Source organism: Azolla caroliniana, unplaced genomic scaffold, assembly GCF_043228905.1.
Source record: "Azolla caroliniana isolate FFs.n. ecotype wild unplaced genomic scaffold, voAzoCaro1.0.p SCAF_8, whole genome shotgun sequence".
Taxonomy (NCBI): Eukaryota; Viridiplantae; Streptophyta; class Polypodiopsida; order Salviniales; family Salviniaceae; genus Azolla; species Azolla caroliniana.
The window spans coordinates 3,136,262-3,197,209 of NW_028230443.1; the positions used below are offsets into that span (position 1 = coordinate 3,136,262).

The 60,948-nt window shown below is 38.3% G+C and overlaps 5 protein-coding genes across 6 annotated transcripts in view; 3 read left to right on the forward strand and 2 right to left on the reverse strand.

Annotated features, from left to right (window-relative positions):
- Nucleotides 1-2,088, forward strand: part of LOC147860791 (vicilin-like seed storage protein At2g28490) — a 4,205-nt gene extending 2,117 nt beyond the window's left edge. Inside the window, exons 4-5 of the mRNA XM_087323250.1 lie at nucleotides 791-1,105; nucleotides 1,543-2,088. Of these exons, the coding sequence (XP_087179376.1) occupies nucleotides 791-1,105; nucleotides 1,543-1,926 (699 nt within the window). The 3' untranslated portion in view covers nucleotides 1,927-2,088. The remainder of the gene's footprint in view (nucleotides 1-790; nucleotides 1,106-1,542) is intronic.
- Nucleotides 2,089-4,262: 2,174 nt separating this feature from the next.
- Nucleotides 4,263-8,290, reverse strand: LOC147860792 (uncharacterized). The gene is made up of 10 exons (XM_087323855.1): nucleotides 6,670-8,290; nucleotides 6,292-6,336; nucleotides 6,085-6,187; nucleotides 5,789-5,863; nucleotides 5,570-5,720; nucleotides 5,341-5,410; nucleotides 5,195-5,260; nucleotides 4,821-4,943; nucleotides 4,612-4,730; nucleotides 4,263-4,516 (listed from the first exon to the last, which is right to left on the reverse strand). Exons 1-10 carry the CDS (start codon nucleotides 7,859-7,861, stop codon nucleotides 4,493-4,495), a joined length of 1,968 nt encoding a protein of 655 aa, XP_087179981.1. The 5' UTR covers nucleotides 7,862-8,290; the 3' UTR covers nucleotides 4,263-4,492.
- Nucleotides 8,291-25,245: 16,955 nt separating this feature from the next.
- On the forward strand, nucleotides 25,246-31,476 carry LOC147860793 (CBS domain-containing protein CBSCBSPB3-like). 2 transcript variants are annotated; one of them, XM_087323857.1, is made up of 15 exons: nucleotides 25,246-25,321; nucleotides 26,084-26,228; nucleotides 27,381-27,552; nucleotides 27,640-27,772; nucleotides 27,998-28,168; nucleotides 28,445-28,523; nucleotides 28,668-28,781; nucleotides 29,171-29,237; nucleotides 29,333-29,438; nucleotides 29,624-29,682; nucleotides 29,785-29,894; nucleotides 29,980-30,104; nucleotides 30,525-30,604; nucleotides 30,704-30,793; nucleotides 31,196-31,476. In XM_087323857.1, exons 2-15 carry the CDS (start codon nucleotides 26,122-26,124, stop codon nucleotides 31,397-31,399), a joined length of 1,617 nt encoding a protein of 538 aa, XP_087179983.1. In that variant the 5' UTR covers nucleotides 25,246-25,321; nucleotides 26,084-26,121; the 3' UTR covers nucleotides 31,400-31,476. The 2 variants fall into 2 exon arrangements, with proteins under 2 accessions (XP_087179983.1, XP_087179984.1); XM_087323858.1 differs by lacking the exons at nucleotides 25,246-25,321; nucleotides 26,084-26,228 and adding an exon at nucleotides 26,326-26,336.
- Nucleotides 31,477-35,184: 3,708 nt separating this feature from the next.
- EIN2 (NRAMP metal ion transporter family protein) lies at nucleotides 35,185-45,901 on the forward strand. The gene is made up of 8 exons (XM_087323997.1): nucleotides 35,185-36,045; nucleotides 37,457-37,543; nucleotides 37,622-37,732; nucleotides 38,313-38,528; nucleotides 38,620-38,805; nucleotides 39,355-42,276; nucleotides 44,441-45,144; nucleotides 45,353-45,901. Exons 1-7 carry the CDS (start codon nucleotides 35,824-35,826, stop codon nucleotides 44,882-44,884), a joined length of 4,188 nt encoding a protein of 1,395 aa, XP_087180123.1. The 5' UTR covers nucleotides 35,185-35,823; the 3' UTR covers nucleotides 44,885-45,144; nucleotides 45,353-45,901.
- A 6,719-nt stretch (nucleotides 45,902-52,620) lies between these two features.
- Nucleotides 52,621-57,228, reverse strand: LOC147860795 (uncharacterized). The gene is made up of 9 exons (XM_087323826.1): nucleotides 56,878-57,228; nucleotides 55,622-55,709; nucleotides 54,938-55,051; nucleotides 54,745-54,827; nucleotides 53,765-53,888; nucleotides 53,584-53,675; nucleotides 53,427-53,492; nucleotides 53,151-53,244; nucleotides 52,621-53,044 (listed from the first exon to the last, which is right to left on the reverse strand). The coding sequence occupies exons 1-9, from the start codon at nucleotides 57,189-57,191 to the stop codon at nucleotides 52,931-52,933; spliced, it is 1,089 nt and encodes a 362-aa protein (XP_087179952.1). The 5' UTR covers nucleotides 57,192-57,228; the 3' UTR covers nucleotides 52,621-52,930.
- Nucleotides 57,229-60,948: the final 3,720 nt, after the last annotated feature.

Sequence of the window (60,948 nt, forward strand, 5' to 3'; positions counted from 1 at the left end):
GAATTAATAGACTTATGCTAGGTTGCCCTGGTTGAAAGGTGCATAATATATGCGTTTTTAAGGTGTATTATGATTAGTTCTCATGATACTAATCTATGTTATTATGATTATGATATCAATCATTGTTTAAGTAGTTTCAGCTTTGAAAGTATCAATTAAAAAGTATATGCTCAAAATATGTGCATGTGATAGGTAATTCAAGCTTGTATGTTTCTAGGTTTCAAGTGTGGTGTGAACTTGCTCAAAATAGTTGGGTGTTGTCAATACATTGACATGTATGGTGTGCAAAACAATCTGACAGTAAGGATATGGACTTGCATACGTGTGCAAAACAATCTGATAATAAGGATATGGACTTGCTAAAAACAGTTGTTGGTTGTCAATGTTATGGTTTATGTGTGGAACCTAATTTGTGTATGTACAATCTGACAATAAGGATATGAAGTTGCTAAAAACTGTTGTAAACTTGGTCAAAATAGTTGGTGTTGTAAATACATTGTCATGTATGGTGTGCAAAACAATCTTGACAATAAGGATACAAACTTGCTAAAATGTTATGGTTCATGTATGGAACCTAATTTGGGTATGTACAATCTGACAATAAGGATCTAAAGTTGATAAAAACAGCTAGTGTTGTCAATGTTATGGTTTTTATGTATGGATTCTAATTTCTATATATAATGTAATGTAATGCATGTAGGATGGATGGTAGGTTTCCCCCAAAGAGGTGAAGTGACTTTCTTTGCTAACTTTGTGTATGTAATGTAATGCATGTATGGATGGGTGCTAGGTTGCCCCCAAAGAGGTCCGGGACTTTCTTCGCTTACAACACCAAGGACCTATAGTAAATGCTTCAAACATGGTTGAAGACTTCAAAGAGAAGTCCTTGGCATTTAGAAGTGACGAAGAAGCTTCTCCCGAGGAGGAGAACAAGAAGAAAAGAGACAAAAAGAAGGGAAAAGGAAGCAAAGACAAGCACTACCTCCTCTTGGACGAAAAGCATGTATTTCGAAACCGTAACGGGTGGATGGCGAGATTAGATGAGAAGAATGCAAAGATTTTAAAGAGGGCGAATGTAGGCATACTTGCAGTTGGCCTCAAATCCGTGTGTATCTCTATCTCTGTCCATTAGATCTCGATATTTGCACATTTGACCATAAGTTAAAAGCACTAAAAATTGGTAGTTGCACATTTGATCATAAGTTAAAAGCACAAAAAATTGATATTTGTACATTTGATCATAAGTTAAAAGAACTAAACATTCATTTTTTTTAAAAGTTAAAAGCACTAAAAATTCATATTTGCATTTGATTTATTTGCTGTAAACTGATTTTTCCTCAATTGCCCAATGAAACTAAAACATGACATCCTTTTACTTGCATCTGAACTAAAATTGGTAGTTGCACATTTGATCATAAGTTAAAAGCACTAAAAATTCATATTTGCATTTGATTTATTTGCTGTAAACTGATTTTTCCGCATTTGTCCAATGGAACTAAAACATGACATCCTTTTACTTCCATGTGAATAATCAATCCACAGGGTAGCATGTTGGCACCGCATTGGAATCCTGATATGAGTATAATTGGTGTGGTCACTCATGGGAGAGGCTCCATTCAGATCATTCGCTCGGATGGTTTCATTGCCACGAACAAAGAGCTCGAACCGGGGTCTGTTTTTATTGTACCACGATATCACCCTTCTTGTCAACTTGCAATGGATGATTCGGATTTCGAATTTGTCGGGTTTGCAACATCTTCTCAGCCCGTCAACCCCCAATTCCTCGCAGGCGCGAACTCGATCTTCACGTCGATAGATAGAAACTTCCTCTCCAAAGTTTTCAATGTCGACAAGGAAATCCTCTCTGACTTGGCAGGAGCCCAACCCGATGCGATGATTCTAACAATGCAAAGTAGCGATTGGTGAAAATAGGGAAAGATATAATGATATGACAAATGTGATATGAAAGTTTGTGTAGACAAAAATTATATGGAAGTATTGTGTAGCATGTGATGTTTACTATTGTAAGGGCCTTTAAGGGCATATTGTATCTTTGTTGTGCATATATTGTATTTTGATGTTTAATATAAGGGCAAGTGCATTTTGAATCTTGATTTTGGCTACCTAGTTCACTATTATGGAACCAATCAACAACTTTGAAGTGGGTTGCTTTCCCCTTCCAACAAATTCGTGTTAGGGGTGAGATTAATCTTCAAACATGTCTACAAGATTATGCATTGCATAGACATTGTCTACAATAAATTCATAGTTCAATTGTTGTCAAATTGAGATTATGCATCTTCAAACACTGTCTACAAGATTATGCATTGCGTAGACATTGTCTACAATAAATTCATAGTTCCTCAACAAAATTGTAGTCAAATTGAGATTATGCATTTTCATATGTGGGTGTTGGAAATTAATAGAGAAGGTATTTTTTTATCGCAAGTGATTACAAGCAACAACAATTGTGGGGTATCTACTCACTATGGTGGTTGGGCATAGTCTGTTTTGTGACTCGGAGCTAGACTTTATTGTAAGATATACATGTGTAGTGTGTTTTGTGAGTGAAACTAGACCTTTATTGATGCATCTTAGATATGTCTATTGGTTCATATCCTCAATCAAAATCACGAAAATGATGAGGAAACAACTCCTTGGTGGCTTTTTGACAAAGCAAGGCTAATATGATCAAGTTGATACTCTTTTAACTATTTTAAGACGAATACAATATAATCTCAAACTAATATCTTGGAAGTAACACGAGCATGATTTATATGCACCCCTAAATATTGAGGCCACTTTTGCAACAAAATGATAATACTTCATTCAATATTGTTTAATAAGATGGGTTATTTCTTATATATTCAATACAATAACCATATGAAAATTTGAAAGAATATAGTGAATGAGTACTTCATATGGTCATCATCCACAATCTTGTGCAATGGAGAAAGGTTCATAGAGACATTGTAGCTTCGAGAGGGCGATTCTTACTACTATGGTAACAAACCAATGGCGGTCTCAAAAAGTATAAAGCATTGCAAAGGGAAAGTCACTTAATAGTTTTACGCCAAGTCGTCTTCTAAAATGAAAATGGATTCCATGACTAATAACGTTGAGGGTGTACACATCACTTTTTAACATTTTTGCATTTCTCTTTCCATCTTTTTATTCCATACAAAGTACTCTACAATGAAGGTACAATTTCCTCTCCATTGATTTGTCTCATCAGAAATGTCGCCCTAATGACTTTCTTGATCTTCTCCGAACTTTTAACTTGATTCACATGGCAAAAAATGGCGGACCTTTTATTGTCACTTTCTACCAGCCTTTTATTGTCACATACGCCAAGATTACAACTTTTTACCATCACATACAAATTAGGATTATGGCAACTAAAACTCTCGTGCTTCTAGACATGAAATGATATCTTTTCCTAAGTTTTGGGAGGATATTCTTGCTTTTATTTTGTGTAACATTCACACTTTTTCAAAAATCGCATGTGTACTCTACAACCTTACCTAAGCAATATTACACAAGCAAAGCATTTCCCATCGACAACAAATCATGTTCAAATAGATGTGGGCTCCCCTTGGCATACATTTGAAGGGGTATTGTATCTCAAATGATAACATTTGTATGGAATCTTAGTACCTTTTTATTTAATTTATATGCGCTTTTTATCCATGTTTTTTGTGCATGTGTTAGTGTCTATTAAAATTAAATACATCTATTCCCATGGAAATCTTTGTTTAGATAATCTTACCCACAACTTAACCATTTACATAATTACATGAACTATGACATACTATAACTAACTGAGATCTTAACTATGAAATTGGAGCTAGGGGATTCAAGGATATGACCTACCTACTCAAGGTTTGATCATTAGTTTTGAAGACCTTATGAGTATTTACGGTTACTATTTAATGTCCATATAGATGTCCTAAAACATGCACATCGAATGTTTCTAAGCTCCTTACAATGACCATCACGACGACTTCTCCTTTCTTGAAATGTCATCCTCATTATAACCCTAGATCTCCTTGATCATACCATAAAAATCACCTCCAACCATAAAGGTACCTTGGACCTTGTTCCACAATCAAATACATGCATGACCCACATACAACAAGATCCCTTCACCCACCTTGGTAAAGAAAAAACAAGGATTTAACATTCAAATCTTAATAAGTAGCAAAGACCACACATAAAAGTGAAAACCAATCTTTCCATTGGGCGAATACGCAGTAAGTGTATAAAGCAAAAAGCAAGGACCAACATCTCATTTATAAATAGCAGAAATTCAGTAGTGAATGAATTTACAATGAATGTGATATGGTGTTTTCATTCCCTCCTAGATGAACAGAAACACGAGGTTGTGTTTCACATTCCAGTTCAATAGATGGTTTTCGTAAGGTTTATGTTTACTATATACGGGGAATTGATCAAACTTGCAATATTGGTCTTAGGCACATCAAACTTTCGGCTATGACATCCTCCATTGTCTTCCCTACACAAACGATCAAATTGAACAAACTATAGTCAATTCCATTATACTAGAAAAACCAACATATTTTCGACAAATTATTATTAACCAATAATTACCTCTGATCCACGAGAGGGCACTCCAAAGAGCCCATCTCGGTTCAAAAGATTGGACCCCATCTCAAGCTCATGCCTAATCACATGTTGATATGCTCTCACAGCCACAAGAGCCACGAAAGCTACAGAAGGAAAGCAAGAAAACCAAACCATTACTTTCACAAAAAATAGAACATGTGAGGTTTCTTATGTGTATGGTGAAAAAAACTCACCCCCGCAAGCCCGTGTAGAGACTGACGAAAGGTTCCAGACGATGATGAATGCAATGAATAAAACAGCTTTTTTGTGGGCACATGCACCCCATGTAGTCCAAACCCAGCTTAAGAGCTTCCTAACTGCAAGAACACTTATAATGCTTATTAAATTTATCCCAACATATATGTGAGCTTAATGAGTATTTGTTCAAACACTTCATTCACTTATACAAACATAACTGTGCCATATAAGGTATTTTGTTGGCATGCATTCACTTATCCCAAAATTAGTGAGCCTTGTGTACATTTTTTCCACACTTATTTATCCCGAAATAAGTGAGCCTAATAAGCATTTGTTCACGCATTTGTTCACTGTAACAACATAAGCTTACCTTGTTCACGCATTTGTTCACTGTAACATGAATAGCACTTGGGTATTGTGAACATGGCCAAATAAGCTGCCAAATAGGATTGAATTAAGATGAGAATGTATTGTGCTCATACACATAATGGTATGCAATAGGTACCAATGCAATACCTATTCTTGTAAGGGTCCATATGTCCATCAGTGATCCAACTTGTGCCAAAAACCAAAGCGCAGCTGCCACCTGTACATATTTATATATATTGACCCCATCACGAGAATTAGCAGATGTATCAAACAAAGATGTTCATATCAAGCTTGTATTGGAAGATGTTCATGTTAAATTTGTATTACAAAATATATATCCATGTTAAGCTTGTATAAGGGAAAGGCTGTTCATTACCCTGAGTGTGACCGTGGGTTCTCCTGAAAAAAGCTCCCCTAGCTTTTCAAGCATTAGATTTAAGGGTGGCAACAATACTCGAATCACCCGCAAAGCATCAGCTTCAGTTACCACATATGCATATGATGCAGAATCCACATGTGCTGCATCACTGAAATGCAACATTGTCAATCATGGGCATAAAACATCATCACACCAAGTATGGTCCTGGGGACTGACCTTCTTCGGACTGTGCGCTTGATGAAAGTAACCGCCAAGTAAAGTAGTGCAACATAAGCAATGGTTGATATCACACTGAAAGACATCATTTCGATATCAAACTATGCTCATCGAATGGGGAGCAAACCCTAAAAACTAATACTAGTGTTTAATTCCTAGACAATAGATCAGGAACCCTAAGCCCGAGACAACCATAAACTCAAAAACCAACACAAAAAAAGCAGCAAAACCAAAACTCAAAACAGAGACATGCTATTGTTATTGGACTGCTCATATAACACTCTCAAAGATTCAACCTGTATTTCATATCTTGGATGACCGAGGCAGATATAATGCAGAAGCACCCAGCTCCAAACAGCAATGCTGATCGAGGGAAATGCGTCCACATGATGACATCCCCTGCCATAGTAACAAGATATATCAAAGAAGAATATGTTACATATCTCGAGAAGCCATGAGCAGAATAAACACCCAAACACAATTTCACAACCCACAAATCTCACCTATGAACTGCAACCAGTCTAACCCCTCCAATGAGGTTCTTGTCTCTGCAGTCAAGAGAGTACACATCATCAAATTTTTGAGATATGTATAAATGTTGGGAATTCACTCTTTTAATTACATAATATTAACCTCAGACATTCAGAAAGCTAGGTTGTTATTTTCAAACCAGCCATGAGCCCCATAGTCTAGTTATGCATATATATCTCAATAATAATGAAAATCAACATAAAACATTATATGCATTGAGACCTTACATCATTCATATCTTTGCAAGAACGAGATCAATTATAGATAGCATCAATTATAGATAGCATTCCTACTTTAACATTGCCTAACTCATAAAGAATATAGATATAGGTGAAGAATCAATAGCTAACCTCGACCATTTCTTCGTGACAATGGTGGTGGCAGAACAGATGATGTTAGGGTCGACGGTCGAGGTGCCCTATAAGCTAAGGTATCAATTTTTGGAGGATGATGTACATTTTGAGCTAAAGAAGGAGGGGTATCATTTTGCTGAGCCAGATAAGAAGTATCCTTCTCTTGAACCAAATGGGCATCCAAAATGAGTGATTGGGTGGCCACAGCACTTCCCGAAATGGGCATTGGGTCAGCCAATTTATGACCTGATTCTTCAGAAGATTTACGCTTGTTACGACTCTGAGAGGTGGTACCCTTCTTTGTTACCCTAATGATATCCCCCATTCCTATATCTTCTTCTTCTTCTTCTTCTTGATCATGATGATTAAATGCTTCTTGTGAATTATAATCCTCAGAATAAACCTTGGACCGTCCAGTAGTTATTCGATGCGATCTTCTATGAGTAGAAAGAGTGTTTCCTTCTGCAACTTGTGAAGATTCAATGGAGTTCTTTGTTACCCTATTGATATCCCCCATTCCTATATCTTCTTCTTCTTCTTCTTCTTGATCATGATGATTAAATACTTCTTGTGAATTATAATCCTCAGAATAAACCTTGGACCTTCGAGTAGTTATTCGATGTGATCTTCTATGAGTAGAAATAGTGTTTCCTTCTGCAACTTGTGAAGCTTCCATGGAGTTCTTGGTTGCCCTTCTTCTTCTTGAAGCAGAGGCAGAAACAGAGTTGGATGGCATGGTCATAACTACGGCTTCTGATGAGGAAGATCTCAGTCTTGGTGATGGTATAGGGCTTCTATGGCGCCTAGAGCTCTGTGGCGGGATTTCAGAATTAGTCCTGGCCATGGGAATACCTTCTTCGTCTGCTTCTTTCTTTTTATCTGTTTCCCCTTCTTCTTCCGCATCGTCTTCTTCTTCTGCGGTTATTTTTGAAACGGTAACAAACAGTGACTTCTGGGTTCGATCCATAGAGAAGCTTCTCTGTGCGAGATTAGGATTAGCACGAAGGATGGCTGCTTGGAAATCGACTTCTGGAGAATCAGAGTTTGGATTATTGAGGTTAGAATCAGGGTTAGGGTTAGTGTAACCTGGCATAGCCGCAGATGAGGTAATGGAGCCACCTTGAAGAAGAAACTCGTCTCTGCGGAGAAGGAGAGAAGGAGATGCAGACGAAAAGGCTTGGCCCGCCATGGCTGGCAAGCTATTAACAGACTAGAAGAGAAGGAAGCGATCTCTCTCTCTCTCTCTCTCTCTCTCTCTCTCTCTCTCTCTCTCTCTCTCTCTCTCTCTCTCTCTTTTTCTATCTGGATATCTGCAATCAGGTTTCTATGCTAATGGGTTTTCTGCGAATACAGCGTGCAAAATGCAGAAATCTCCACCGCCATAGACCAAACTTTTCTACCTCGCTAGATCTATCGGCAAAACATGCAGAAAATGGCAGAAATCTGTGGCGCCACAACCAAAATCTCTCTCTGTCTCTCTGTCTGTCTGTCTGTCTGTCTGTCTGTCTGTCTCTGTCTGTCTGTGTGTCTATGCTGAGATGTCTGCAAGGAGTGTGCAAGAGAACCCACGAAGCTTCATTGCAGAAACAGAGAGCCGTTGGGCAAATGAATGATGATGATGATGATGATGATGATGATGATGATGATGGCCATGGCCATGGCCATGGCCATGCCATAGCATGCGACGTATCTATTATGACACAAATCATAAAGAGGACCGGTGAGGGAATCGCGGCCACAGACGGTCTGCAGGTTGCTCAGAGAAGGCGCACAATGCGATCTGCACCATCGAATTTCGATAAGGAAGAAGGCGCGAAAAATAAAGGTGTGCAGAGGTCGCCCAACCGAAATATATTTTTAACGGGATCGCCCAACCAACTCACTAAAAGATGCAGGGTCGCCCAACCATTTATTTTTAAAACGGTTGGGTGACCAGTTTAAGCAGGTTGCCCAACTGCTTTAGGGTTTATATTGAGTTGGTCACCCAACCAACTCAATACAAGATGCAGGTCACCCAACCGTTTATTTTTAAAGCAGTTGGGTGACCAGTTTAAGCAGGTTGTCCAACTGCTTTAGGGTTTATATTGAGTTGGTCACCCAACCAACCCAATAAAAGATGTAGGTCGCCCAACCGATGACTATAAAAGCCTTAAACCTGTCATTATCTCTCATTTTTTCAAACGAGATTGACAGGTTTCTTTTGCCGGGAAAGAGTTGGGCGTCAGGCGGCTTGCAATCGACATACACAACAATCAATCTCCTCCATCACTATTCCCAGGTATGTACTAAACCCTATCACATCACTTTTTCTGTTTTTTTTACATGTGGTAGGAATAGTTGACGGATTAGGGTTTGGAGTAGTTGACGGATTTTGTTTCTTGTTGAGGGATTACAAGGATAAGTAGGTTGAGTTGGTCACCCAACCAACTCAATAAAAGTTTATTCAATCATCTCTCTTTTTCATGTTTGTTTTTACAATAATCTCTCTCTTCTTAGCAGAAATATTTGTCTTTTTTTCATGTACTTCTGCAACAAATTTTGTATTCATAAATCTCTAATTTGTTTTTGTTTATGTATTACTTTGTACACAATCTCAAGCATTCTGTATCGGAATATTGAGAGGATTCCAAGAAAAACAGGGATATTAACAATCTCTCCGTTCTTCACATTATTTTTGTAATAATATTTCTCGTCTTTCCATAATAATCTTTCTTTGCCATATATGCGTTTTATGCACAATTCAATGGTTTTTCATCACGTCGGGGTACAATATCCATCATCCCTAATGTGGGCTATGATGATGATTTTTGCCTTTTTTTGGGATTTAGTTTGCATTCTAGAAACTTAGGTTATAGCTGAAATTATAGAAAAATACTAGCCATTTTTGGGGGGGGTTTTGGGTTTCATTCGACATTGTTACAGCTTAGACAAATGTTGAAATTCGAATTAATGTAAAACTATTCATCTTTAGGGACTAGGGCCTCATCCTACATAAACTTAATCATGTAAAAAACACTCATTTTATAGGACATTGGGATTTGAGTCTCATTCCTGCTTAATCTAATTATTGCAACATGATAAGTAGGATATAACATATGGGGAGATTTGGAAGTGAGGGATTAGGGTTTCGGGTTTAGGGTTGAATGTTTTGCTTGCTTAAACTTAATATTGTGTGTGTTTGAGTATTAAATTCAAAAAATGTTTGATTACTTGAATGGTGGTAGATGGCTTCCAAGTCCAACTACAAAGATTGGTAGGATTTCGATAACAGTGACATATATCCAACTCAAGAGAGGTATGTCACGAACCAATCTCCCCTAATACTGGTTTAGGGTTTGATGCATGTATGTTGACTCGTTATTTGTTAAAGGGTATTCGTTAGAAGACATTGGCGAAGTTCATCAACCAACATGTGTACGAGTGGGGACAGAATGGATCAGACACATACGCCTCAGATCGAGCCCATACATGCCACGACAACATTCGACCAAGATGCTCCTCCAATTGGTATGTGGATTTGGTGTCGTTGCAATATGCCAATCTTTATGTCAATCTTAAATATGTAACACATACAGAAGGAACAGCTGATCCTCGCCCAGACTCGTTGTATAAGGCTGGAAGAGATGCAAATGGGAACAAGGCCCGTGCGTGTATCTATACTGAGTATTGCCGCCTCTCGCCAAGGTGGTATCGCAAAAAAAGTGACATGGAATCACATTTACGTAGGGAACATGGAATAGACATAGTCCTACCACGAGGGATGCGTATAGAGGAGGAGGGTATTCCGGGGGCATGCTTTAATAGCTATCAGCGTCAGAGATCACTCAGAAGATTCATGGACCCCAAAATCAAGTACAACAGAAATCGGCAAACATATATCCGGAAGTTGAAGGTTAGGGTTGTTTTGAGGTACAACTCTATTCCTGCTGAACTCCGTCTTGACACAGAGGCAGAGTTCGTGGTGCGATTTATGGACAACGAGATGGCCATATACAACTCCAAAAAGGATGAGCGTTTGGAGATGTTGACGAAGAAGATAACATCCGATTTGGATTTTTATGTAAGTATGAGCGAGGATTTCATTTCAGATATGTGTTGGAGGGTTTATTGGCAGAATTCAGATAATAACATGTGTCTTATTGTGGTGAAACAGTGTAAAAAGGCGGGGATATCCACCCAACCGCAGGGTGTGTCCATGGATTTGGATGAGGCTCTAAACCCATCTGAGGGTGGTGTGTCCACTCCCCCGAGACGGAGACGACAGAAGATGCTAGTCCGACGGAAGGAGGTCAAGTCACACACTGATGTTTATTCCCTAACATCAGATTCAGATGATGTTGCACCGGATGTAGCCATAGTTCAAATTCAGCATGGCAAGGGCATAAGGTTATGGATCCAAACACCAAATAAACATTTTTCAGGTAGGGTTTATGTGAAATATAAACTAGTATCCTACTAACTGACATGGGGTGTGATGTACCTACTCAAACTACATATTTCTATGCATTCAGGTACCAATTGACCTGCCAACGTCTCGATTTGGCCCTTGATGTTACCGAGTTAGATCTTGAGACCATGTGCAAGTAACGTGGACTATGACCTTATTCACGTTGTGGATGGAGTATTCGTTGCCACTCGAGGTGATATAACGCTTCACCGTCGTCGACCCACTGTGGGTGACGCTACACCAGCAGACGATGAAGGGGCAAGCCATCCTTAGGAAGGTGGCTGAATGTGATTTTATGTTCATTCCGATCATGCTTGACGGGCATTGGGTGTTGTGGACGAAGATGTGATACAAAGTTTCAAAGCTAACTAGCAAATGCCTTATTCATGTGGATTGTGTATAGATGTGTTCTTATACATATTTGGTGACAGGGCACAAAGATGTGGTTCACCAAATGCGAAGTGGATCCACTTCGGAATCATATGGACGAGTGGGCACGAAGTGGATTCACTTCAGAATCACATGTAAATTGTGTGAATGTTGTTTTCAACACAGATTTTGCTATAGAGTTGATGTTGTAACTATATTTTGGAATCCACACAAATTTTGTATAGCGAGAATCGACTCATTGTATATCGCGATTACTTATTAATGGAAATGTTGTTTACAACAAGTGTTTATCTCAAGTTGATTTGTTGTTTTAAACCAATCACAAGTTGTGATCTAAAGTTGATTTGTTGTTTTCAACCAATCTAAGTTGTGGTCTAAAGTTGATTTGTTGTTTTAAAAGTTTCTCAAGTTGTGATCTCCAATAGATTTGATGTTTTAACCAATCATCTACTTAATCCTTTCTCTATCTTATTAGTAATATCACCTTGCAAGAAAAAGAAGCAACAACTGGTGTGGGAGAGTCAGAGTCGAAAAGAAGATTTTCGATCTTCCCGCTCATTCAGAACCGTGCATGAAATTCTAATTTCACATGGCTCCTGGTTCCTAAAAGACTTTCAATTGACTTTAGCAACGTTCCTAGAACCTTCCTCGCGTATGTCTAAAAAAAGGACTTTTTTTATTTCTTTAATGAACGACGATTTTTCATTCAGCAGAGAAACTTACCCTTTAACTTCTCGAGGAATCCTTGATCAATCTCAAATGTAAACTAATTGATTCGCGAAAAAGTTAATCTCTTCGAAAGAGCTGATTTGGAAAAGCTGTTTTAAACCAATCTCTCTCCCAACCCTTGTAAAAAACATCAATGGTAATAAACCAAGTTGCCCAAACCTCTTAAAATTAATTCTCTTTTGATATGGTCACCCAACCAGGTTGCCCAAACCTCTTAAAATTAATTCTATGTTGAAATGGTAACCCAACCAGGTTGCCCAAACCTCTTAAAATTAATTCTGTGTTGATATGATCACCCAACCAGGTTGCCCAAACCTCATAATCTAGGTCGCCCAACTTGTTACCTAAACGGCCAAAAAAACGTCTCTATCTTAATCAAATTCACTTTATCACATTCTCTAGCTTAAATTACTACTGATTAATCACTACAAGAAAACCAAGTTGTCGAGATGAATCCAAATGAAATAGATTTCATCACATCCTTGTATGATTCTAAGGATGGTTATGCATCACCATACTCCGCAACCATCGACGAAGACTTGGATTCATCTACATCCGAAGACTATGAGTCGGCTTCATTCAAAGAAGAGGCAGAGGAGGTTGATCCCTTCATGTACTGTTCGGCGAGGTATTTTGCGTTCACTAGAGGTATGTACGATTTAATGCTTAAAGATTTATTGGGTCAAGTTAAGGTAACATTTGAAATATTAAGCACACTCGCAAGGGGTGCACCTCTTAATTTACATGCATGGAGGCGCATGAAGAGTCGTCTCACGCTTAGAAATGAGAATGCAATACACCTTAAGGCATCGCCTCATCTTCAGATTACGCACGTAGAGAAATGGAGGGAGATAGTATCGGCGTCACATTGTGGCGCATCACACCGTTCTTTGACTAGTACTCTGACAGAGTTAAAGAGACTTTGGTTCAATGACCTTCGTGACCATGGGATCCCTAGTGCGTATGTGAAAGCAATGATTGACCAATGTGGTTGTCAGAGGTTAACTCCATCTGACATGGAGGGGACAAGTGTCGCGAAATATAAAAAGTCTAGACCCATAGAAGTGATCAAGATAGAGGCACATAGGGTTGATGATACGCTCATAGATGTTCAATTGAGTTATCACACACGCTTCCATACAGGGATCACAAGGGGTGCACATGTGACTAGGTATAATTGTCACCGATGCGGTGTGGCCAACAAGCAATATCCATGCACGCGACATAGAAAGCATTCATCTTGATGTGGGTGTACTTTTCATGTGAACGCTCGAATGAATGGCGGGGTTGACCATGGGACAGTGACTGTTTCAATATATGGATCTCATACGGGTCATGTTCTGGGAAGTAGACCATATGTGTACTATTTGCCAGTGGCCCCAAATGTTATAAGTTGTTGTAGAGATTACCTTTTTGATGTTGGTTGCACACGACATGTGGCACGGATGAGCATGTGTAAGGAAGCATATCATAAGTCCAAGGCTAGTCCATTAGACCTTGTGAGTTATAGGTTCTTTATGATACCAAAGGAGGTCAATAACATGGCCAACAAGTTAAAAATTGGAAGTGCCATGTCAGGGGTTGTTTGGTCTTTGATGATGCAAGATGCCTATGCCCTCCGAGATCTTGGGAAGGTGGCTCATGTCCAACCCTACTTGCCTGGTGAATATGGATCTCCCGCATGGCAACCGTTCATCTTGGTGCTCCAAGATGAATGGATGTTAGAGATGTGTGAGCAATTGTCAATAAACAACTTTTGGGCAATCGACTCCACGTTTAAAACAAACCAATTTGGCTTGCCATTATATGCATATGTGGCCCCAAATGCCATGGGAGTTGGTATCCCATTATGGTACATGATATGTAGTTCTGATAAGGGGTCTAACCATGAGCAAGTAGATTTAGAAACTTGCTTGAGAGTCATATTTGCACGGATGCCCAATGTGAGGCCAAATGCCATAGTCATCGATAAAAGTTGGACATCATATAATGCCATAAGTAATGTGGTTGCAACAAATCGATTATCTTGGATAGTTACAAATGGGCAAAGGTTGCAAACACATTGTCGACTTTTGTTGTGTCACTTCCACGCAAAAAAAGCATGGTTGGACAACTTGTTGCCAAAGGTAAGTGCAATTGAGAGAAACCATCTTTATAATCGGATGTGCCAACTCATGCAATGCATTACGGAATCCACATTCAAATTGAATGCCCAATGTGAGGAGTTAAAGGTAGAATATGCAAACAAGCCGGGTGTTTGGCAATATATAGGAGGATGGTGTGGCTTGACATGTGTGTGGAGGAAACTATGGCCCAAATTTGGTAGAATGTTCAACTACGGACATTGTTACCCAGCCGGCAAGAAGGCTTAAGGATGTCTAGACTAGAGTGTGAAAGGAATAGTTTATTCGGGAAATGTTGTAATTATTTTATTAATAAGGACGGACGGACCAGAAACGGTATGCCAATCCGGATCCGGACCGATTTCGAATAGGTGCCGGTTGGCACCGTTTTGTACTTCGCATTGGAGACCTATATAAAGGCCCGATTACAATGTAATTGATAGCGGATAATTAATAGAACTTATTGCCTTAACCTTTTAGTATTGATTACCGTTCTGCACTCATTGTTATATCTTACGCGTGTAATGACGTATTGTTAAGTAACCAATTAAGGTTTAATTAAGCATTGTGTCGTAAGTCATCTTACCGTAACACCCTTTGGTGAAGTGTCTTAAGTGGACACCCTGTGTTAGGCTGTTGTCCGGCCCTAGGATTAACACAGTTTTTGGCGACCACTAAGGCGACCCCCCTTTGGAGACGGAGTCAAAGGATGATACGCGTCGATGCAAGACATAGTGACTAAGCGGTTAGAAACGATGACGATGTGTGAGTGTGTGGTTAGCGATAAATGATGGTGGCAAAGTGCAAGACGAAGTTAAGCATGATATGCGATGACGATGTCCGCAAAGAAGTCAATGAAGGGACGCAGTGAAGGAATGTACAAGAAATCAGATTGACGATGTGCGGCAAATGGTGATCACAATGTGCTAGCGTAAATCACAAAATGAGACATGACGATACGGATGTGCGAGTGTACGAGAACTAGCAATGTGCGTGTGCAGGAAATGAACAAAGATGGGAGCAGTTGGACAACAACCGAACCGACTGCCGGAACCGACTGGAACGAGCCGTACTAAGAAAGCTCGATGGCTAGACCAGCGACATCGACAGAGGAGAGACCGGAGAGCGACCAAAGAGTGGTCGCAGTGGCTGACCGTCACCGAAACAGAAGTGGCCAGATGGGTTGAACAAAGAACCGCCAAACAACGACCACAATGGGCCGAACAGTCGGAACGGTGATGGAGCCGGGACGACGATCGGACGGCGGTGGCCACATACCAACGGCTAGAGTGGTGGCCGACCAACAGCCACCGGGTCGGATAGAGACAGTGATCGGATGGAGTGGCGGTCGTACAACGGCAACGACAGAGCGACAGCCGCCGAATAGTGGCTGGATCGATTTCCGGTATGCACAAAGACACATAACGGCCTGACAGAGACAACCTAACGAGCGGACGACGGAAATAGCCGAACCGACGGCCAGACAACAACAAAAGAGTAACCAAACTAGCGAACACAGAGAGGGGAGACGAAAACGGTTGGACATACGAGCGGACAGTGGATGGCCGTACAGCAGCCAACGGCCGGAAGGAACGGTGGCGGCTTGAAACCCTAAACAACATCCGGAATGGCCAAACAACCATTTGCTGAACAGAGAGACAGACACCGTCGACAGAGCCAACAACCATCACAAGAGGAGACCTGACAGGGGGCCGACGAGATACATCAAAACAGAAAGACGAAGACAAGAACGAAAGCACACAGGAAGAGGAAAGAAAGAGGAAAGAGAGGCAGCAGTGGCATAAGAGAGAAAAAGAAGAAGAGAAAGAAGAAAATCGAAGAAGAGAAAGGCATAGAGAGACAAACGTGAGCACGAGAGAGACAGGGATACAAGAGCAAGAAGAAGAAATAAAGAGAAAAACCTATAATAAAATTGAAAACAGAGGGAAAAAGAAGAAAAAAAAAGGGGGGGCATGTAACAAATATTGAAACCCTGAGGGTGCTGAATGAAATTGTGAAACCTCGAGGGTACATATCAAAATTTTAAAAAACAAGAGGGCACCACCAAAATTTTGAAAATCCCCAAGACTACTTACACACACTCAAAACAAAGGAAGAACATACATATACACGACATGATTTTGGACCCATGACAAAGGTCATAAGCCGACAAAACGAGAATGTTTGTGTTGCGGAAAGATTTGCTGACCGACAAAGAGGTTCGAGTCAAGCACTCTGATCGAGGGAGTCGATCGTTGAAGAGACCGATGGAAGTTCTGGTCGAAGAAATATCATCATCAAGGCATGTGGGATCAACGTGCAAGGCACTTCCCACAGGCGTGCCATATTGTGTTACCCCGTACGAGATGAACGGAGAGTCAAGTGTGATGAGCGAGGGTCGAATGTTATCATGATGTTGTTGTGTATGTGTAGGGGGCATAAATATAATTGTGAGTCTATACATATGTGAACACATGCACACGTGTGTGCATGTGGATGGATACGAGGAGGCGTGAGTGAGTGTCCAGTATGAATGCTCGAGGGGGCTTACACCCCTATGTATCTACCCCCTCTTGTACTATTTAACCCCCTTATGGGGAATGAATGAAAAATGAATGAATCATTTCTCTCTATCTATCTCTCTTTTCATCTCTCTCTCTCTCTCTCTCTCTCTCTCTCTCTCTCTCTCTCCCCCTTAACGTTGAACCCCTTGGGAGGGGGGTGGAGCCATTCTAGGCACCACCCCCCACCCCGCAATGCTTCTCAATGATTCTCAACATCTTCATCTCAATCTCTCTCACCATCATACCCTCCACCATCTTCACTATTCCACCATTTCTATCTTTGTCATCGATAATCATCATTACCATTAACCCTAACCCTAAAACCTACAACAGACATGTTGACACTACCAATCTCGTGGAGAGACATTGACAATTTATCAAATATACTGCCTTAAGAGGGAGGATAAACCGATCAATTACCGATCTTGTGCATGTTTTAATCGGGGACAGTCAAACTGGCACTTGCATCGGGGGTACTGTTATTGAATGGTACAAGCAACGACAAGAAATATGTGAGAGTGGTAGATTTGCACCACGTGCAAATTGTAGGGATCAAACAACAAGACTTAAAGAGAACGAAAGGCTACTAGAGAGGTATGAAACTAATGATGCGACAATGCATATTGTGGACAAGCCTCGATATTGGTTTAAAATATTGAGCTTGACAAAACTGAATGTATGGTATAATGTATCGCTCCAATGTTCATATTGTGATTGCCAAGACCCTACGAGTAAATGTAAGCATATACTCAACATCATGATGATTATTGAGAGGCACATGCCACATCTATGTGGGTCGTTGCCTTTTATAGATCATGCAACCCATATGTGCAATGACCATTTCACAGAGACGGAAGTGGAGACAGAGGTAGAACCAGTCGAGGAGACAAACCCTATAACATCACAAATGGAGGAATGGGAGTCGAAAATACAAACAGTTGTGGGGGCTATTCAATGTCTTACGCAAGGGTTACGATCCCTCGACCGTGCAACAATTTTGGCATGTATGGAGTCCATTGAAGAAATAGGTCAGACGTTGGTGTATCACCTAGGTGCACCGAAACCAACCAATGAAGAAGATTGTGGATCCATAGGGCGTAAGCAAGCAATTGGTGCAAAAAGGGGAGCATCAATCAACATTTCACAAGATCTTATTGGAAGCTCCCCAAACACTTCCAAGGCACACATAGGAAAAATGCAAAGAGGCGCAAGTCGAGCTAGAGGCGGTTGCCAATATGTGCAACAGAGAAGATGTGATGCTTGCATTGTGATGCCTTGACCTTTAGATCAAGGGACTCAAATGTTGATTGTTGCAAGAATTGTGGTCACATCTTGCCATCATCTCCGGATGAGCCATAAACATAGCTTGAGTGGTTTTGCGGACCGGTGCATTTAGGTTTACAATGTTTCAAGTGGATTTATGTTGATTTATGAGTGCATTTGGGAGTATGTCATATGTTGATTTATGTTTTTAAATATGGTGTTTAAAGTGGATTTACGTTCTCTGTTTTAAGTTTTATGTTTTTTAACTTTTAAGTTTTATGTTTTAATATGATTATTTGTTTTAACATAAGTATGGTAAAGATCGTCGATTTTGAATAATTTAAGGTTGGATTTTGTGACTGTTTGATATGTCATTGTAAGTTTTAAGGGTAATGAACAAGCTTATTTGAAGATTTTGGTCGAAATGATACATTTGGTTGGGCGACCTGTAACGGTTGGACAACCAATCGGTTGGGCAACCTGCAAATGTCAGGGTTGGGTGACCTAAAACGGTTGGGTGACTTGCAATAATCAGAGTTGGCCGACCAATTGTGGTTGGGTGACCAACAACTCAGAGTTGGGCGACCTCTGACAACTTTTTTTTTCGCACGTTCTTCCTTATCGAAATCTGACGATGCAGATCACACGCGCCTTCCTCTAAACGACCTACACCGTCTGTGGCCGCGATTCCCTCGCCAACCCTCTTTATGATTTGATGCAGAATAGACACGAGCCATAGCATGACTTATGGTGATGATGATGATGATGATGATGGCCATGCCATACCATAGCCCATGGTGATGGTGATGGTGATGGCGATGATGGCCATGCCATACCATAGCCCATGGTGATAGTGATGATGATGGTCGTGGCCATACCATGGTCTATGCTCGTGATGATGATGGCCATGCCAATACCATGCCCTAATGGTTGGATCCTTTTTAAGCTTTTGGTCCCTCAAGATGTGTGTGATCTCTGAAGAGATTTCTCTCTTGTCACTATGAATCTTGTGATCTTCAAAGTTTTTGGTCTTTGAACACATACATGAGTTTTGAAGTGTGAATAATTTGAAGTCGAAGATGTGTGTGATCTCTGAAATTTTCTGGTGACTCCGAATCTTGTGATCTTCGAAGTTTTTGGTCTTTGAACATGTGTGAGTTTCTGAAGTGTGAATAATTTGAAGTTTTTGGTCTCTGTAGAAAACTAGGTGGGGTTAAATGCAGGTAGCAAGGTCAATTGCAGGTAGCCCAATTGGAAAGTTGAATCACCCGGGCTAGGAAAAATAGTCGGCCAACCGATTTAGAAACATTGTGCTCGGTTAGAAGTGACAGAAGTAGGAACATACCCGGGTTGGAAATGATAGACATAGGGACAAAGTCGGGTCAGAAGTGATAGAGTCAGGGTTAGAAATGGGTGCGTGGTTTTTTTTTATAATGACAGATTTCATGGGATTGTCGACGTCAAAATCATCTTTGCACCATTTGTGACCGTGATTCCCTCACCTCCTCTATATTAATATTTGGTTGCAAATAAACACGAGTTCATGAGCAACGATACAGGTTTATAATATTGGAAGTTCATGACATTATGGAAAAGGAAGGATATGAAAGTTCATGTGTCACATCCGACTTCCTAACAAAGTTTTGGATGACATTATGGAAAAGGAAGCAATATATGAAAATAAATGTCTTCCAATGGCTTGTAATACATAGAGCATTACCAGTCGGCTAGTGGCTGCTACAATCAGCTAGACTGACCGCATGCATCTATTGTAGTTGCCAGATGGAGACATGGGAATGTCATGTTGCACAACAAGTTTGGAGACGAGTGTTCGAATTCTAACCTTTATGTTTAGGGATGGTAGTTTTTCGTGGGGTATGGTAGTATGGGCTATGGTGGCACAAATGATGTGGACATATAAGGCATGTCCAAATGATATGATTATTAGAATTCAAAGAGGAAGGATAACAATGGTGCAACAAAGTCATACAGAAGCTCCGTATATGTTAAAGGCAATGCAAGAAGTATGGGAGCCACTATGCACCACTACAATGTGGTTTATTTGGATTGCTAGGTGTTCTAAGGTTTTTGGTAATACTATTGTTCATCTAGTGGAAAGTGTATGGAATGTCTGGATGCAAATGGTGCATACCTTGAAAGGGAGGTATGATGAAATTAAAGGTGAGACAGAGGTTGCAGTGTTGCAATGCCTCGAATTTATTGCCTATTGGAAGAATGCCCCTTTTTTTACATTACAAAATGCAAGACCCAAATGGTGCTTAGCACCACCAGTATAGTTGTTCCCACCACCAATCCCCTAACTAGGTTATGGAGTGGTAGAGTGTTGATACTATTTATATCCTTTAGGGATGGGGACCTAAGGAAGAATGTAACATATCAATGGTAGCTTGATGGTCAGTCAACATTCTTGTAATAACTGTTTATAACTAACGAAAGGATATTTTACAGGGAAAAAAAAACACGAGTTCATGATGGCCATGCCATACCATGGGCCACGGTGATGGTGATGATGATGATGATGGCCATGCCATACCATGCCTAAACCTCATTTTCTATCTATTTCCATATATTATGATCATTGTGTTTGCGAACCGACGACCATGTTGTGTCACCTCACAACTACTTGCCACCTCTATGGAGCCAAGTTATTCTGATGTTTCCTCTAAGCGTGTTGGTCATGGATTCTTCACGACGTACCATTTGTGACACTTTGATGCTTCTTCTTCTTCTTCTTAATCAAGCATCATGCGTGGTCATTTGTGGGCAAGTTCCAAATATGGTGTTGCCTGACTTGCATCCGGCAACTTTTGGTACGTGCTCTTGGGTTGAGTGTACGTATGTTAGCAGCTAGTTGAAGAATCAAGTGTTGTTACATGCGATTTGTTGTGGTGGTTAGTGTGAGATTGATGATCATTGATAGTATTATGACCTTTCAAATTAATGTGTGTTGGGTTGAAGTTCTCCTCCATTGAGCTTTAAGGAATAACCATTTAACTTGAAATGTCCTCGAGGAAGGTTCCATCCACATTAGGACAAGGTTTTCTTCATCCAGTTGTTTTGCCACGATCTACCCACAACTCTCGAGGACTTGTTTCCTTGCATTGCATCAATATAACAAATCCAAGTTTGTATACCAATAGAAGATATATATGTACAATTTGATGCATTTTTGTAAGAAGGTAGACCAAGAGTCCACATGGCAAGTTCAAGTATTACGATCTCGACCCTTTTTGTGCTTCTACATTATTGATGCAAATATGTGATTTAGGTTTTGTTCGTGGACTTGACTAAGTTGTTGTCATCTATTTTCAAGCCTATACTAAATATTTTATTGGACACCCATTGATTGATATATCGTTTTGCACGTAGTAAATCATTGGGTTCCAATACATAGTGAGGGAAAGAACGTTGACAATTACTTAAATGATGTGTATAGACCTAAAGGACATTAGGAATCTGACCTTTATGGTTTGCACCTTTTGTTTTGTTGTCATGCTCTTTCCATTGGAGCTTTCGACATTGCTCTTTTGTATGATCGTTCTTTCTGCGGAACATGCAAAAAGGATGATGTCGCTTACAATCGTGATCCATGAATTCGTTGGGTGTCTTGCGTTTCCCAACGAATTGCGGCTGCTTAGTCCCGTGCGCTTCGTTGGGTTTGTTATGGTCCTTCTTCGAAGTGCATTGATAGCGAATAACTATTTCAATGGCCTCTTCGAAGGATTTTGGATCCTTATCGTGCACTATCCAATGATAGTCCAAATTGGGGATGTCATTGACAAAACAAGCTATCAACCAATTGTCCCCTTCTAGACTTGGTTTATGGATTTGGTTTTTAGCATAGTGAACATAGTCTTCTAGCGAGGAAAACTTCCTGCTAGAGAGGTTCATTAAAGCTTGTGCTGCCTCAGTTCGAGAGGGAGGTTGCAGAAATTGGCCCTTGAAAATTGTGACAAAATTTGTCCAGGTATCAGGCAATTTCCCCAAGGTACGTAGCCCACACCACCATGTGGCAGCCTTACCCCTAATTCTCGGCCGACATATGCAATCTTCGTACTATCTAACGTGGGATAGAGCTCAAAATGAGACTCCCATCGGCCAACTACGTGCAGATTGCTTCTTCGGTTCTTTCATTTTTTTCTCCCGTAAATGGCTTTACGACAAATGATGGTTCACCCTTACGCTCATCGGGTCTATTAGTGTCACGTTGTAAACTAATGACACATGCCTCGAGAGCACTTTGAGATTGCTAAAGTTCAGACATCTGATGAGTGGTTGAACTAAGGAAATTTTGTATTTGTAAGAAATATGACTCAATGGAGATTGGCCCAGGAAGATTTCCTTAAGTTCCTTTTGCTTGAGCGGATGACATCGGGTTGTTATGATGAGCCATTGAATGATAATTTCTGGCAAAGAAATCGGATAAGGTCAAACAAATGGTCATAACACCATGTCGTGATGTAAACATATCATGGGCCAACATTAATCGATATCATGATCTCACATCAATACCCCTCTAGACGTATGAGATGAGGTTCAAGATCAGGTTATTATGGTAACACAAAGGTGTTTTAAAAACCATGGTGGTGATAAGTGAATGTCTTTCCCTGATCTCTATATTGATTTTTTCATGGCGACTCACCGAGGCTCAACCATGTATGTTCGATGAGGTATTGATCTCATACACATATGAATATGTTTTATACAACCAATCCGTTACCACTACAATATCATTGAATCAATAAAGAAAAAACATATTGACTATACATGATTAGATTGGGAGAATAAAGAATAGAAAAAAAACAAGAAAGAGTTACCGAAGTTCATTTGTTGATTGCTATCTAGATCAAGGTCGATTGCATGTCGATCAATCACCATCCATCAAGAAGACAATAAAAACCAACAGAAGAAACATTACAAACATAAGCTCTGATATCAACTGTTAGAGTGATGATCTAATGTAAGTATATGATAAGGATATAATATATATGAAATAAGAAAGGAGAGAGAGAAAGAAGGGTGTCGATTCACCCGACCACCCCTGAGCGAAGGGATTGAGACGGACTCGAGCCTTGATCGGTGTCCCATACCACCGTCGTGGCGTCGAGTTGTACCTGGTGTTGGTGTGCTCATTACAAGAGTTGACCCACCACGAAACAGAGTCTTGACGTAGTCAATAGATGATAAAATGAGGGTAGGTAGGCCTCATATTTATAGCGAGACCTAAGGCCCCCAAGCAAGTTCACACTTGGCCTAATGGGTTGTCTCAATCCCGAGGATTAAAAGTAATCTTCCCCTTATTTACACTCTTGTTTAACCCTCACACTTATCCACGTGTATAGAATACTATTGTAAATTTTCACCAAGGGATATTATATGGTCATGCCCACAACAAACAGAGCAGCGCCTCGAATTTATCGCCTATTGGAAGAAGGCCCCTTTTCTCACACTACAAAATGCAAGACCCATGTGGTGCTTAACATCACTAGTATGCTTGTTCCCACCACCAATTACATAACTAGGTTATGGAGTGGTGGAGTGTTGATACTATTTATCCTTTAGGGATGGGGACCCAAGGAAGAGTGCAACATACCGAGGGTAGCTTGACGGTAGGTCAACATTCTTGGAATAACTGTTTATAATTAATGAAAGGATATTTTCTAGGAAAAAAAAGAAAAGAAAGCATTTTCATCGTTTAAGTCTTAGCTATTACAATGAAAAACGATGCATGTATTGCAAGCCTAACCAAGTAGTCATTGGAAGCATTTTGAATATTAGTTTACGCCCTATTGATGTCAATAACATAGATGATGATGTGTAAACAAGTCCTCATAACCTAGTGTGGGGGAGACTCCACAATCTATGTATGAAAGTCACTGTTTAAAATAAAGCTTCAACTCCCATGACCCCATTTGGAGTTGACAGGTTTGCTTGAATCATTTCTTGTGCTCGTATTGTAATTTTTGTGCACAAAAAAGAGAGGACAAAGTCATGCACTCAATCCGTTACATTCAATAGTTCACCAGATAATATTTCACTATGGATGTCCTTATCTCTTGTAGGATTGTCACAAACGAGGGCCAATTTATTTTTGCCATTGGGATCTCTCTATAGAAGTATATACAAGAAACCTTGTCCTAAAAGTTACTATAAAGCATGTACTTTAGGATAAAAAATTTGTTATTGCTTTTGCTTATGGAAGTCACATAGTATTGAGTGTTTGTCAATAAGTGTATGCTCCAGCATCTCTCTTACGACATTCTAAAGGTTAATTCATCACTACGTTTGGTAAATGGGAAGCATCCAAGATTCACACGACACTACATTGTGCACATGGATCATGTCTAGTTTCTAGTAAAGAAAACAAACTGCACAACTACCTAAACATTGTTTCTCAATTCTCGTTAAAAAGACATCATCAAATACCTTTTGTTTTCCTCAGATCGAAGATAGGCTTTTTACAATAAGTTCTCAAATGCGAGACACACACACACACCAGACAAATTGTGGCGCGCCATTAGCTAACAAAAATCCATGTGATATTACCAACAATGTATAGGATGGGTTCTAAACAATGCCCAATCCCTTCCAAGGCTCAGGAAAGCGATACGCTCGTGTGCGCGTTCGGTAACAAACAAGTGCATGACGACATGCTCAGATCCACGCAGATCATGCATTATATAAACAAATCAATGCGATCTTAGCGGCAATCTCTTGGGCGGGCGGATGGATGGGTTCCGAATAATGCTCAATCATTTCCATGCCTCGGAAAAATGTTAACAAGCAAGTTCGTTCGATCCACCCAATGTATGTAGATTATGGTCTTGTTCCATGCATAAATACTTGAAATTAGCTATGAACGAGAACTACATCCTCCTATTCACATATTTTGTCATGAGGCTTTTGTTGCTTTCTGGGCTCAAATCCGAAACAGGGGCACTTTTGAACATATTTTTTCCCACAAAATAACAAACACCAAAAAACAAGAGCCATTATTAGCTCTTTATGCGAGACTGATGAAAATGTATGTTTATGTGTATATTGCAGCAGACCTTTAGAGCCCCCTGTTTTTTGTTGGCCTCTATTTCATACCTTCAGATTGCACTTCAAAGGTATGTGAATCAGTATTTCTTCTTGGGTTCTGTTATTTTGCTCTTAAAACGTTACATTCTTCATTATTTTGCTTCATGAATGCTCTATATTGTCTTTCATGGCTTATTTGATTTATGTAGCCAATGTTTGGGTTTGATCTCTTCATAATTGTACTATATCATTATCTTATTAAAGGTAAAAATGCTGATTTTGATTTATTCAGATTGCATTTGAAGATCAATAAATAAATTCCTTTTGGTGTGTGTTATGTCTTTGCTTCAAAATTTCATTCCTTTTGAGGTACTACTTTCTTCATTTCACACGCTTATGGCTTCTTTCTTGTTCAATTTTGCTTCATAAGCGCACTATATCTTCATGCTTGTTTGACATGTCAAAATGTTTTGGTCTTACGTCATCAATGCAAAATTTACTCATGTTTATCTGCTATAGTTGTTTTTGCTTCATGAATGCACTATATCTTCACGCTTCTTTGATACAATTGGACTTTAATTCATAAATGCACTATGCCTTCATGGCTACTTGATATAGCAAAATGTACATGCACTATGCACTATGTCTTCATGGGCACCAGAACTGATGTTTGGTTTCATCCATTGTGAATGAATTTAAAGGTAAAATCACAATTTTGTTTTCTGTTTATGCCTCACATTTCAGCATTTGAATAACCATGTCTCCAGATTTACTTCTCAAATGCACTATATCTCTGTGCTTATGTGATAGATCTTATGTTTGATTTGATCTCTTCTGGTTGTACGTTTCAGATAATACCACATCTATTCATTCATTGGCAATATTGAGAATGTATTCCAATACAAAAGGGAAAAGCTCTTGCACTGTAAGAAACACTGTTAGGAAGAATGGAAAAGTTTCAGGTGGCCGCAAATCTTTCAGTACAATTCATTCCATGTAAGTTAAACAGTTATAAACAGCATTCACTGCTGTAGGAAATCTTTCAATAGACGGACAATATTTAGCATTCTATGAAGTTTTTCAGTACAGTACAATTCATTCCATGTCGGATGAAATCAGTTATGGATGATATATACTATTCTACTGAGTATTTTTATACAATTCCTTTGACGTGTAAAACTGAAATTACCATTGTAATAAGGCTTTCAGTAAAATTCATTCCATGTGCGATGAAATTGGTTGGATGATATGTATTATTCTAGAAAGTCATTATTGTACAGCTCGTTCCATGTAGACTGCAAATTAGTGTTAGACAATATTTGCAATTCTAACAAGGAATTATTGAAAAATCTATAGAGAATGGGCATAGAAAAGAAAAGTGATGTAACCAAGCATTTGAGCTCAACAAAAAGGGATTAAGTCTAGACAATCAATAGAGATCTATAAGCTAAGTCTGCATATTTGAGGAATTGGGATAGAGGTAACTGGTATGTGCTATGATTTTTCAATGGGACGAATTTTAACACATTCAACACTTTAAGCAAGGGAAGGCACTGCAACCCATTCAACACATTAGGTAAGAGAAGGCACTGCATTTCAATGCGACGATTTTTAACATCTTTGCTGTACATCTTGGAACTTGGTATATCTAATGTGCCTTTGGTGGTAAATATTTTAGGAGACTTTCTTTGTATGAAGGTGATTTTAGAGTAGAAATGTCTTTGGAGTTGATTGGGTTCCTCTTTGACTGTATCCTCTACTTGATGAATGGCCATTTGAGAGTTCATTTTGTGGACAACCTTTTTAATGGCTTGTTTTGTTTTGTTCTCCTTGTTGCCCAAGAATCATATTCAGTTTGTTGCAGCATATTTCATTAAAATGCCAAAAATTATCCACATCTGGATGTTCACATTTGTTTTTTGAGCCTTATAACGGACATGATATCTTCATATCTGCGTATAATGTTAGAACTATGTTTGACAGAAGGTTGCAACTATTTTCTATAGAATTAGAACATCCGAAAACACTATTAATCTGTCAATTTGATTCATTGTTCAACAATTATTTCCCACCTTAGAGAGCAATACTTAAAAATTCTGTGCTTCGGATGCATTTGCCTTATTGTAATTTCTGATATTCAATGGACAGATCAGAATCAACCGGAGAAAGGACTGTCAAGAAGTTGAGACTTTCTAAGGCATTGACCATATCAGATGATACAACAGTGTTAGATGCCTGCCGACGCATGGTGACTGTCCGGGCAGATGCAGCACTCCTTACTGATTCTAGTGGTTTGTTGTGTGGGATCATAACCGACAAAGTATTATAGTCAAGTCATGGCAATTGTTTGAATTTTCCAGCAAAATTATTTGCTATAATATAAATGATCATGGTTGTATGACTGTAGGATGTGACCACAAGGGTGGTAGCTGAGAATATGAAACCAGAGGAGACGCCTGTTTCAAAGGTTATGACACGGAATCCTGTGTATGTCATAAATGATACGCTAGCAGTGGAAGCGCTTCAAAAAATGGTTCAAGGCAAAGAAAATGGCTCTCCCTCTCTTTACACTTTCTATCTGACATTTGTATTCTGTATCATATGGTGGCTGTAGCTGTAGCTTTGGTTCCAAAGGTCATTTTGTACTTCTACAGATGTTAATACTACATTTTCATTTTCTCTCAGCTCTAAAGAAGACAATTATTACTCTATTATTTGTTTATCTATGCTTTTTATACTTATTTTGTGCTGTTTTGTAATTATAGGTAAATTCCGGCATCTACCAGTGGTACAAGATGGAGAAGTTACAGCACTTCTAGACATTACAAAGTGCCTTTATGATGCGATTGCAAGAATGGAAAGGGCAGCAGAGAAAGGTAATGCCATAGCTGCTGCTGTTGAAGGTGTAGAACGTCAATGGGGCAATACAGATTCTGGTATGGTTGCGAATCTTTCGAGTTTTGTATTTCTTGAGGATTTATTATGTATATTTAATTTTAGTTATTTGGGGCAATGCACATTTTGGTATGGTTGCCAACCATTTGAGTTTTGTATTTTTACAGGATTTATTTTCAATTTATTTAGTTGTTTTAATTTATGTAGTTTATATTTGGGGCAATGCAGAAATTTTCTACCATTGATATTCTTTTGAATTTTATATTTTCAGAGGACTATGTTTTTGTTTATTTTAATGTATTGTAGTTTACTATCAGGGTCATTGAATCTGGTCGATGCACTACGTGCAAAAATGTTCAGACCATCACTCGAATCAATAATCCATGAAAACTCAAAGTAAGTGTATATGCTTATTCTTGTCGTCATGTATGTGGCCCAAAAATACTTTTATGAGTTGTGTACAACCTGATCACATCGGGGTACAATTATGAGTTTAAAGATGAACATTTTGTATGTAATCCGTTGCATTATGAGTTCCAGGGTGGCAATTGTATCTCCATCGGATACAATTTACATGGCTGCGAAAAAGATGAGAGATTTACGGGTGAACTCAGCAATTGTATCAACAAACAATAAGCCTCAGGGCATCCTCACGTTAGTATGTTTTTATAGTAAGAGCCAAGTACCACTATATTTTAGTTGAATACTTTTAAAACAACATGTCTAACTAACATTATAGTGAATTTAGTTACTCTATACCTGTTTATTGTAAAAAAACCACAAGTTTTAAGGTATTTAAGATGAACCTGCCCCAATGCAAATCTTTCTGTCCACCCCTCAGAAAAATGGTTTTACTAGTTTTGATTTTTGTATTGTTTTTTAAATGATATAACTTAACGTTGCACAACTATTTAGTGGGATAAAATTTATTTTTCTTCCTATTGCTGTTAAACTATAGTGGGACATGGCTCTATCATTTTTTGTTTATTTTTAATACCCTTTAGTATACAGCAATTAATCATATTGTTTCTATTTCTCTCAAGGTCTAAAGACATCTTGATGCGAGTAGTCAGTAAGAATCTTCCACCTGATTTAACAGCTGCTGCAGAGGTACAGTGGTTCTGATTACAAACCGAGATTTTTAATGTGTTTTCTCTAAATATAGGAACACAATGCTAGTTTCCAATAAAATCTGTACATGCCAGGTCATGACACCTAATCCAGAATGCGTTACAATCAATATGACCATTGTGGATGCACTTCATACTATGCATGATGGAAAGTTTCTGCATTTGCCGGTGGTAGACCGAGGTAATAAAATACCATTCATTCTACTGGGAATTATTTTTCATTCATCCTCAAATATAGCATTGTAAAACTTGTAGAATCTGTAGATTCGATCTTTTGTTTCCTCTTTCCTACATGCTTTGCCAAGACAACGTATAGGGCGTTATAGTTTTTTAGAGACATGGATATATCTTTCCTTCTTATTTCAGATGGATACATTATTGCCTGTCTGGATGTTCTACACCTCACACATGCTGCACTTGCAATTGTATGTCGTCCCTAAACCCTAAACCAATATGTATATCATATATCTATGTGGCTCAAGTTGTATACTTTCTAGGTACACTGATGCTTCTTGTTTACATTGTAGGTAGGAACAGATGGTGGGGAAAATGCAGACATGTCAAACTTCATGATGCATAAATTTTTGGATTCAGCTCTTTTGTGGGAACCTGCTGGAGAAGATGATGATAGCCAGAGGTACGCATGTTTCTGCTTCAAAAATTCTTTTTATATTATACTGGAGGGCATTCTATATTCTAACAGTGTTCACCTCTGGGTTAAGTGATGCTTCCATCCCAAAATCTTATGCTGAAAATTATGTCTCGGATGAAATAAAATACACATCAGTAGACACTTTCTCCTTCAAGCTGGAAGACTTAAATGGGAAAGTCCACCGTTTCCAAAGTGGTGAGTAACATCTTATAAACAGAAGGCTGATGATCCTGATTACATGTGCTGCTTCTTCGGACAATATGTTTATGTGATATGCATACATGCATACTTATGCAGACACACATATGGTGTTGTAGATCAGATGTGTACTAGGCCATAGAGAACGCTTATTATGCATATTAGTGGACAGAAAGTGTAGGAATTGATATCCCCTATGATGTCGTTTTATTATGCTCAAATATGAGATTCAACAATTATAGTGTGCTCATTGATTTTCCTTCATTCTGATGTTTCTTCCCATGCCAACGTTGTCTAATATTCAAAACATTTATACAGTTATAAAATATGATCAAATATTTCAAGTCTTAAAGTTTTTGGAAGGGAAGAAAACTTCTAAACTGACTACCATTGATTAATGGTATGCGTATTGAACAGGAACAGAAAACTTGGCCGAACTTACATCCACAATTGTGCAACGAATGGAAATGGATAATGATCAGCCTCTTCACATTACGGTATTAGTATGAATTTTTAAATTATTAATTGGAGATGAATACTAGGGATGGAATTATTGGGTTTCCATAGTGTATCTTAATGCAATGTTTCATTTTCAGTATCTAGATGAAGATGGGGATCATGTTGTGTTGTTAAGCAATAATGACCTAGTAGCCGCAGTAAGTCATGCGAGGTTGCTAGGATGGAAGGTCAGACATATCTCTCTCTCACTCATATTTTATAGCACACTGTCATACCTAGCTTTAGGTTCTATTACCTTCTTAGGAAACATCTAATACTCGGTGTGTAGAAAGGGGCGTAGAAAACTGGTGAACACGAGTGCGATGTCTACATATTTATGAGTGACCCCCCTATAGTGTCAATATGTGCCAATGGCATAAGCCCAAGTGTGGAATTTATAATCAATGATTACACAAATGCAGACACGTTAACAAAAGGATATATTCACATCTCACTTTAAGGGAGGAGAACAACCTACGAGACTGGACAGGAGACTACAAATCTGAAAATATTAAGATTCTTTGAGTTTAGACCTGTAAATCCTTCATTACATTCCATTTGGAGTTTCTAACAATCTCAAAGACATGCAGACCTTGAAGTTGCACCTGGATTTTTTTCATTCATCCAAACATCAGAGCTCACATTGTCAAGAACCAAGGGCTGAGAAGGCTGAAAAAACTTGCATTAAGATGGATAACCGTGAAGAATGGATTTCACCTCAATATACAACTGTTCTAATGGGGGTTGTAATAATAGTTGGTATGAGTACATTCATCTACTTGAGAAGACATTAACACATTGCCTAAGTGATTCTTTGATATGCAAAGATTTTGACATTCACATATATAATCAATCCATCTGGATTTATTGATTTGTTTTAGTTTGAAGATGTGCATGAACTCCATGTAAATAGGCATAAACAAGTCATGTTGGCAGTACGCTGGTCGGCTTCACAAGCAAGCTGCGGGTCTTTTTCAATATATGTTGAGATGGTTGTGACAACCCTTTGGAGACCAAGAGGTCTTTGGTTCAATATGATGATGTGGCATGTAATTTAGGAGAATAGATATATGGTGCAATTCAAAATGGTATACCAATATGAAGTATAAGCTAAAATGAAAAACTAAAATTGTTTTGGAATTTCACTTTCGATTGGTTCTATGATAAAATAGACAAGTAAAGTGCACGCCTAATGTTATCAATGATGGTGTCATCTTCATTTTGTAGAATGAAGGCCTTTTAAATTTCAGAATTATTATAGAGTATGTGGTTGTGCTCTAAACCCCAAAACAATGACATAAAAAGTTCTTCTATATTTCATTCCATGAGCTTGTTGAAATATCGAGTTGGTGAACCTCTGATTTATAAAGCAAAGTTTGCATCATGCATACATCGATTATTAATGCTCTAACATTGCGTTGTGCACAAGTGATGGCTTCTATTAAAGCATTATGAAGCATGCACAATGCATCCGTTCTTCCATTTTTACATATTGTGAACTTGTTTGAAACTCAATAATTCTCTTTTATGAATGTTTAAAGTTTTTTACTTTATCTTAGTACAAATCTATGAAGTCTATGTGAGGGGCCTTAGAATTGTAAGCATATACTTCAAAATAAATCTTCTCCAAGCTTGCTACATCAATGCAGGTGATACCTATGGTCCTAAGAAGTAGGAGCATCTAATGTAAGTGATGTGGTTCTAAGAAATATGATCATATATAATGGAGGTGACATGGTCCTAATAAGTAGGAGCATGTTGATTGAGAGATGTTACCAATACATATTTCAATCCTAGAGAGAGAGAGACAGCCTTGATGATCATGTCACAAATTTCAACAGTTTGAGCCATCGTTTCTTGACACAAAGAAGATTGACTCGATTTTGTATTCCAATCTCACCTCCTTAGAGGGACTAAAGGATGGACTTTTGGGGAAGCTCAATTTGAACCAACCTATAGCTCAAAAGTGAGGCTTCAAGAAACTTCATGGACCTCTGAAATAGAGGGAGTGGACGATTTTTTGATATGCTAAACCCTTCAATGACCTCTCCAACAATAGTCACAACTTAGTATTTACTTATGTTTTTTTAATACTTTTTTAGAATGCTTTGTATGGTTGTATTGGTTCCACAATTCTCTTTTGGCCCATGACCTCCACATGTGCGTGTGTGCGCGCACACACGCGCACATGTATTTGTATGATGTGTGCATTTGGTTCCCTATGTCATGTTTGACCTATGAGAGCGAGAGCATTAACACAGTTGCTCTACTCATATTACAAGTGGGCACGCATGGATAGTTGAAAAGTTAACATACAAAATGGTAAGAAAGAAACGGTAAATGTAACTTATAATTGTATGGCAAGCTTATTGCGACAAAATAGTGACCATTCTCATTAATGCACTTGTCCCCATGAAATTGATAATTCCATCATTGAACAATGCAAACAATATTAAAAATAGAGGTGCATAGCCAACCATGAATGAACTCTAGGAGATTGAAGAAAAAAACTCATTTACCTTTATTGCAAATTTAGGTTTTGTAACTCTGAACATTACATCAACATGGACACCTTATCCTTCCATTGCATATGTTAATTTGGTGATATGATGCAGAATATATTTGATTGATGACCGAATGGGATGATAACATGAGGAAAACTGAATTTTATGAGATGATGGCAATGATAGAGAAGATTGGTTTAGAAATATGAGTTGATCAAAGAAGCACTTGAGCCATATAAAGATATATCACTTTGATCCAAAACAAGTTTCTATACCAATTAAAAAGGGGAAACCCGTTGACAAAACCTGATTATATGCCGATTGAGAAAGTCGACTCTTTCATTATATATTACTAGTCACAAATATGTAACCATGGATATGCGGTCACTTTCACAAAAGAAAACTACTTTAAATGTATCTTTCAAACTTTATTGAATGTTGGGACATATGCATCTTATCTTTATACATTTGTAAGATTAACACAATCTCTATGAGCATGATGAGCAAAAAGGGTAGAGAATTGGATGGACCGACGAATGAATGGTCCACATTGTTGTCGTTAATTGACAAGAAAAAATGGACTCGTTGAGAATCCGAGTGATTACTCATTGGTCAATATGCCCACATATATCTCACATTATTTGGGTGCAAGGTTTTGTCTAATGGTTCCAATTGTTGGCCTCCTAAAATCAAACCTTATCCCGTTCTACATATATGTCACATTGTTTGGGTGCGAGGGTTTGTCCAAAGGTTCCAATTGTTCGCCTCCTAAGGTCGAACCTTATCACGTTCTTTCCCTTCACCCGAATGATTGTTGTCGTTGCCTTCTCCATTTAAAGACTAGGTTTTTATTTAATACATACCTTGACAGTGATCAATGGTATTCGTTACTATTCTCATGGGAATCTTTCGAAGGGTGGCTAGTTGTATGGCGGACGCTTCGAGGGGGGGGGGGGGGGGGGTCGGGGGAGTCCAAGATGCAAAGGAGCATTCTGCATTTCCACACAAAGAAGAGCTCATATGTGGTCGAATCCATCGATCCATCCATTGTCGCCTCTGTTCACATCCATTGTCTCATCCGTGGCGTGTTTGTATGATATGCTTATCAATATGTAGTTCGTGTTGAAGCCATTTGTCCGAACCAAATTGTCGAAACCAACAGGCCATTGTTGGAGCCCTAAACACGCATGTGTATGAGATGCCTAGCAATATGTAGTTCATGTTGAAGCCATTTGTCCGAGCCAATTTGTCGAAACAAACATGCCATTGTCGGAGCCCTAAACACGCGTGTGTATGAGATGCCTAGCAATATGTAGTTCATGTTGAAGCCATTTGTCCGAGCCAATTTATCGAAAGAAACAGGCCATTGTCGGAGCCCTAAACACGCGTGTGTATGAGATGCCTAGCAATATGTAGTTCATGTTGAAGCCATTTGTCCGAGCCAATTTGTCGAAACAAACAGGCCATTGTCGGAGCCCTAGCCTGTCCATCTATTGTCCATCCATCCATCCATCTCTCTTCTCTTCTTCTTCTTCTTCTTCTTCTTCTTCTTCTTCTTCTTCTTCTTCTTCTCTTAAAAGACATTAACTAATAACAAGTGCTTCATTCATTCATTCTTCTCTTCTAAAATCTTCATCCTCCTTCCCCTGTTTCTCTGTCTCTGTCTCTGTCTCTGTTTCTAATCTCTGTCTCTGTCTCTGTCTCTAATCTCTGTTTCTGTCTCTGTCTCTGTCTCTAATCTCTGTCTCTGTCTCTGTCTCTAATCTCTCTCTGATCTATCAATTCCTTCAGTAAAGGGACACGTCTCTTTTCCCTTTTTTTTCTTCTCTCTCTGACACCCACTACATACATACATACTTCAACCCTTCTCCCGAGCTTCCATGGCTACTACCACGTCAATCCATCCCCCTCACCCCACCCCTCATCCTTTTTGCCCTCTCCCTTCCCCTTCCCCCCCTCCCCCTTGACCTCCGATCACACCCCCCACGCTTAATTCCAGCTCCCTGCACCTGCTGGGGAATATCGCCCTCCTCTGTGAAAACCCTAATTTGTTTTCTCTATGTGCACAGAAACTGACATTTCGACATCCTCTGCGTGCCATTGCTCTTGCCTGAATCCGTTATTTCGACCCGAGTCCTTTACATTCCAGAGCTGTGCAGAAACGATTAGATTGATTCAAAACAGGGTCCGTGTTAAAAACCCTAAAATTTCTTGCTCGTACTGTAGAAAGAAAGAAGGTTTTGTGTACTGCTCGTCCCTCTATAAAGTTCAAGAAATTCAGAATTGTGTAGGAAAAACCAGATTGATTAGAAATAGTGCTTGGGCTAAAGAAACCGGTTCTGTTTGAGTTACTGATCCGGTTTCTACTTCTCGCCTCAGGAATCCAGCCTCTGAAAAGTTCCAATCCATTTGGAACTGTAGTTTCTGCGAATTTCTAAAATCACAGCCTTTGTGAAAAATCTGATTGATGAAAGCAGCATATGGGTAAATCTCAATTGTATTGAGCTGCTTTATCATATTGCTACGAACTGAAAAACTACGATTGCTGTAAACAGTCCAAAACTAGAGCTTTGTTGAAGAAGGCTCAAAACGGGGCCTGTGGCAAATAATCCATTTTCATTGAGATGCCTGGGCATATCATTCCTAGAAACTGAATAATCCCATCTTCTGTGAAACCCTAAAACAAGTTATCCAGTAGAGACCCATTTTTCGAGATGCCTAATCATATTACAAGGACATCCTTTTCTCGTCTGGGGCCTGCTTTTTTGGTCTATTTAGGATGTATGGAACCTGGCCGCTGGGCAACTGCAATGGAAGCAGGGTCAAGACTCGGGTTAGAGCTCGTCTGGGTGTTGATATCAGCTTGTGCTTTCTCAGCATTTCTACAATCTCTTTCCAATCGTCTTGGCCTCGCAACAGGAAAGAACCTTGCTCAGGTTAGATTATATATCCATGATCAACTTTTACATAGCAATATTCCTTTATGGCTCCTAGATTGTAATACTCTTTTGATAATGTGCAAGAAGAAAGTGTGCCTTGTGAGTGATTGAATGATGTGAATTGCTACAGTGCCCAACAATTTAGAACCGTTATTCATGAAATACTCAATAGCTATCAAACTCCTATAGTTTGCAAGAAGTAAGAGTATTGGTAGAACGATGTGAATTGGTGGATTGCTCAACAAACTTAAACACATATCTACGAATAAAGCATACTGTTTCAATTGAAAAGAAGAAAAAGGTTGCCTTGGCCATTTGTAGTGATTGAATGAAGTGAATTGATATGTTTCACAACAATTTCAAACACTTTTGTGCATAAGTTATATCTACTGTGTCAGTCAGTTGAAAAGAAGGAAATGTATAACAATCACAGTTTCTATACTTGTTCAATTGCAAAAAAGTGAGACTTTATGCCCTCTGAGTGGTAGAGTAAAAGCCAATCCATATGTTTCTCAACAATTTTGAAAGCTCATCAGAGTCAAGAAATGAACAATACTAATACTTAAATATGAAATGCTACACTGGTCTCTAAAGATTAGAACATTAATGTATAAGGCTCACAGCTACAATACAGGTTCCATTGCAAAGAAGTAAAAGTATGCCGTATGAGTAGTAGAATGATAGGGAATTATTATGGGACTTCACAATTTTGGAAGCTCATCAGGTTCAAGAAACAACCATTTCTAACGTTTAAATATTACTGACTTTCCTGGTGTCTAAAGATTAAATATAACAGCAGAAGTTGATGTCCGAAATCCCTGCAAATATGCAGGCAATGTGCTGCCATGAGTTAATGGCAAATAATGAAACCATGGAAAAACATGTAATCTATAATAAAGCTTTTACTGTAATCTGTAAACATGTAATAAAGCTTTTATTGTAATGAACGGAAAAGTTTATGAAATTTATAAACCTTTGCTAGCTTGAATGTTTGCTTTGGTTCTGGCACTTGAAGACCTGGAAGAATTTTAAACGGATTTGGTGTTCATATGTGGAGACATAACTGTATACATGATAAACACCATCATTGGTCATGGTTGTTTCTCATCTGTAATGTAGCTTGATGCTGATCACTCATTATTTAGATGGAATGCGAAAGTCTAGAATATTTCAAGGTGTAAAAAATTGATATTGGCTGTGATCAGGATGAGGGAAGTGATATATGAAGTGCACACTTTAACTAAACCATGAATAGTTTAGACTGTTAATAATGAAGGTGACATTTTTACATTGTTTTTTGTGTATGTGGGTTTTGCAAGATATTTTTTGTGTTGATCAAAATATGAGATCCAAATTTGTTTATGAAAACCATTTTCATGCTTGTCTCTCATTGGATTTGGTATTTCAGATATGCGGTGCTGAGTATCCACGATACCTATCCATGATTTTATGGTTCCTGTGTGAAGTTTCAATTCTTATTTTGGACCTTAGCACGGTATGCCAAATCTTGCAATAAAGTCTTGTTTACTTAATTAGGTTGTTCCTTAAAATACATTTGTATTTCTTTTTCTAGGTGTTGGGGATAGCCATAATATTAAATTCATTGCTGGGCTTTTCAATGATATCCAGTGTGATTATTGCGGCGGTTGATTCTATCATTTTTCTTTTGTTTCTTCCTCATTTGGTAAGGAACTTCAAATTATTCTGCTCGCATTCAGTTCAGTCGGTTAAGTTTTAAGTAAGATTTCAGTTTTCACATTCTTTAGAAAGTCAAGGACTCTATATGAGACCGGAGGTTCTGTCTTTCCATCTTACAGTCAGATTTGTTTTATATTAGTCTTATTGATATGAATTTATCAACATGTGGAAATAGTCTCATGCTGCCCAACTTTATCTTACACAAATCTTCACTTGAAAAGCTATTTTATGTCCTATGATTTGAGGATGGTTCGTTAAATGAAATTTACTGAGTGTATTCTTCACATTTAACTAGAGAGACTGGAATGGAGTTGTCAGGAAGGAATTCCTCCCCACTCTCCCCCCAAAAAGCAAAATTAAAAATAAAAGATAAAATTAACAGAAAATAAATAAAGATATCTCTGAGAAAAAACATCTAAACGCAGATAAGAACTACATTCCAAAATGAAATTATATGCTTGTATCACTATAAAGATATTGATTCAATCTTGTCAAAATTTGTAGAATAGAAGTGGCATATTCCAAGTCCTGAACTAAAGAGGAGTTTGCATTTGTGCTATTTTCAGGGCTTGTACAAAGCAGCACTTCTCATTGCCAGCATCATGGGTGTGGTTCTCTTAAGTTTTACTGCTGAGACCTTATATAATAATATTTCCAGTGCACCTGCAGCATTTCAAGGACTCATTCCAATGTTTAGGGGAGAAATAATATATATTGCTTCCGGAATTTTAGGTTCCAATATTTTACCGACAAACATTTATCTTCAGTCTGCACTGTTTGAAGTAATCAAATTGTTTTTCATAGCTCTATTAATCTTTTAATAGTTTACTTATATTTGAAAACATTTGAAATCTGCTTTTCCACATAATGCAGAATGGAAAATTTCAGGATAGTCAAAATTCTGGTTTGCCACTTCGTTACAGTGCCGTAAATATCACTGCAGCTTCTGGTACTCTGTTCCTTGTCATTTTGGCTGTTTTAAGCTCAGCAGCAGCAATTTTTCATAATTCTGGTCATGTTGTTGTTATTCTTCAAGATGCCCAAGCACTCATGGAACAGGTGATATTTTGTTTGTCTGAACCAGTTATGTTGTGTATAGGATAAAATGGACACGTCTATAGCATCAACGTGGAAAGTTTTCTTTGTCTGTACTGTATTGGTTACACCTGTGCCATCTTATTAGCACAGAGCATTCATTTACTCTTCTCAAATTTGATGGCTCACGAAGTATTTTCAAACTCTTTATTGTTTTTAGTTTATTCTTAAGCTTTATTGCAGAATGCATGCATTCACTCTTCTCAAATTTGATGACTCGTGGAGTCCCTTGTTTTAACTCTTTATTGTTTTATGTTTGATTCTTAGGCTTCCTTTACTCTTTGGTTATCTTTCTATTATTCTCTTCGAGATTGGTTCTCTCTCTAAACTTGTTAATGCTCATCATGGCCGACTTTCAAGCATCCAGATTGTGTTACATAGTTTCTTTTCTATAAATATTATTCTTGGTAATCAGAAGGACGTTGGCCAGATGGAATTACACATTCATAAGAATCAGTGCACAATTGTTGTATGGATTGCAGGCTATTTATGTATATCATGGTTGTTTTTCAGGTATTAAGCAACTCGGTTTCTCCTGTTGCTTTTGGATTTTCCTTCATTTGTGCAAGCCAAATTTCAACATTAAGTGGGACAATGGCAGGGCAGGTGGCAGCACAGGGGCTTTTAGGTTTGAAGCTGCCGTTTATGTTACATCATATTTTTACCAGATTAGGAGCAACCATTGCAGCTCTGTTTCTTGTATGGAGTTTTGGGAGTGAAGGAGTTTACCAGGTCCTCATTTTTCTCCAGGTCATCCTAACATTGCAGCTTCCATTTGTAATAGTCCCTTTGGTTAAAGTAACATCTTCCCAGAGAATTATGGGCAACTATAAGAACTCCTTGTTCGTGGAGACAATATCCTGGATTTGCTGTGGAATTATCTATGTGATGGATGTTTGGGTGATATTTGACTTGTTTTTTGGCGAATATGATGAATATATGATCTCAGGAAGTTGGAATTTTCTTCGAGATTTAGTTGAGTTAAGTACAAAATGGGGAGAAGTGGTTCGTTTTCTATGCTGCATCACAACTGTGGGTCTTGCAACCTCATCAACATTGCTTCTAATGTGGATGATCTCCACTCCATTTAAAGTACGGCGGACCAAACAACTGATGAGGTCTGTCAGTGCCCCCATGGAATGTATTCCAGAAATTTCAGAGGGAAAATATGTGGAGGCCAAGAAAACATTTCAAGAATTTGATCTTTATAATGATCATGTCTTGCCTGAGGTGGCAAAGACTGATTGCTCTAAAGCATTGGAGGCAGATGAACTTGCTAATGATCCATGTGTTATGTCCACAACAAAAGTAGTGGAAGAAGTACAATTAGAAGATATCCCGCTAGATTGTGCTGAGAATTTGGCATCTCAGAAGGAACCTTATGTGGAGGCGAAAGTAGAAGTTTCAACATCCTCAGTTGATGATATTACATTTCTTCTTTGCAACCAGGGACAAGAAATCCAGTCAAAGACAAATATGAAGGAAATACCAGGTTTAGTAAGTACGTCAATCCCTGGTGATACTTTTCCTTCAGTTAACTCTTGTTCCAAAATTCTTATACCATTGTTGGTTCCTTCATCTGAACCAAACAAAATTGATCAGCATGATGCTGGAAAATCTGATGCAAATAGAGACATTGAACACCCCAAACAAACCGATGAAGAAGTTGATGGTAATGAGCTGTTTGATAAGGATGATGATTATATAGATGGTTGGGAGACCCTAGAGCAAGATAATGCTTTTCAGAGAAATCCATCTATTCTAGGAGGTAGTGTTAATTCATCCACATTAGAAGAGCCAGGATCAGAAAAAAGCTTCAGTGCAAGAAGTGATGCAAGTGAAAGTAGCTGTGGTGGCAGTGGCAGTGGCAGCCTTTCGAGATTGTCAGGATTGGGTAGGTCAGCGAGAAGGCAATTTTCTGGCTTACTTGATGAATTTTGGAGTAAACTGTATGATTTACATGGACAAACAGTAGCTTTACCACAAGGAAAACCAGGAGTACGTAGCTTCAAAGCTTCACAAATGGACACCTTAGGGTATTATCCATCTGTGGGTTATAATGATACATTTGGTAATTTGCATACATTTGCACAGAAATCTTGGCACAAGAATGCAATGGGCGATCTGGTTGATCCAGCTTTGCATTCTAGGTATCCTAGTTCACCATCAGACTCTCTCGATAGCCTCTATCCTCAATCCTATTCTTCCCATAATCTGGAAGCTCGGAGATATTCAAGCCTGAATTTTCCATCTTCTAGGGATAATGTTGATAACCAACCTCATACTATTCATGGGTACAAGATGGCCTCCTATGTGGAAAGAAGTCGTACATTTTCTATGGGATTGGATGTTAGTCCATTTATAGTAGAGAGGCAAAGACCAGCTTTACATGAGCAGACTTCACATGCTGCTACCTTCAACAGGCTTCAAGTATCATCCAGCACTGGATTTGAGAGTAATCTTTCATCCAACTCCAGTCAATCAAAGTTTCCCGGACCATATGCGAAACAAAGGTTGTTTGGGAACTCTTCAGCAAGTAACTCATTCCATAATGAAACTGAGTTGCTGGACATGTCTAGAGGGACTCATAGGATGCCATACACTGGGCTGGATGCTTCAGTCTGGGATCCTCTTGTGTATAGAGTTACAGGGGAATTGAATATTCCGCACAATGATCATAAGATAGTGCAGTTGGGTGAAAAGGACATAGTTAGCCCCTCTTACACACAGCGGCCTGCTAGTCAAGGATATTTTGGTATAAATACAAATGATAGTGAAGGCTTCAAGTCCCAAGTTGAAACAGCATTATCATTTGATGAAAGAGCACCATTATCCTTCGATGAAATTTCTCCCCCACAATCACGAAAAGATGCATTTTCAATTCAATCATCTTCACTTTGGTCCACACAACCATTTGAACAACTCTTTGGCTCATCTCACTCAAGCACTAGTATATCTCCTAACACAACAGACATGACAGTGAGTCAGAGTGGAACTTTGTCATCTTTAATTCTAGCAAATGATCACGACATTGCTATTTTGAATGCTTTACGGATATGCATACGCAAGTTGCTTAAGTTGGATGGTTCGGACTGGCTTTTCCGATTTGAGAGTGGCTTGGATGAAGATCTTATTGGCACAGTTGCTAAGAGAGAGAAGGTCCTCCTCGATGCAGATGCCAAAGAGCTCTATAAGGTGCAGACATTGAATGAGCAATTTTTGGTTGGTGGCTCTCAGAAACAATTTGCAAAGAGTGATGTTGATCCAACATTGGCTGCATCAGGCGTGCCACATTGTGGTGAGGGATGCGTTTGGAGTATGGAACTGGTAGTAAGCTTTGGGGTGTGGTGTATTCATAGAATTTTGGAATTAGCGTTGATGGAAAGCAGACCAGAGCTTTGGGGAAAATATACTTACGTTCTTAATCGTCTTCAGGTATAGCTTTGCAACCTTTTGTTCTATGGCAGTAAAAATTTCAAGCTTAGTGCTGCATTTGATCTTCTAAAGTGTATACTTATCCTCTGTGCTGTGATTTTGCTCTCGACTAATTTACAAATAACAAAGTGGAACTTTTAAAATACCCAGAAGTCCAAAGTTTCTGTTAAAGAAGATGGGTAAACATCTATGTGTAGATGCTAAAAATGTTCATTTCATCGTCACTGAGCCCTGGAAAAAAAACACTCTGAGCTCGACAGTTCCAGAAAGAATAATCTTGGTTTATCAAGATTTTCTGGCTTTCTCCCATTGAAGAAGTGATTGCTTCCATGACTTAATAAAATAAAGAACGAAGTAACTGGAAGATGTTTTTTCAAAAAGAAGGAAGATGTGAGAATAGTCAGTCATCTCATGCAATCAATCATTGAACTCTCCTCTGCCACCCTCTGCAGTCAGCCCTTGTGCTTGCCAATGTTGTCTGCTGTATGGAAACTGCTCTCCTTCTCCCCAGTGTTTTGATATCATGTCTATTTTCCTTAGGTCCAACTTATGCTCTATACCCATCTCTGACCTATCTAGCAGACTATGTGTTCCATTTAGACTGTATGTTCTATCTGATTGTAATGTCCTGATCCAAGTGGGATTGTTTTCAAAGCAAGTTGATCATTGTAAGAGTGGCATCTTGAAAGATTTAACATAAGATGGAGACATATCCTGTAGAAATTGAGCTGAACAGAAGTCATTCAAATTTCATTCTGAAAAATAAGTTAACCATGGAAGCGAAGCTGGACCAAATGATAGAATAATTACAAGAAAAAGAAAGATTCCATACTCGAGAAAAAACATGGAAGAAGACCGGGACCAAACTCTTATACATCCATTTGGTTGATGTCTCCCAGTCAGCCTAGCCTATCCACAAGCACAGGTTACTGTTTCTCTTATTTTCTGTATACTCATTACTTATATCACGTTTGTTGCTCAGGCTGGAAATTTTTTCCTATTTCTAAATTTAAACATGGTGTTTTTTATGCATTATATGCATATTTCCCATTCGTCTAGCCTCTAGGTGCTGTATGATATATTCTGCTATGGTTTTCTTGGGGAGGATGAGTCTTTGTTTTCTGAAGTTCCATATCTCTATGCTTTTAACAAATGATATATTCCTGGCATTTTCATCAAGCAATCCAACCAAGAGGAAGCTGTAGATAATGATATCTCCTTGAGCGAGTGTTAGAAATTAGTGTTTCTACAGAAGGTTGGAAACTAGCTGAAACTTTGAATATCTAGACTAGCTACAAATTACAAATAGAAAAAGAAACGTTACTGATGAAATGTAGATCTGAATTTCCAGACAAGAAATTAAAATATAAGTTTGATGTGATATTTTTTATGTAAATGTTTTTTGAATAATGTACAAATAAATAAAAATTTAAGTTCCCTTTCTGAGTTTCTGGAAAGGAAAAAATGCATCAGGACTTTTTGCTGTTTCTGGCTATTAAGAAAGTCTTTTGGGGAAGATAGATTGTGGGTAATTAGCAAGAAGGATCCGTTATGTGTGAAGAGAGAGAAGATATCAACAATGAATTGACATTATGGATGCAAGATGATGGTGATTGGAAAGTGAAGGATGAGTTATACTTGTGGGTTTCTCAGACATGGGGTAATTCTTGGCTGTGCAATGGATTTGGGATCTTTGGACTTTCTCATATGGCTGTGTATGTGTCTGTCGTTTTCCTCTGTGTAAAAGGGGCTCAACTTATAGTGTTTCAGAGAGGTACATCAATACCTGTTTGGATCTTTGTGGTTTTGGTACTATTCTCTAATCTGTTTTTTCTGTTGTAGAGAGAATGGCTTGTGTCTTACTGTCTCATTGTATGAACATACACCATTAATACAAATTTATTAGAAATTGTGGTTAAAGTAGACCCGCTAGCTATTTTTGAATACAAATCATTTGGTTCCTCTCTTCTATATACTTACTACACTTTCTAGAATAGTGCACGTGGTATAAGTTAGGAATTGTTTGGTGGGATATTTTATGTGTCCACCCATCTAGCCAGTTGATCTAGAGTAAATGTTATTCATTAATTGATCATGTTTATTTGGTTAATTATGTGCTTTGGAGTGTGGAGTCCTAATATCCAGTTTTCATCTGGTGAAACAGGGGGTACTTGATCCCGCATTTTCAAAGCCACGTACAATCTCAACTTCATGTATCTGTGTGATTTCAGAGGTTCCTGATGTAAAACAATGTATTATGAAGGATGTTGGAGAAACTGGATTTTCTGCCAGTCCACAGTCTTGGCCCTGGGGGCATAATCCAAGTATCCCTAAAGGGAAAGGGGCAAGTGTGAATGTCTTTTTGGATATTATTAGAGTTGTTGAGATGGCAATCGGCTCTCGGAAAGGGCGGACAGGAACGGCTGCCGGTGATGTGGCTTTCCCAAAAGGGAAAGAAAATCTTGCCTCTGTTTTGAAGCGTTATAAGCGACGTCTTAGCAGTAAGAGTTTGGGAACAACAGGAAATGTTAATTATAATAATAATATTAGCAGTGGGGTTTCAAATCACAGAACATTGGCAGCGAATCCTTTGTTGTGTAGATCCTAATTTCTTTACTTCCAAAACAAAGACGTGTTCTTCATATCCTGAGTCTTGGCATTGGGTGTGTAATTTGAGTACCCTTAGAGGGAAAGGTGGAAGTGTACCTATCTTTTTCATTACTACTAGATTCATTGAGATGGTAATCATCTTTCAGAAGGGGCCAGACAGATAGGACCGCCAATGCATTGGCCTCCCAAAAGGGAAAGGTTATTATTGCGCCTTCTGTTATAAGCAACATAATAGCAGTAAGAGGCCGGGAACAACAGGTAATGCTAATAATAATAACAATAATAATAACATTAATAATAATAATACCAGCAGTGGTTTGAAATGGCAGAACACTGCCAATGAATCCATTGTTGTGTAGACCCTACTATCTTTACCTTCAAAAACATATATTTTCTCCTTAAGAGTAAAGTTTGCCCCTTTGCAAGGGGTGGGGCCATGCTCATGGTTCTAAAATTGACGGAACAGTTAAAAGTTTCTTTGGAAGGTGGTTTTGGAGTCTGGATTCTTGTCCAATCTTGTATCATAGGTGAGCAAACTATAAAAATGCTCCATAGAACCAAAACCCAAACCTGAACCTTCAACAGAGGCTGAAACCATGAGCTGGCATGGATTCTCAGTGCTTTTTATCCAATGTTTATATGGTATAATTACAAATCCAGTTTTGTTGGAAAACTCGCTTTCCAGAGCTGAATTAGCAACTCCAGCGGTGCAATGAGAAAAAGGTATATAATGTTTTGCTTCAAATGATGTAATTGAAAAGTAAAAGCTCACTTAAAGAATATGAGCTTTGTATACAGTATCTCCTGTCAAGGCCATATCAAATTCTGGTCATCATCCAAAGGCAAAATTTGTGTAGTCTTTACATGTATATGTTCACCAGAAATGCAAGTAGTGTCTATATATTTACCTCAATTCTGTCTATATTGCCTGAACAAATTAAATCCCGTTATTTGTGTACATAGAAAAGTATGGCTGCTTTCTATATTTTCAAACAAATGTTGATTCTAGTGCTCATTCGTTTTGAATTCTTCTTATTTGTTACGTTTTAACAGAAGAGTTACTTACACATTGTTTATTTGTCTTAGTATATGACACTAAACTTGACATTTACATTGGATCTTCAGCAATGCCCTGATAAGAATCAAAACATTCTTGGGAATTCACCTTGTATCATAATTATCACGATTCGTTAATGTCATTACATAATAATGTAACATTTATCTTATGAATATGCATGTGGGTGAGCATATATAGAAGAAAATTCTCTATGAAACATTCTTAACTGTCAACAAAATTGTAATGCTAAAGGAATGATGCACTAAATTGACTAAAAGAAGTGGACAGACATACAAGGTAGAGTAAAAGAAGATGAAAATGCAGGAAGAATGTATAGAATGCCTTGCCATAAGAATGAGTTCTTTCCGTAACTTTTATTTGAAGGGTTCGTCGTTTCAATTGAGGTTTCACACCAATTGATAACATTATATTTTCATGTGCCCAAGTGATCATTGATCATTCTTAGGCTACTAAATGATCATGTCAATCTAAGAACTCATGGTAGTGATCTAAGCACTTCATTTAAAAACATTCAAATGATATGGAAAAATACAAAACATGCCTCTTATAACAATGTAACACATGCTTAATTTCATTAATGAAATTAACACCAATATAATGGGTATTTGCACAATTCACATGGGTTGACTCAAAATCAAAGATGGGAATCATTTTTCCTGTTTTTGAGGTATTTGGGATTGCATCATAATTGGGATATGGGCAATGCTTTTGTGTTTCATGGTAGGCGTGGAGTCAAAACATATCTACGAAAAATGTGGAGATTCTTTCCTCGGTGGAGTGTTTGTCTTGCTTATTGGCAATTCAACATGTTCCACTACCCATGTAGTTAGTGGGTGACCATACCACATTGTGACACCCATTGTAAGCAATATTTTTCACACATTTATTAATATAATTGTGTGTTTTCAAGAGAGAGAGAGAGAGAGAGAGCACAAAGACAAGCGTTGGAAAGCCCTCGAGTAGAGCTTCGCAACGAGATATAGCAAGTTGAATTTGGCGGTTTGTACGAGAAGCAACGATAGCAATAAGGAATCTTGTGTTGTCGGCATCCACATACTCAGAACTCATTGTGGGTCTTCGATTGCTTTCAAAATCTTCGACCTCTTCAATCGGGTGAGTTCTGATTTTCTCTCTTGTTCATGGAAAATTGTTTTTATCCTGGATCGATATAATGATGGACATAAACATGAATTCCTCACAAATTGTGGGGGATATTGATATGGAAACAATCGATCCAAAAAAGAGTAATGTGATGGTTGAATGTAATCGTGAAATTGAAGACATTGGAAGCTCTAAGAGGTTTGAGGGAATTGAAGAAATTAATGAGAAAAAATTAACATATGCCGAAATAATACATGTAGATGAAGTTGACAAGGATCACTGTAATTGGGATAATTTATGGGGAATTGCCAATACCTTATTGTCGGATATTGTGGATGAAAATGAAAATGCAGCGAAAGAATGCATTGAAGAGGATGTGCATGATGTGGAAGTTGATGCTAAGGCAGTTTTGCAATCATTTGATGTATTCTATGATCGTGTTGTTATATTATTTTTTACCGGCAAACTCCCATATGTTAATTGGATTAAACAATGGTTGAACACAATCGTGTCACCAAATTGTGTTGAAAATATATATGCGGGACCACGAGGGTTTTATGATGTGGTATTTCATTCACCGGAGCATCGAAGTGCATTGTTGGTTAAAGTTCCTGTGTTTTTTGATAAACGATTGGTGCATGTTATGCAATGGTCCCCTGAAGTGGATTATCATGCTTTGTTAAAACAAGAATGTCCTGTTTGGGTTACAATGGATTGTATGCATGCTTTTTTATGGCCACTTTTACAAGAGTTGATGAATCAAATGGGTGAAGTGTTGGTATCTCCACATGTAAATGCTACAAATAAGTGCACATTTTGTGTGTTATGGGATACAAGTCACAAGAGGCCAGGATGGGTGTGTATGAATGCTCCTGGTATGAGAAGTCTTTGTTTTAAACTGAAGTGGGAGACATTTGCAGGTCATTGTTTTGGATGTGGTGAATGGGGTCACTTTATGGCGGAATGCCACGGTCATTGTCCTTCAACTACAGAGGTTCCTATTGAAGGGAATGATAAGGAAGGAGTTGGGAGAGATGTTGGTGTGTCAGATTTTGTGGATGAAGGAACATCACCTAGAGCAGGTTATAAAGAGGTCTCACTTCAAGGTTTGGGCCCTAAGAATAAGGGAATTGAATCTATGGATATGGAAAAACAAAGTTTAGTGGTTAAAGATAAGGGGGAAAAACCGTTGGGTAGAGCTAGTAGTGATGTTGTTGACAAAGATTGGCATGAGGTTAAGGGCAAGTCGAAAGGGAAATCAATGAATATGCAGCGTAGTAGCTTGCCCACTACTCGTGTGACTACTTGGCAAGGTAATTCAGGAACTAGGGAGGGCCCTCGAAAAGTTCCTTGGCAATGACAATCTAGGGATAAGGGATTACCCCTTCACCTTCAATTTGATTCATTGGGACGAGTTGTAAATTCATCAAATTCTCGAGGTTTTCGTCAAGCGGGAGGACCTAAAAAAAAGATTACGATAGACAACCCTAAGGATGTGGTGCATGAAAATCCATATGCAGTATTGGAGCATGCTTTGAATAGTTTCATGACATCGGTTGCTCTAAAGGAGCAAGTGCTCCCATAACATTGTTGATTGAATGAAAGTGGTAACATGGAATGTGAGAGGGGCATGTTCTCCTCATAAGAAGTCTATACTATGGGAAACTTTGTTAAGTAGAGAATGGGATGTAGTATGTGCAGTTGAGCATAAGTGTCATGAGTTAGCAGGATCCACAGTGCATTTGCGTGGATATTCATCATTTTATGCAAGACATCTTAATAATCATTATTCAGGTATGGTATTAATCGTGAGGGATAAGTATTATCCTCAAGTGGTGCATAATGATCCTTATGGTCGGTTTTTATTTCTAGAAATCACTTTTTTTGGCGAGGTTGTGTGGGTGGTTGGGATTTATGCCCCTAACCAAGCCACTCATATTATGGGGTTCACTCCTTCAAACCCTATCTATTGGATGTCCAAGATTACTTATGGGCGATTTTAACATGTGTGTTGATGCATTTCAATCCATGTCTGAACATTCAATCATGGATGATCCTGAGCAACTTGCTTGGGACTTATTGGCTATGGAGGTTCTGAAGTTGGATGTTTGGACATGGTTGCAAGGGAATGATCTAGGTTTTACCTTCCAATTTGCTCAACATAGACAAACATGGAGTCGGTTAGATAGAATGTATGTGATGCATGATGATGCTTTTTTACCGACATCACTTCGTATGAACGTTCTACAAGATGTTGGAACTTCAGATCACTTTCCTATTTGCTTGGAGGTGTGTAATCATGCAATTGACATGTATAAATCTTTACTTGGAAAGCCTCCACTACGCTTTAACTCTTCTCTTTTGCTTCAACCTCACTTTGATTCTCTCATGGAGCAAATTTTGGTAAATTTTTCTCAACAAGTGAATCTTAAAGGAGTTAAAGCATGGGATATTACATTACGAAACATTAACATCATTCATCATATGTATGGAGTAACCAATGCTCAATGAAGAAGAGGTCTTATTCGACAATTCTCACAAGTTCTCTCTAGGTGTAATGCATTATTGATACATACACCATTAGATGAGGAGCTTTTGGATATTCAGAGTCAATTGCATGTTATTATTTCTCAGTTGCAATGCCAAAGTTATTGTTATGCTAAGATGCGACAACTCAAGGAAGGACTCATTGATAATCAATGTCAATCTCATTTGTTTTTCCAAGCATTACATCCTACTTATGCTCGATCTAATGTGGTACATGTGAAGAAAGGGGATGAATTGATAGTGGATCCTACAACAATAATTGACATATGTCTTCATTACTTTAAGGAGTTGATTGGTCCACAATTGTTAATGACAGATGAGGTGAGTAGAGCACGTCATGAGTTTTATGATGTGGTTGGATGTATTGTGCATGATCTCATTAGTCATGAATTGGATGCAGATTTCACTGAGGATGAGGTGGATGTAGTTTTAAGGCATCTTCCTAGTGGTAAGAGCCCTGGTTGGGATGGCTTGACAAATGAAGTTTTTAAGAGGTATTCCAACATTTTAAAGGGGCCCTTGACTTTGATGTTTCAGCAGTCTTGGGATTCTGGTTGTATGCCTCAAGCTTTGAAGATTGGTCTAATTAAACTAGTTCCAAAGGTGGCATCTCTTGAGTCATTTCATCAATGGAGACCTATTTCTTTGATGGGGGGGTTGTACAAGATATTTACGAAGGTCTTGGCAAATAGATTACAAAAGTATTTGCCAAAGTTGATACACCCCACCCAATATGGTTTTATTGCAGGTAGAAATATATTGCATAATGTGTTGAATGTTCAAATGGCCATGGATTATGTCATCAAGAATTGATTATGGTGCAATTAGATTTGGAGAAAGCTTATGATCATGTTAATTGGTCTTTTGTTTCTGGGTTAATGCATACAATGGGCTTTGGACCTCGTATGTCTCGCCTCATATTTTTATTAGGACAAGATGCAGTGTCTCGAGTAATGCTTAATGGAAGAGTTACATCAGATATTGCCCTCACAAGATCCATTCGTCAAGGATGCCCTCTTAGCCCATTGTTGTTTGCTATTGTTACTCATCCTTTGTTAGTGATACTATCAAGACTTGCAATAAATGGTGACATTGTGGGTTTACACCTTCCGTCCGGAGGGCAAATAGTAGCACAAGCTTTGGCAGATGATTCTTTCATGTTTTTACAAGCCTCACGGGAGAATCTTGAGAAGGGGATGCTTGTATGGAATCAATTTGCATTGGCTTCCGGATTACATATTAATTGGAGGAAGTCTAGTCTCATATCATGCACTGAACGGGATTTGGAATGTTTAGGATGGCAAGGATCCGTGGTGATGAAAGGCTCTATTTTTCAACACTTGGGCTATCCATTAGGAATGAATGTTACAAATGGTCAATTGATTGAATGGATGTCTAGTAAGTTGAGGGATAAGTTCATGTATTGGAAGTCACAATCTTGGCCATTTCATGTTCGCTTGAAGGTTGTACAATGTATTATGGAACCCATGATATTATATTACTTGCCATTATTGCCATGGACAAAGAAGGCGTTGAATTCTATTTTGCAACCTCTTCGATATTTGTTGTGGAAGAAGAGGGATAAGATGGGAATCACATGGATTGCTTGGAATCATCTAGCAACCCCTAAGCGATTGGGGGGGGTTGGAATATTGAACTTATCTATGCATATGATGGCTCGTAGATTTTCATTATTACAAGACATGTGTTCAAACTCACAACCATGGATATCTATTGTTCGATATTTCATTGAGAACAAGGGTTTAACACATGGGAGGACAACGATTAAGGCTTCATGGTGGCAATTACTGAATGGATGTATTTCACTTAGGATTCCGGGTTCTTCATGTGTTCAACACTTAGTTACCTCATGGCAAGAAGCACTCTTGTTATGTGTATGGAAACCATCATCTAGTAGAGAGCATTGTAACTCTTTGCAAAAAGAGTTACTTGTGTCTTCTCGGTTATTATGTTGGCTAGGAAAGGAGAGATTGCGTTCTCAATTTAATCGTTGGTTTGGTTTGGGGGTCAAAGAGGTGGGAGATATAGTTGAGGTTCCATCTCAAAGAGTGATTGCAATGGTACTTCGTACCATACCATGCAAGTCTTCAAATACTTCTCGAGGTCAACATCTTAGAGGGCAAAGCTCGCGTCAACCATGATTTAAAAAAGCTTGCTAGGTAAGGTTACAATAAGGTAGTAGCTTGTCTTCAAAGACCAAGCGATTATCATTGGATGGGATCTAAAATGGGGAGAGCGAAGAAGTGGATGGTTCTCTCTCATTCTTCCCTTACACTTGATAGCTCCTTTCTTTGTCCCCCTTCATGTTCTAGGAGAGACATCGCTATTCGTAAATCATAAATGAAGTATACAACATGTAAATTATTGCATATTGGGTGGCACATCACCAAATCTAGGTAGCATGTGCATTTTTTGTGAAGCTTGATGTATATTAAGATCACCTTCTTAAAGAAACAACATGGTGATACAATAGCAACACACTTCCAATTTTGTTGTATAGTTTTGCTTAAGCCAAGTCCCAAGTGATCGAATCAATAACAAATCAAGCATTAAAACCTTCACATTACTCACCATTCTGTTTAGCCAATCTTACATTTAGATTATGTTTGGAATGTACATCTAGTATTTTCTTACCAGCTCGTTTCCATCAAAATGTTATCATTATTCTCCCAATATATTCGTATAAACAAGGAAACATCAAACATGAGATGTTCTCTGAAGTCTAGGGCAAGAATGGAACCTAATCTACTCAATTTCAACATCTTCACATCCATAATTAGATAACTATTTCAAGATCTATTATCAGATAATTGTGTAAAAAAGAACTACGATTGAAAGTAGACAAAATCATGGGAGACCAGCTTTAAACTGTAAGGTTCCAAGAACGTGATGTTTCAAGAGCCTTGCACAAAGCTTCTTTGAGGATCAGACTACAATCATTTGAACTATTTCCATTATCGAGACCTCTTGCAATTCCAAATAATGAAAAAGTGACGAAAATATTTCAGATTTTTCCATTTAAAGAATAGAATTATGTTTTCAATTTAAAGTTTTTTTCGGATGAGATAAGTTCTCTCCATCGAAATATTAATTTCCCACTTGCAGAGGATCGATCTTGCTACTTCTGGAGAGCAATAAGAATCTCAAAATATTATCACATTTTTATAATGCCATTTGGCAAGGTTCTCCTGCCTAGAGTCAAGACACTAAATAGTGTACATATTTACATATTTGGGTTATTACCTTTATCAAGCAAAGAAGCAAGGAAAACAAAAATTTCACAAGAAAAAAAAGGGACTATTTTGAGAGAGAGCGCATAAATCTGTTGAGTGAGGCAAAAACTCCCATTGCCTTAGTAAACGGAGATGGTTCCACATTTTCTTCATCATTTTGGCCATCTAGCAACAATAACTGCACACAATCACACCATAAAAGATCAGTAAAGGATTGAATCTACAAATGTTTCTATACTATTTGGTATAAGGATCACATATCCAATAAAACTGTTAATAATTACATCAAGATCATCGGGATATGGCCGTGTCGGCTGTTCCATGGCCAATTTATATCGTCCTGGCTTCTCTTTATCATCAAGAAAGACCTGCCATAACCTATATCATAATAACAAAAAAAAAAGTTCAAATGCAAATATATACCATAAAAATACAGTTAAAAAACTGAAACACGACCATAAAAATTTGCATATGAATCCTTTAAATATGTAATGCGAAGAAAATTTCAAAATTCAATGAGCTAGATGTATTTGATCAATGAAGAACAATAATGAACATACCCCGGATATCGTCTGAATATTGCCCCTTCTGCAAGAGGCCTCATATGATAGACCACCGTGAAAGTACTACATCAATCAAGGTTCAACAAGAATGAGTTTATTTGGAAACATTAGAAGTTAAAAGGGGCACTAACATTGTATATATGTGGAATTTTACCTAATAAACCTATCCCTGAACCTCCTTACATTTAGGCCAATTCCCACATCACCACTAAAAAGCCTCGGATTCCACATAATTAATGGCCTTGGCTGTCTCAATAGCAAGGAGTAGCACTGTTCAGTTTAATAATAAAAAAGGAGACATTTGTTTTAGTTCAATAAAAATCATTTATACCCACCCTACTCTCTGTGTCTTCAGCCAGCACTGAAGCAATTTTCTGGACTTCCGATAACATCTGATAATCAGGTACCACTAATATAATTACATCGTCGTCATCACTGATCGGCTTCCGATCGTTTAAACTGCAAAATCACCACAAACCATTGTCTTTACAAAGTTAATTGGGATCTCATGCCCAGTGCCTAAAATGTACTTAGTCATTAACTCATAGACCTCATGCCCTGTGCCAAACATGTATTTATTCATTAACACTAATGTTGCAGTTGATAACCAGTCATGTTTGATTCTATTTATAATTCTAATACTTTGCATTCCATACAAAGCTTATTTTTCCCATGGGCTTGTTTGTATATCGATTCTTAGACTAATTATGATATCGGCAAAAAGCTACATCTGATGTGTGCCACAATCTACCACTGTTCAGAATGCTTATGTAAAGAGTTTAAGCTACTTTTCTTGAAGGACTATGCTAATGCTATAAATTGATAATACATATGCCTGATTGAAGTTTCGGTTTTACTTCCTTAGCATTTGCATCTCTTTGTCTATGGGCATCTTAGACAAGTTTCTATCTCCCTCCATCACAATTATCAATGGGCTTGATTGACTTTTGGAGGGCATACATCACGATTATCAATGATCTCCCTCCATTTCTATATTGTTAGAGTAGCTTGAGTCTCCTAAATGGTTTGCTAACAATAATACAGCCATGTATCTTCTGGAGAAACAGCAACTTTATCATGAATACATTGTGAATTACATTATTATACAAAAATCATTTTAACAGGTTTTCATGTAGGAGGCGAAAACGCTAAACAAATAAGCTTATCAATATAGTAGCATAGTATTACATACTTCAAGATTCCATCCTGATCCAACACTCTAAAATGTACAGAGAAACAAATTTGAAGGTTGGTTCTGATATACAAAAACCATATTATACTGTATAAAGTAAAAGCTCTTGAATTTTCAGTCTACCTCCCAAAGCTAAATTTTGCATCTGGCCAAAGATGCTTCAATAGAGCTGCTGCACCAGCATCTGGAAATATGGCTTTTAATCGCTGCACAAAAGCTGCATAAGTCAAAATTTATCACTCATAGAGTTGAGCAGACATTTCACAATTATTTCCTATGGGTTTCATCTTACTTTATAACATTACGTTACATTTACCTGAGTTTTAAGTTCTCCATGCAATGATTCTAAGTAAAGTCTTGCAAGATCCCATAATTTCTGTTGCGCACCTTCTTCATTCAGATTCTCCAACTCTGGCAGTTGTAATTCAACCTACTTGAAATTCATTCTCACTATCTCTACTTTTTTCTCTCCCCTCTCTTGTATAATATTTTATATGTATACAAATTTTAGCCTCACAGGTCATTTTGGCCTTTTGAACATATTAACTATAAGATTTCCACTTAACCATTCTCTGCCCCCTCATGACTTCCAGGAAACTACAAATACAATAGTGTGAAATGAAATCCCATGGTATTGAGGTTCAGTAAATAGCTCTGTGAACTAATATATAGTTCCATAAAATAAATAAATAGTTAATATAAACCACAGATGCATAATATACATACATACATATATATATATATATATACTTAGAAGTTGGGAGGCTTCAATAAAGCTCAATTCTTTTTTTAAAAATGTATTTCCTAATGCCAAATGGCTGTAATTTCATATAATTTTATATGGAGCGGTTTCCTTTCAAATGAGACTGATTTTTCTGTTGCCCTGATTATTGTTCGTTGAAACTCGTGAACATTATTTGAAACATTCCTTTCCCTCATATAGGTTAAAACCTCTGATCTCTAGCTATAATTTACTCATATACAAAACCAAAATACATACAATGGCTCTGGTGCCTCCACCAGAAATATAGTAGGCTGTTGATTCACTAGAGTGAACAACTGCTCCTTCAATGTCATCTGGCAGTACACTGCAGAAATAATTATTTCATAAGGGAAAAATACTTTAAACCAAGAGCAAAATTATTTTTTTAGACACATCAACATCCATTGTCTTCACTAATTGTCCCTTGACATCTACTTCAAAATGGGGTAGATTTTGCAATTTTCAGATGTGACAAAGAACATAATTTTTTCATTAAGATATTATCTTCATGCTGACTTTGAACACGCCTCTCCCCATAAATTTCATATATTTAGGATGAAGACTGTTGAGCCAATGTCCCATAAAAACCTGAGTAATTTGCACTTGCAATTTTTGAAAATTAGCTTTCAATTATGAGCTTGATTGTAAACAAAATGGCCATTTTCTGAGCAAGGTTAGAAGAAAGACCTTCAAAATTGCTAAATTTCAAACAAAGGTTTTACAGAACTTTTTGGGAACTGGTTTTATGCTATAGCTTTCTTAGATAAGTACTTAGTAGAGACCTTGAAATAATGTTTACACATTAAATCGTACTCTTTCCCACTTCAATTTACTTATTGCCATCTTCAGTATCAAGCCAAGACTATGTGAATCTCTGCAATCAGTACAGCATCGCATTCTTCTTCAACTCAAAAATATAGATAGTAGTACAGCATTTTATAACCTCTACCTTGTAATTCTTCTCCATGAGTTATTTTCCTCAGTGAGAATTAGGAATTTCTTTTTTCCCTTTCGTTTTTGTTTTTTGGAGATTCCATGCAATGATTCTCAGTCATGTTTGTTACATTCCCCTATTAAAGTAAACAAATAAGTTACACAGCTCAGGGAGGCAAAGAACAAATGGAATTTGCTACATAAGCCGGCTAGAGGGAGTAGTCATGTCTATAGAAACATAGTAAAGGACATATTAATAGCTGAAAGAAGATTTACATGTTCTCCTTTTACATCCCTTTCAAGGAAAAGACTGGAATATTTTTGGCCCTCCAAAACCCAAATCCATTCATTGTAAAACGACAGCAATCAGTATATAGAAAGAAATAATAGGTGCATAGAGCCAGAGCAGGCACTTCAGGGTGGGGCCTGGACGAATCCCCCCATCCAAACAGGAAGTATGGCCGAGCCTTTTTAAGGCATTGATATGTGTCGATTTCTCACTTCTATCGTTTTATCGAGTTCTATCAATTTCTACAGTCTATAAAAACAGAAGGATTTACCTATCTTCAGCTAGTGTATCATCATATGGATCAGAGAGTTCGGGGATGATCTCCACTTCTCTATGATCGATGGTTGTGAAGACAGAGCCATTACTCTGAGCACGAGATTTCGCATCCTGCTCTTCTGATTCTTCTTGGCCTTGTTCGAATCGCTGAAACTTGGCATGCCTTCGAAACCTCGAGGAGGAGGAGGAGGAGGAAGAAGCAGAAGAAGAAGAAACAAAAGGAGAAGAAGACGGGAGGGGAGAGAAGAGAGAGGGTGGGAGAGCGTGAAGTGCAGAGGAGAAAGAGAGAATTGTGTGTGCCATAGCCATGACACACTGATCTTCTCTCTCTCTGTCTCTCAGTGGGTCTCTGTGTGTAGCAATGGGCACGGTTCGGTTCGGTTTCAAGGCAAATAAACCAAACCGAATCGAAACCAAACCGTTTATATAAAACAAAAACCAATCCAAACCGGTTAGGGAAAAGTTGAAATCAAATGGAACCATTTAATAAAGAATTTAAACCAAACTAATTAAACATCTAAATAAACAAAAATACATTAAATTAAATAAGCATTTAACTTAAATTGATTAAATCAATAAAAAACCATTAAATTAATAAATTATTAAGATAAAAAAAAAGTTAACCCTAAACCCAAGTTTTAGAACCGAACCGAACCGTTTATCGAAAATCCAAACCATTACATTTTTTGGAACCAATAAACCGTTATACCATGGCTTAACGGTTCGGTTCGGTTTGAGCCAAAACCGTGCCCATTGCTATGTGTGTGTGGTCTAGGGTTTTGGAAATATCAGTCCATACCCCTCCCTTCAAAGCCATAAGTTTTCTAAAATATCACATCATACCTCTCCACTTCAAGAAATAGAATCCCAAGAGTAGTTTTTCTGGTATATAGATAAGAGGATCTCAATAGATTCTACCGGATGTGGAGAATCTGAATCTCACCCACCCAAAATTCGAACTTCGTTCTAATCTCTTTTCTTTTCTTAAACAATACTAGAACAATTTCATATAATGCCCTTGTTATTTACTTTATTTCCTTGAGTTAATCACAATGCTTTCTCATCAAGGGGTATGATGGGGAATATTGAGATTTTTCATCCGGTCGCAAATACATTACTATGTTGACACCCGAAACACTTAAAATCACACATGTCAATTACACAATGCAACCTCATCAACTTATAAAATCCACTACTACCTAAGACCACCCAATGTGTTCACCACACGCATTGTCATTGACAATACCTAAGAGCAGATATTGTATATTGCAAATACAAGAGGAATGGCCTCTCACTCAATCTAGCCTCCGCTTTTCAATGTCATCATTGTGGTTGTATTTAACATCAACACCTAGCTGCTAACAATGGCACATGTTGCAAGGTTGATAATCGTGTAAAATCCCCCCCACCCCCTTTGTCTTATGAGAAAAAGGATTGATTATTATGATCTCTATGAGTATCAGTATTTTCTATACATTAGGGCCAAAAATCTGACTTGTGATCATTTCAAGGGTAACAATATCAAGAGAATCAACATGTCACACTTTTGCATTATATGGTAAACTCGTATGAATATTCTCGTCACATACACAATTATATTGTGGTGTGCATGTGTTCCTTTATGCCACCCTTTTAGCACACCCTTTTTAGCTAAGCCAACCCAAAAAGGTACCTTTGTATCAACTATAAATTGAGTAAGAAGTAAGAAGCTAACTAGGTTGGTTTTTATCTCTTATGTGCATTTCACATATTGATGGAGATGCGGGGTACCAATCCCCCACATCCAAGCATCCACCTCTTCCCACTCACCTTAGGTTGCCCACTTACTTCTTGTCCCACGAGTTTCTCTAATCCCCCTCCTACACGATAGCCCTCTTGTCCCCCACCTCAACCAAGTCCAAGTGGCCCTTACTCCACAAGAGCAATTTATCTTTATCCGCCGGTTGCTAGCTCATTTTCCATCACTAGCCTTGTCCAACTATCAGGGCCGACAGTTCCACGAGGATGTCCTCAACGCCGTTGCAACTCAACTCGGTGTCCAACCAATGTTTACGTCCTCATACCATCCTCAAACAAATGGCCTCACCAAACGCCTCAACAAGACCCTCAAGAAGGAGATTGCCGCTTACATCGATCCATGCCACAAAACCTGGGATCAAATCTTGCCTTTCATCACCCACGCCTATATATAATACATCTGTACAAGCATCGACATGGATCAACCCTTTTTTAGCACTCTATGGGCATAACCCTCGCCTCCCACCAAAATCGTCTATTGATGTCCATTCAAAACTTGTCAACATGGATAGTGCCATTTGGGGGACTCTATCTCCAACAGATGCTCCCCCTCCTTTGACAAGCCACAACTCATGTTCTTTTTCCTGTTCCTACTCCTTAGTCTCTTGTTTCTCTCAGGGGAGAAATGCGGTGTGCTGTCACAGACACACCAATTGCGGACTCAGACGGAGCACGAATGATAAGGCTACGAGGAATTTTAGAAGCTAGGAACGACATAAGAGAATGAAGACAGAGATGAAGAAGGACACAAGATGGAATGAAACAAGAATACTAGATTAATGTGTCAATGACTTGTGTTGAATCCCTTGGAAGGGACCAAGAAGGTTACAAGTTACGAGATTGAATATCTCTAGAATATACCATACAATATCTCTAGAATATACTACTGACTAGAATATTCTGATTCTGAAATGTATTATACACTAGACTATAGAATACTACACCATCCTATACAAATGTATGGTCATGTCAAAGTGGTTGAGCATGACATCTCGTTGATGTGAGGTTGCAGGTTCAATTCTCATTAACTATATATTTGATGTCAATGTGTCATGACATGTGCATGTGTTCCTTTATGCCACCCTTTTAAGGATGCATGTACCTAAGCCGACCCACCCTTTTAGCGCACCCTTTTTAGCTAAGCTAACCCAAATAGGTGTAAAGTCCTCATCTCCTCATGAGAATATGCTTCGACCTCCAAACCATCATCACTCATCCTTATCCAACACATAAATTCTACTTCCTTAAGTCCACATCATCCATCTCGCCAAATGCACCAAAATCCTGCACATACAACAATACAATGAGTCTTGTTTCCTCATCCCCTCATGAGAGTATGCTTCACCCCCCACACCCTCATCACTCATCCTTATCCAAAAATATACATTTTGCTTCATCGAGTCCACATCAAACTTCTCGTTGATTATTGCCAAAACTTGTACATACAAACAACTAAATTAGTCTAGTCTTCTAAAAGGGATTTATGCCTAGGAATGAGTTGTGGAAAAAGTTATGCTTGCTATCTCTTCGTAACATTAAACCTACAATAGGAGGACAGTGGCAAGATAGTTTCGATGGTTGTTTAACTTATAATGTTGGTTCTAGGAGATTCTTTACAGGTATTTTGAGGGCATGGAAGGACATTAGAGAGGCTCTCCTATTTCAACTTCCATCAACATAAGTCCAATTTTTAAGGCAGCCGTTGTTATGGAATCCATTGTTTACTGATAACTCTAGCTGTGTTTTAGGAATTAGACTGTGTTTATTGTGGGGAAAAATGGACTCGGGACCAGCTACCCTCAATGGCTGCTTGGGAGCGGTTTCAACAAATGAACAAGAGAGTAGGATTCTCCCCTTTTCCCAATACTCTGTGGCATATGGGAGACGTTTTTTGATGCACCATCATTGCGTAAATCCTGTTGCACAAAAGTATTGGGAGTCATATGCTATATTGCATCAATATATGGCGGCTTATTAGAAATGTTTATGGGCTCTACCATGTATACGGAGAGCAATTTCTTTTAAGTGATTAATGCTTCATTATGCTTTACTTGTAGGTTTTCATTTAAAAGGACAAGTTGATGATCGCCATTGTGTGTGTTACCAAGTCTAGGAGGAAACTTTGAAACATTTGTTTTGGACTTGTAGTGTAGCTTGACAGTATTGGGGAAGAATATTGAGGATATTATCTTATAAATATAAGGGAGTAGTTTTTACATGGGGGCCCGTTTTCTAGGGGTCTTTGGATGTGTAGGTATCTTTGTACGAG

Bases quoted from the DNA above. Each gene is read 5' to 3' on its own strand.
- LOC147860792 (XM_087323855.1), bottom strand. From the start codon at position 7,861: ATGGCGGGCCAAGCCTTTTCGTCTGCATCTCCTTCTCTCCTTCTCCGC. The intron at 6,188-6,291 runs GTGAGATTTGTG...TTACTATGGCAG, and splicing joins AGACTGGTTGCAGTTCATAG to GGGATGTCATCATGTGGACG. The intron at 4,731-4,820 runs GTGAGTTTTTTT...TTCCTTCTGTAG, and splicing joins CTCTACACGGGCTTGCGGGG to CTTTCGTGGCTCTTGTGGCT.
- LOC147860793 (XM_087323857.1), top strand. From the start codon at position 26,122: ATGTATTCCAATACAAAAGGGAAAAGCTCTTGCACTGTAAGAAACACT. The intron at 29,683-29,784 runs GTATGTCGTCCC...TTTACATTGTAG, and splicing joins CACATGCTGCACTTGCAATT to GTAGGAACAGATGGTGGGGA. The intron at 30,105-30,524 runs GTGAGTAACATC...CGTATTGAACAG, and splicing joins AGTCCACCGTTTCCAAAGTG to GAACAGAAAACTTGGCCGAA.
- EIN2 (XM_087323997.1), top strand. From the start codon at position 35,824: ATGCCTAATCATATTACAAGGACATCCTTTTCTCGTCTGGGGCCTGCT. The intron at 38,529-38,619 runs GTAATCAAATTG...CACATAATGCAG, and splicing joins TTCAGTCTGCACTGTTTGAA to AATGGAAAATTTCAGGATAG. The intron at 38,806-39,354 runs GTGATATTTTGT...GTTGTTTTTCAG, and splicing joins CCCAAGCACTCATGGAACAG to GTATTAAGCAACTCGGTTTC.
- LOC147860795 (XM_087323826.1), bottom strand. From the start codon at position 57,191: ATGGCTATGGCACACACAATTCTCTCTTTCTCCTCTGCACTTCACGCT. The intron at 53,493-53,583 runs GTAAAATTCCAC...TGATTGATGTAG, and splicing joins TTCAGGGATAGGTTTATTAG to TACTTTCACGGTGGTCTATC. The intron at 53,245-53,426 runs GTATGTTCATTA...ATTATGATATAG, and splicing joins ATATTCAGACGATATCCGGG to GTTATGGCAGGTCTTTCTTG.